Below are 72,089 nucleotides of genomic sequence, written 5' to 3'. Positions count from 1 at the left end.
GTTTGTCCACTAGAGTGGAGTGCTGCATGTGTGGAGAAACCTTTCTTACTTTCAAGAAGTTGTAACGTCTAAAGAATAAATAGAAGGATCGGGTTGCAAGGTTTTTTGACAGCTACAAGTTTTTGTAAAATGGAAAAACGAGCCATTACATCGCGAAGGTTCACGAACAAGTGGAACTTCTGCTAATATATATATATATATATATATATATATATATATATATATATATATTATTGCCTTGCGTGAAGTTCCTTCCTTAGATTCCAGTCCGCAAAGTGCTGTTGAAGTGATTGTTGCATCTAATTAGCGGTCTCTGAAACAATGGTGATAACTTTGGAACAACGAATATTTCTGGTTGAACAGGTGTTCCGTGAACAAGGTGAGTACAAACAGACAGTCAAAGATAAGTTTGCAGCTAGGTTTCCGGATACACCTGTTCCGAATCGTCACACAGTAAGGGCACTGATCGATAAATTTAGAGACATTGGAACGGTAATGGACTATGATCGAAGTGGTAGACCGTCAGTGCTCGATGAAGAAAAAATGCTACACATATCGGATGCAATGCAACGTAGCCCCCATAAACCACTTCGAAAACTTGCCCAAGAAGAAGCAATAAGTGTTGGTACGGCACAAAAGGCGGTTCGTAAGAAACTGCATCTTATCCCGTATAAGGTGAGAGCGGTGCAGCAGTTACTTCCTCCCGACAGTGTAAAACGAGTGCAGTATTGTGAATGGTTTACGCGGTTTGTTATGGACAAGTCTGACGATGTTTTGGATATATATATATATATATATATATATATTACTGATGAGGCCTGGTTCCATTTATCAGGTTACGTCAATGCCCAGAACTCACGTTTGTGGTGTACAGAAAACCCACACGTCATACATGAAGTTCCTCTGCATGACTAGAAGGTAGGGGTGTGGATTGCAATATCCAGAAGAAGAATAGTCGGCCCCATATTTTTCAGACAAACAATAGATTCAACTCGTTATTGTGAAATTATTCACCAGTTCATGGGAAAACTAACGGAAGACGAAATTCGTAATGCTTGGATACAACAAGATGGCGCTACGGCACATACAGCTCGCCAATCCATGAGATTACTGCAAGAGGTTTCTGGAGATCGAATAATTTCAAAGGGATTGTGGCCACCTCGGTCTCCTGATTTGTTTCCTCCGGATTTTTACTTCTGGGGTTATGCAAAGAATTCTGTTTATAAAGGGAACCCCACACGCTGCAAGAACTCGAAACAGCTATTCGCGATTTTGCTTATAGCATTCCACATGAACAACTTGTGAGAGTATTTGAGAACAAGAAGAAACGTGTGCAAGCATGTTTGGAGGCTCATGGGGGACATTTCCAACATTTGCTGTGAAAATATATGTTAAAATGTGTGTGTATATGCTACGCCCTGTACATAGTGCTTTTATGCCATAAAATATAATAAATTTTGAGTAAAATAATTTTCTCGTTGCTTTGAATATGTGACAATTCAGGTGTATAGAGACTTTTTAAACGCTCTGTATATGAATATGTAATATCGAAATCCGTTAGACTGTGAGTTCTGACCATTCGTGTCTCTAGGACAAAATTTTCGACAAACTTTTAAAAATAAATATAATAAATAATATTCAGGCTCGTATCTTAAAACAAAATAAGTAATGTCCAGGGTAATTAACTTAGTAAACAGGTTTATAACTCAGGATCTTATTTACATATGGAATCATAACACATGAGTTACCTCTATTGAAAATTTATTTACAAAAAATTGATAATTCTATGAAATATCTTCCATTAAAAGTGCATGAGATATACCTGTTGGGTATTCTCTTCTCTAATTCCTTAATTTTCTCTAGTTTTAGTAAACTTTATTGAGCTAAGGTTTCTCTAATTATGTGCCTGTGGCAGACAGAAGGGTTAGCCCTCACTAAAAGCGTCCTTTGTCAACCTTAACTTATAAATGGCATTGACTTACAACATCAAAAGCCCTGGCCTACGACCCTATTTCGTGTACTCCCTTCAATATGAGATGCACTGGAAGGATATCTATCTAAATACTTATTATAGGGATAGGTAGGAGAGGAGAATGAGTACGCTTTATAGTAGCGAAAGATCCTTAAATAGATCTGGCAGGTAAAGGTTAGATAAGAACCATACTCCCTGAAATAAGAGATGCGATTAAAAAAGAATCTAAAAACTCTATCAGTAGCCTCTCACTAGTCTACTTCGAGGGATTGAACCCAGGAATCTGTGTTCAGAGTAGAGATGCAAGGGCTCGGAAAAAAACCAGCTTTTTTGGAAAAAACTGTTTTTTCTGCTTTGCTTTTTTGCTTGGGAAATTTGGGGCTTTTTTCAAAATTCTGCTTTAAATTGATAAAGCAGACTTTTTTTCGCTTCTCTATAACACAAAAAGTCATTTAATTAGTGGTTGATGCCGATAATAATATAAAACCTCAAAAATAAACCATGAATTTCGAAAAGATATTTCAAACAATTTTACTTCAACATTTTTACATTATGAATTCCAAAGGATTAACCAGTGTATATAATATTTTTTTTAACCTCCTATATACAAAAGCAAGCAGAGTTGGCAAGAACCATGGTTGTTTCTGAAAATGCCAAAAACCCTCTTTTGGGGGGGGGAGTTTAAACCAGGTTTTTTTGGGGTTTAAACCAGGTTTTTTTATTTAGATATTTTGCATTATGTATTTATATTACATATTCAGAGAAATAAGTTTGTTTCGCCTTGGTGTTATTATGCAACAACGGGATTATGCTGGAAGAGGTCCCATAAGCTTAAAGAAGTCCGGTCAGTAAATTTCTTAAATTGAGAAACTCCCGCCCTAGCCACCGGGAAAATCCCGTCATTATTTTAAATGTAAAACAATTACGGGAAAATCCTGTTATTGCTTTGCATGTAAAATTTAAAGGTCAACATATCATAATCATTATGCTAAAACTGAGGTATTAAATTACAAATTTAGTATGTAGATATCATTGAAAGTCCAATCCAAGCTAATGTTGGAAGCTACGTAGGCAATCGATAAATTTTGCCAATTTCTATCAATATATTTAAGCAACCTTGGCTTCTTTATAAAACAACAGGCATGCAGAAATATATAATTTGGTTTCGTTTCGTATGTTTAGGCTTAACATCCTTACGTAATACCGAGGTTATCAAGGAGAAGACTTTCGCTTAAAGTGACCTCCGAACCGCTACTTGGTTTACACATGAAAGAAGGGCTGTAGTTCGACCGAGAATTGAACATGGGATACCTTGATTAAAAGGTGAAAAGGAAATAAGACTAATGCAGATGATTTGACATGTGGAAACGTCACCATGAAGTTCACATTTTTGTTCTTTTTATTTTTTATTTTTGGTTTAAACCAGTTATTTAAAAAAACAGCTGGTGTAAACGAGCCAACCCTAAAAATAAAAACTTATTTTTAAAAAAATATACAAATAACTAGCAAAATTGTATGTAGTATTTTTTCTTCAAAATATTCCATTCCCTCTTTCTGAAACAAAATAAAATTAAAATAAAACATAAGAAAAATACTTAGATTTATATGGTACACTTAAAGGCTGCACATCTAGAGCTTTTGGTTCTGTATATTCTTGAAATTCTACGAAGTTTTATATAACCACCATCACGGTTTACCCAATCCTCAAGTTTTCTGAATTTTTAACAAGAGGGATTCAACATATCATTACGGACCCACCCCCCTACAAAAAAAAAAAAAGGACTACGAAATATATTTAAACTAAATACAACTGCACAACAAACACGACTGAGTGGTTAGCTTTTGCGCTTCTATCGGGAAGTCCGGGATTCAACCCAGCATTCGACCATTCTGACAAAGCTTTTCTTCATTCCACCATTGAATGTAGAAATAGTGCGTGTACTGGCCGACTAGGAGTGTAGGAGTTGGCAGATTTCCTTTCTTATTGTTTTTAAATTGTTATTGTTATTAATTATCAGCAGTGACGGTTTTGCGAAGGTTAGGGGGTCGGTCTTTCGGACTGAAGCTTATTCCCCAAAGTTGCGGAATGTCTAAAACGAACGAAATATCTATTAGTTATGCCTTTACTCATAAACTTTAAGCTCCCGTCAAATAAAAATTACGAATGTTTAGAAAAACTAAACATAAGTAAGAAAAACCCCTCCCAAAATACTTTTCTAAATTCGCCACTGATTCTCAGTATAAAATGATCTTCAAGGTTGTAATCGCAAGATTATTGCTAAACATATAAACGAAACGAAATATTAGTTATGCCTGTACTCATAAACTTCAAGCATCTTCCAAATAAAATTAGGACTTTTTAGAAAATGAAACAATTAGAGAAACTCCTCCCAAAGTACTTTTCTAAATCCGCTACTGATTATTTGTATATATAAACTGGAATTCAAGGTTATATCCGGAAAATTATTGCTAAATCATTGCACAACTACAGTATAACAGAAATGTGGAAGTACGGTTAGACGGACATATTGAAAAACGTATGCTTTGACAGATATATAGAAAAACGTAAGTTTAACTTTTGTGCTAGAAGCCAGAGTACTAAGCTCTTAGAAATGAAACACGGATGACAAACTAAAATGATCTAGAGAAGAAAAAAAATGTCGATAACTTAAAAGTTAAAATAAAGTTAAATAGCCTGTAAAATTGCCCTCAAATACTACATCCTTCATGTTAGCTTTAATTCGTAAAACATGTGCTCCATCCATCTTGATGGTGAATTACAGAGCTAAAAATGGCATTTAGGTCATGGAATTCTAACTATAGAATATACTATAAGAAAGGTATTTAAATAGAAAAATCATGAAAATGAAAAAAAAAGCCAAAATTTCCAAATTTCTTGTTTTTTTTTTAAAAAAAGCCGGCTTTTTATGTGAAAAAAACCATCGATTCAAAAAGTCGGCTTTTTTGCATCTCTAGTTCAGAGTATTCATAAAAACCTAATATGTCCTGCAAGAGGAACAAATTACTTTATAACCGACCAAAGCCGTACACAGCTTCAGTTTTGAACACGTATTCAAAAATTCTAATATCAGAGAATTCTTAATCTAAATGCCATATCCACCTAAATATGGAATGTAGCATTTCAAGGATCAAATCCTGTCCCTATTCTACAGGGTCTATTTCCCTAGGAAAGATCTGTTTCTTGAATTAGTATAAGAATTATTTTCCTATATCCCTTCTTCTCACAGGACCTCATTTTAGTCCAAGAAAGAAGTCCCTTAAAAATGAAAACCCAAAGTAGTACCTAATATAGCTCATGCCTTCTGCCCTATTTAAGACTCGAAGAACCTAACGAGTCTAAGCAAGACCTCCGTAATACTCCCCCTCTCTTATTTGAAGAACTAATATTCTCTTACGGGGAGAAAAAGTTCCCACTCGGCTCACCGAGCCGAGTCCGTCCAATAGCCTACATTTTGGAGACTGTTCGAAGTCTCCCCCAAGACTGACGGTCAACTGACCCCTTCGCTGTTTATATAGGAAAGCTATCATATCATAAGCTATGTAGAGAAAACGAGTGGTGAGGAGGAGGGTGTTCTCCTACCAAAAAGAAGCTTTCTCTGAATGCTTTGAAACTGACTGTTATTCCCTGAAACAGAGTTGCTATCTAACTATTCTTTTACTAGAGGTATTTTTTGATGTAATAGCTCAAAATAGAAATAATATAAATGTACATAGTAAATACAACAATTACATTTACATACAATTATTATTAATAATAATTAATCACCCAATGCCCAGATCTGGATTTCTTAACCTAATAATAATAATAACTTAAAATATATAAATCAATACCAATATACTGATATAAAACAATATTTAAATTTAAAGCATTATTTAAACATGAAAACCAGCAAGTGACCCAAAAGTGTCACTACTACTTATGCAAGAGAGACCGTGTAGACCTTTCTGGTTGACTGATGTACCACATTTAGAGCAGTTGTGTGATTCACAGATGTCTACCCCTAGGCGAAGTACAATACGAAAACTTTCGTTTGAAAGGTGCAGTCCTAGGTTATGTGAAGCACCTGAAATTCGAGATGAGGCGAGAAGTCTGGCCTTGTCCTCTTGACTGTCTGCTTTTGTTGAACAAATAACACTTGTTGAACAAATAACACTGTATTAGTGTAAAATACCTTTTTGGGTTAAAAGTCGTCGGATTAATAGAGCCCATATTTTTTTCTTTATTTGTTAAAAGTCATCGGATTAATAGAGCCCATACACTATCAGTTTTAACTAATCAGTCCAACCGAGCCGAAACTGACCGATTGCGCCGTAACTGACTGAACCGATAGTGTGTGGAGTACCGTCAGTTAATCGAGTTCAGTCCCTCAGTTCCTTCAGTTCAGTTGCTTCAGTTTCATCAGATGTTCTGTAGAGTACATTTCTAAGTTCCTTGAAATACCTAAGTTTTGGAACATACACTTTCTCACGTTCAGTCCCCGATTTCTTGGATTCGTTCACTTTCCGCAGTTCCTTCCTAAATGCCGACCTAGGTTGTTTATTTGTTTAAATAACAGTATCGCGTATCCCCTGAGGTTCCAACTCTTTTAATTTTGTAAGTAACACATCATACGCCTCCACTCTTTTATACCTATTCTCATAATGCGTATGTTGCATGTCCCAAAGTTCAGGATGAGCACGGTAGACTTCAATAAAAGCTAACAATGCCTCACTTTTACTAGCTGCCAGTGGCGGCTAATGTTAGTGTTGCAGCGTTGCGCAACGACCAAAGTATTTCAAGAAAAAAAATATTATTATCAATAGTAGTAAAGAACAGAAAAAATACTTTCTAATACTCCCATATATACTTTAAATAACATATTTTTTTACTTCTCTAACTGTCCGTTTCATTAATCCGTTTTAAAAAGCGAAAAATAATCCGTCACAGAGTCTCTAATTTATATTGTGTTGCAGCGAGCATGCAACGACCAGATTCCTTCAGCGCGGGAATTGGAACAAATGTTAAGTCTCCTTTCCCCTATCTCAGAAGTTAAAGGGTCTGGTCGTTGCAGTGTTTCTGCAACACAGCACGGTTTCGAGTGAACGAGAAGGTTTTCGCGCTAAATAAGATTTCTAAATTTTATTTCACTAGCAGTTAACAAATGGAATTTGTTTTTATGCATTCATATTTTTATATTACGGTACTAATACTGAAGCAATTCAATATAATGACAATTAAAAAAAAAGTAATAGCAGAATTACAAAATAAAGAAGAAAATATATAGTAGAGCAGAAATCAAATGAAAGTAGATCCGCATTTACGAGTTAATTCTTAGCTTATATAGATAATGAAAATGTCTTCTACAGTAATTTGTGAACCAAATATTAATAAGTCAATATGCAGAATCCCCCCCCCCTCTCTCTGTGGATAGTATTTTAGTATATACATATTTCTTTTATAAAATAAGTATATTTTATACTCTTGATAGAAAGAACTGTATGGTGGGGAACGCTACATTGAATTTGGGACTAGTTAGCAATGCTCAGAGGCGTAGTCACGAGGGGGTCCACCGGGTCCGGACCTCCCTAAAATTTTGATACTCGACTAGCATTTGTAGACTTTCTTAACGAACTATACTTGTTTAATAGAGAAATGATTGATGTAAGCTAAATATTTTATTTTACGCCTCATCATGTACTCTTTCTTTTCTTATAGAAATAATCGTTCTATCATTTTTTTCTAAAAAATATAGGTGACAGTAATTAAGAATTACTTATCTTTTCGGGTACAGTAAAAGACAGGTTCGTTATTACGTAGACGTACTGGACCTTCCTCAAATACTTTAGACCCCTCCCAGCTAACATGTTCCTATATCTGCCGGGTTTCAAGGTTGCTTTCCAGAACGTTGATAAACATTGTTTCGCCTCATGTGGAAGTATATTGTGTTCATCGTGTATTGCGTAACAACCAAGACGTATGATTTGGAATGTAGTTCTTTTTTTCTTTTACGCACGTGTGTGTGTGTGTGTGTGCGTTGATATATGAATAGGGTTGCCAACTCTGTAAAATAAAAAGAACCGAACTTCCTCAAAATTCTCTGTGATATAGGTCTCAGCGTGAAGTATCTCTGTTCGGACCTATCCATGGAAAGGAAATGTACTATCGTGAACGAAAGTGCATTAACACATATATTCTGTATGTCCTTAGAACATTCACTAATAACCTTAATAGATACATTGTGCTATAAATGAGAAACTGAAATTGATCAATCGGCATTGATCAATTTATTGTTTTTCCCAGTAACTACCATTTCTTTAAAATTATCAGAACATATGAACAAAAGTATAATAATCTTTACGTGACAATTTTGGATTTGGAAAATGAAATTCACTCTTTAAGCATATAGTCTCTACTTCAACTATAGGAAATTGCTTTAAGAAGTCCTTTTCCACTCTTAATAAATGTATAAAATTCCTTGAAAGTAAATTTCAAATTTTCCCTGATACAGTCCCTGTCATCTCTCTAAAATTTTCTAAACAGGTGAACAAAATATATTAATCGTTGATACATGGTGAAAGGTAACAGTTTTGAGTTTACAGAATGACAGCTACTTTTCCATATCTATACTTCGAACTAGATACAAATTTGAAAAAAAAACGGTTATAAAGGGGCTGGTGAGAAGTTTGTACCCGTCACCGGCTTTAATCCAAATAACATCAATTTTTCCGGCCAGGCCAATGAAAAGCCGGCCAGTTTACAGCCCTATGTATGAATATGTGACATTCGCAATTCATATACTAGTATCTCTTTTGTATCAGCTGTTTTGGTTATTAGTTATTAGATTTAATTTTATTGTGTGTGCTTTAATTCTGTACATAACCTACAAATTCTGAATAAATTGCATATAATGACTTCTGTAAATAACTTACAAAAAATTGCCCAGCTTTTAACTGAGGAAAACTTACAATTAAGGCTTAGACAAAACAAGCAAAGTGCAATTCAGGAGAGTGTTCGAAAAAAAAAAATGGTTTAAGTTTACAGGACACCTTATGGCAGTAATGTTGTATGCAATAGGTACATTTCCACAATTTATTTGAAATTTTCCTAGATAAATTGTGAATAAAGCGTGTTCAATGTACATTTTTTTTTATATAACATTAATCTCTGCTACGAACTCTCTTCAGTCTACACTGAAGAGGAATTCGGATCACTGTCAACGACTGAGTTTGCTAGAATGAATTGTTCACAAAAATCTAGAAAAAATATTTAGTGAATCTACAAAGCTTCTGCACTTAATATTAACTGTACCTATGGCGTCAGTTAAAGAAGAATTCTTTTTCACATCAAAAAGAATTGACACTTTCAAGAAATTGAATGTCCCAAGAAAGGTTATCACCATTGGTTATGCTTTCCATCGAAAAAGACCTGACAATAAGAATACTAGAGTTCAACCAGCATGCATTAGGCAGATTTGTTCCAATCAAAGAGAGAAGAATGAACTTACTAATTAAATAAGGTGATTAATCGGATTAAATGTTCTCCATTTTTTATTTTTTAAAAACAGATTTTTATTTAATTTAACATGTCGCATAGCATTTGCATCTAAATTTATGCTGATTAGTCAATGAGTTCACTTTATATCTTCTGTCTCCGCTCGTTCGTACTGCAACACCCGAAACCACAAACCACCGGCCGCCACTGCTAGCTGCCATGATGACAGGACCTGAACTGAAACAACAGTGTGTTTCCTTCAGTTAATAGCACAGTTATCGTAGCAAAAGACGGTTCGTTTGTTCAGTCGAAAATAACTGTTCTTCAGTCCAAATAACCGCATGAAGAACTGACTGAACAAATTCCTTCAGTTCGCACAGTTTCTCCTTGAGTTCTGAAGTCACGATCAGGTTTTCCTTCAGTTAAACTGATAATGTATTAGTGATGGGCACAAAAATCGGTTTTTCGGTTTTGTCAAAAACCGGTTCGGTTTTTCACTGAAACCTGTTTCGGTTTTCTTCAAAACCGGTTATCAGTTTTCTCCAAAATTAGTTCGGTTTTTCACCGGATCCGGGGTTTTTCAAAACTGGTTCCGGTTTTTTCGAAAATTTGTTCTATTTCTGACCAGAATAGTGTTTCGTTGATCTCCAGAAACCGATTCCGTTTCCACAGAAATACTTTCGTCTTTTCCAAAAGTTTTCACCGAAACCAGTTTCGATGAAAACCGAACCGATTTTGAAGAAAACCAAAATCGGTTTCGGTGAAAAACTGAAAACGGTTCCAGTGAAAAACCGAACTTGTTTTTGAAGAAAACCGAAATGTCGGTTTTTCGGATTTCGGTTTTTCTAGAAACCGGTTTCAGGTTTTTATAAAAGTCGGTTTTGCCCATCCCTATAATGTATGGACTCCTCACAATTCAGCTCTATGTACTAGTTCAGGGACTCATTGTTTCCTGTCCCTAGTCTTCCATAGCTACCTAGATACTCCTTCCGCCACAGTTTATAATTACCGACGTAACAACATTCAAAACAAAAATGTGTGCATGTCTTAACACAATTCCACGACTTATACAATAATCTTGAATCATTAGCAGAAGCTCTAAGTTAAGTAGGGTCTAACTCTGATTTTTCTGGGATTACCTTATTAACGAATGATTAGCATACAGTTCTTTCGTAGTTCATGTTTCCTCGTCCTGTTTAAATTATGCTGCAACGACAGAAGAATGGCTGAAATTTAGAATCCTTATTCAATAGCCAAATGAATACGGACCTACCGTTTCAAGTGGGATCCAAACTACTAACTAAATTTTTAAATGAAATGGAGCCAAGAAGTACGCACATGTATTGTAGAAAATTAAATAGAGATAATTACGTACAGTATTTGTAAGTACCAGGATACATCTAGCTGATGTATTCGTGATAGTGGTTTACACGCAACGACTTTACGGAAAGTAATAAGCGAAAGATAAGCATTAACAATCGTCATGAAACATACTATAACGCAAAGCAAACACAAGAAATGCTTTCGTAGTTCCTTCCATTTGCACAAATAGAGATGAATAAGATTAATACCGTTGTACAATACTTTTATGTACATTTACCTTCAGTAATGGAAGTATATCGTGAATTTTCGTATTTATTTTTTCAAATATGAGGCACAGGTATGTAATACTGAAGTCCAGTCAACATAGACCACAAAACGTGTAAGTTTGTATTCGCACTAGATGCATTTCCCACAGGAAAGATATACCCTACATTCCTCTGTATTCCCGATGGTTTCCGTACATACACAGCTGAACCCTCCGACACGTTATGATCAGTAAGATAGACTTAAAAGATAAAATCACCCATCATCATCATAAGTATTTTGTCATTATTAGTAATGTCTGGAGGTCAGTCGTACGGACTATAATTTTGATAAGATCATCACAAACTATTGGACTCAAATATGATACCCTTCCGCTAGCTGGATTTCCATAGCATGAAATATGAGGAGATAGAAAAGAGTCATACTCAGCTATTAAGTCAAGGCATATCACATAATTGCCATTATGTTCTGACCCAAATACGTCATCTCCTCGGAATGCTAGTCCTCGGGAAGATAGCTTTTTTAAGACAAAAATTACCTTTGCAGTATACCGGGTGTGTCAAAAAAATGTATACACACTTTGAACCGTCATAAAAACCATATTTCCCGTGCTACAAGGTTCATTTCTGGAAGAAAGGAATAGTGGCAAGGAACAGTGAAGCCATATCTAGCATCTTGGTGCTAGATCTAGCATAATTCATACGCATTTAGCATCTAGCATCTTGACTTGAGCATCTTGGCCAAATCTAGCATAATTTCATTCTTCCCTCTGAAGAACAGAAACAAAACGAAAATTTGGATGGTTCAACGACCGGAATCCCTTTTACTTGTAGCGATGGTTGGAGCGATAAAACCAGTTAGTATATATATATATATAAACTATTTCCACTGTTGTATTGTTGAATTCACAGAAATGTTCAAAAATTAGCAAAACGTGACTTTGCACAAGATGTTTACGTACCCATAGTTTTACTTCTGTCAACTGAAACCTGAGTGTGTGGTAATCTGGGATGTTTGTGTCCCTTGGGGACCACTAAAATTACTAGCGGTTTTAGTAATAAACCGCTAAAAGAAATGCTTCAGTGCTGTGTCGGAAACGGCATGTTTTGTATGTATACATTACGTTTATATAATTATTGTTTGTACTAAATTTTTTTTTCTTCGTTGAAGATAACTATAAATGCAAGAGAAGTTTGCGTGTATTAATACCAGCGAGCAAGCGCTTGTTATAAGTTCATCTGACTCTCGCTGGCCACGTCTGCGACCAAAATGACGTCATGCGCCAGAGCGACAAGAATGTAGCACTGCATTGCATCCACCTTGTAGTCTTTCCACCATGACATGGAATAGCACTTACCTAAATATGGCCCTGATTCTCTCTCTCTCTCTCTCTCTCTCTATATATATATATATATATAGCGCTACGGGCAGGGATGTAATGGAGGGTATACGGCGTATACCCACCTCTAATTTTTGGAAACTATCGTATAGCCACCTAACATTTAGGAAGTACGCGGATATATGCTACATTCGATCCATGGTATAGTCACATCATTGCAACAAACAACAACTGCTTTTCATGTACTGTATTTCAAAACAAGAACCTCACTAAACAGCTGGTCGTCAGGTTATTCCTGCGAATGAGGACCCCGAGAAAACCCACGCACATGGTGTTTGTCCACCACAAAGTTCACTTGGCGGGGACTGGGATCGAACTCGGGACCCCAAGCACCAGAGGTGAACGTTCTACCACTGAGCCACCGCGGCCCTCCGAAAAAATGTGCTCTTTACATTAGTTCAAGGGTTATGAGGAAATTAAATGAATATGTTTGCGCCAACAAATCGTTGACGTCTACAGAAATAATAAAATATGTGACCTAACGTAGATTTAGTTTGAAACATTCACCATCGTTCCCAATACCATCAACTACAACAGCGAACCTCGGATTCGTACTGTTCATTTGTAGCCGCAGTTGACATCAAAGAAAGCGGCGATTGATTTCGATAAATACTCAGCAGCTAATATTACTAGTAGTTTTTCCGCAACCTACTGGGCAAGAAAAAAAATTTCTTTGGTGTTTCGTTTTCGTTGAGACAAAAAGATATTTGAAGAGAATTTGTTAATAGAAGAGGGTAGGAAAAAAAAGTCAGGAAAGACTTGTAGCATATGAGCATGTTACAGCAATCTTTGATCATTTCAGTACAACCGTCACTTCGAAAATATTTGCTTAGTAGTTTGGGTTGACCAATTAAGATTTGATTCGCAATTTCTAACATGTCCGAGAAGGTGTTAGAAAATTGGTTAAAAGGAAAAGAGACAATAGCTGTGGAAATTCCGTTGACAAAAATTTAAAAGCAAAGACCTCGAGAAATAGCGAAGAAAAATCCAAAGAACATGTTAATTTGCTAGATAGATAGATAGATAGATAGATATAGACAGATACATAGATATAGATATATATAGATAGATACAGTGTGGTACCCGTAGCCAGTGATGTAATGCTAATTTTTAATATGGGTATACGCGCCATTCCTTGTTACACACACACACACACACACACACACACACGTATATATATATATATATATATATATATATATATATATATATATATATATATATATATATATATATATATATCTTATTACAGAGGTTCAAAGTAGACACGAAAACAAGCAAAAAAATAAATAAATAAATCGAAGTCGAAAGTGGCTCCTTTCCGAGTAATGAGGGCAGGAAAGTGCAGAAAATTGAACACTAATAGCGCAAAAACTATAGTGTTAGAAGAAACAGTATGGTGAATTTCAGACGAAACCATACTTCTATTTTCGAAAAATGTCACATTCAAGATATTCGGGAAATTACTCAAGATTTAATTAATCTCAATCAATCCACAATCTATGAGAACTTAATTTGTGAAATTATGTATTTACTTTCCCCATTCTCTTGAACTTGGTATTTCCTGAAAACACAAGTGTGTTCCTTCTTAAATTCACCATACTGTTTCTTCTAACACTATCAGTCTTTGCTCAGAGTTAAATTTCTGCACTTTCCTGAGCTCATAACTTTGAAAAGATGCAGCTATCAACTTCGCTGTAATATTTGGTCTAGGAATTAATTCGTGCGGGTGGACAAGAGATGGCGCAACGAACGGAGCGTCCCACAGTTCCGTGTATCCACACATGTGTTGCAAACCCCTGTCATCGCGTATCGTTCGTAGTATAGGGCAGTGGATTAAAGCGTCAACAACACCAGTTTGTAGTTAAGTGAACATGGCGCAATTTGTGCCTGATAAAGTGTTTTTGCGGGGTGTCCTGCTGCATTACTTTAACATGCAGAAAAGTGCGACTGAAAGTCATCGTATTTTATTGGAAGTGTATGGTGACCATGCTCTAGCTGAGCGAACGTGTCAGAAGTAGTTTGCACGGTTTAGAAGTGGTGATTTCGGCTTGGCAGACCAAGAGCGAGCTGGACGGCCAAAAAAATTTCAAGACGAAGAATTGACAGCATTGCTCGAGCAGGATTCGTGTCAAACGCAGGAACAACTTGCAGCAGCATTAGGCGTTGATCAAACAACAGTCTCCAAACGCTTGAAAGCCATGGGAATGATTCAAAAGATGTCACATTGGGTTCCACATGAATTGAAAGACAGAGACGTTGAAAGACGAAAAACCATTTGCGAATTGCTGCTTCAACGACAGAGCAGAAAGGGGTTTCTGCATCGAATTATTACGGGTGATGAGAAGTGGATCCATTACGAGAACCCTAAACGAAAAAAGGCCTGGGTGAAACCAGGTGAACCAGGTCCATCACAACCAAAACGAGATATTCACTGTGCAAAGGTTATGCTGTGCATATGGTGGGATATGAAAGGTGTGGTGTACTATGAGCTGCTGCAACCGGGTGAAACTATGAATGGAGAACGTTATCGACGACAATTAATGCGTTTGAAGCAAGCTCTGGCCAGAACACGACCAGAATGGGAGAACAGACATGATAAACTTATTGTTCAACATGATAACGCTCGCCCACATGTCGCAAAACCGGTCAAAACCTATTTAGAAAATGTCGGATGGGAAGTTTTACCCCACCCGCCGTATTCACCAGACGTTGCTCCTTCGGACTACTACTTGTTCGATTGCATGAATAACGATTTGATTGGACAGCGGTTTACTTCTTCAGAAGATATCGAAACATGGGTCTCTGACTGGATCGCTTCCAAGGATGAGGACTTCTTTCGCCACGGAATCCGTACATTGCCTGACAGATGGGCGAAAGTGGTGGCTAGCGATGGACAATATTTTTCTTAAGGTATTTATGTATTTTGTGTTTGTACTACAGCTTCAATGTGTGCGTACCAACCGCACGAATTAATTCCTAGACCAAATAAAATTTTTCGCTTGTTTTCGTGTCTACTGGTGGTTTCTATCTTTGAAGCATTTTTTTTTACCAAGTCATTTTAAATAAACTTTTCTTTTGTACAAAGTAATTGAGAACCGAGTTCTCAAATGAAGGAATCAAGCATTATACTTTATGTTTTATTTTGGAACATTATGCTTTATTATGCTCGTAAAGATATCAAACTTGCATACACATAAGTAACTGTTAAGACTAGAAATAAGGTACCAACCATGAGTGAAATATTCTGTTATATATTTGCCCAACCTTTCTTTATGGTTGCCCTGCCATGAGTGAAATATTCTGTTATGTATTTTTAAGCTTTATGGTTGCCCTGCCAATCAGTGTTCCTTCATTTAATACTAATGGTAAATTGGTTTTTATAGTTATCAGATATTTATTTCTTGGAAGTTATGGAATATCCTTGCTTATAGGCAACTCAGGCCGGCTCTGCGCGTATTGGTTGCATAACAACCTAGATATGAGTACGATGTAACAAAAAAAAAAAAAAAAACCTTGATGAGAATTTGCATTTTGGAGGATAGTTACCGTGCCATTTAACCTATCAACCAGAGGCTAAGAAAAAGATTACCTTCAGTATTAGAAATTAATTTAAGACCTTGTTTGGCTCTCTACTTTAAGTAGGTCAAGCGGTAGAAGTGTTTGTACTTCTAATTCGAGGCCAATTTATGGCTGAAATAAGCCCTGGTGCCAAGTTATTATCGGGTAGTATCGGTATTCCCATCTAAACTTTAGTTAAATAATTTATTTCGATTCGAGGTTTCCCATCAGCAGCGATTCAAAATGAAAAAAAATCACAAACGACAATCTTATCGAGCGAAGTATCTCAAGTAGTAGAGTGGCTTCGCATTTGGAGGTCGTGGGTTCAATTCCCACTGTCGACCATCCCAACTAGGGTTTTGCGTAGTTCTACCAGGCAAATGTAGGAATAGTACTTACTAAACAGGCTGGCCGATACCTCCCCAAACTGTGGGTCCGCGGTGGTTCAGTGGTAGAGCGTTCGCCTCTGGTGTCAGGTCCTTGGTTCGATTCCAGCTCTCGCTAAGTGAACTTTGTTGTGGACAAACAATGTGTGCGTGGATTTTCTAGGGATTCTCCCACTTTCTTCATTCCACCACTTTCATTCATTTCTTATCATCACCGTATCCTTTAGCCTAGCCGGCAGAACCATGGGACGTAAAACTTAAACAATTCATTTTTTTTCCTTCCCAAATCATTTCCATTGTTATTCTTGTTAGATATCCAGTATAAAATGGCATCTGAGTAGTATGTGGTGATTGTTAAATAAAGAAAATAAAATAAAACAAGTACGCATCCTGGAAAAAAGGAAAAGTAGCTAAAGATAAAAGATGCTTTCCTCCTAAAACTCTTTCCTAAAAGAATAAAAGTTGTAAACTAAGAAATGGGGGCTTTTCCACTTTATAAATTCAAATTTGAATTTTTAAGTTAGTTTTTATTATTATTATTATTATTAAAACCGAGGAAACAAATAAGAAAACTCGCAAGCCAAGCTCCTCTAAGTAGATTACACTTTCCCTGACCAGACATTTTCTCAGATATTGAAAGGTGTTTAATCATTGCTTACTAAATTATTAAATCTTGAGCACACTGTCAGTCAAAAGGATTTGAAAAGGACGCTGCCTGGACTTATAAGCTGATGTACTATTCCAGCATTCACGTAATCTGCCAAACAAAAGCTTGGAAAGACCAGTCATGATGGCTGGTTATCGGTTATTTAAAAATAGAATTATTCGAATAGCTGTTTCCAGCGAAATTTAAACCTGGGGCCGTTCACACAGATGTAAATTCCAATAATAATAATAATAATAATAATAATAATAATAATAATAATAATAATAATAATAATAATAATAATAATAATAATAATAATAATAATAAATCGGTAAAGATGTGAAAAAGCCTTTGCAGATCAGCTATCCAAAGAGATATTTTTCTTCATTCACACCAGACAAATATCGGAATGGTACCTAACTTACAGGCCCCAAGTAGCCTCATTTCCTATGCCTTTAGCGAAGGACGTTATCCCTCTGATACTTTCGTCATCAAACTGGAGATTCCATATCAACCTTTACAATATGAAATAAACTTACGTCTTTCTCTGAAGTAGTAGCTAGCAAATTAACATGTTCTTTGGATTTTTCTTCGCTATTTCTCGAGGTCTTTGCTTTTAAATTTTTGTCAACGGAATTTCCACAGCTATTGTCTCTTTTCCTTTTAACCAATTTTCTAACACCTTCTCGGACATGTTAGAAATTGCGAATCAAATCTTAATTGGTCAACCCAAACTACTAAGCAAATATTTTCGAAGTGACGGTTGTACTGAAATGATCAAAGATTGCTGTAACATGCTCATATGCTACAAGTCTTTCCTGACTTTTCTTTTCTACCCTCTTCTATTAACAAATTCTCTTCAAATATCTTTTTGTCTCAACGAAAACGAAACACCAAAGAAATTTTTTTTCTTGCCCAGTAGGTTGCGGAAAAACTACTAGTAATATTAGCTGCTGAGTATTTATCGAAATCAATCGCCGCTTTCTTTGATGTCAACTGCGGCTACAAATGAACAGTACGAATCCGAGGTTCGCTGTTGTAGTTGATGTTATTGGGAACGATGGTGAATGTTTCAAACTAAATCTACGTTAGGTCACATATTTTATTATTTCTGTAGACGTCAACGATTTGTTGGCGCAAACATATTCATTTAATTTCCTCATAACCCTTGAACTAATGTAAAGAGCACATTTTTTCGGAACCCTCTTCCGCGATTAGAAAGGAACTGGCTCCATTCCGTATTACCTCACTCAAAGTGTATCCAATTGGCAACCTTTCAATTTGGATCAGAAAAGGAGTGAAAAGTGTGTCATTGCTATGTCAAAACAGAACAAGTTTAATGTCACCACATGAATATAGGCCCTACTCCTCACTCTCCTCCCTCCTCACCACTTAACTCTCTCACTGATCTTTAGAAATGAAAGAGTTTCAAAAAAAAGAAAAAAAAATGGAAACAGTTTGGCTTTATTTTATTATAATACCAGAGGTCAGCTTTCAGAAAGTGAGATAGCACATGTGGCATCTTGAGAAAAAACACTGGAGGTTCAGAGTGCTATTTTCCATTATAAAGGTATTCGCGAAAAATTCGATTCCCACACCCCGAAAACGCAAACGTTTTAAAAGAATTTAGACATCATTCGCAGGAATAACGTGAAAACCAGCTGTTTAGTGAGATTTTTGTTTTGAAATACAGTACATGAAAAGCAGTTGTTGTTTGTTGCAATGAAGTGACTATACCATGGATCGAATGTAGCATATATCCGCGTACTTCCTAAATGTTAGGTGGCTATACGATAGTTTCCAAAAATTAGAGATGGGTATACGCTGTATACCCGCGTATACCCTCCATTACATCCCTGCCCGTAGCGTAGTCGCTAACGCTCTTGTCTTTTGGCGCGAGCGGTCCCAGGTTCGATTCCCGGTAGGGGCACTTGGTGGAAAATGTGTCAAACGCTTTTTCAGGCCAGCCACCCTGAATGAGGTTTTCCTCATTCACACCATTCCTGGGTGGTATCTAACTTATAGGTCCCAGGCCGCTTCCTTCCTTCTCCCATCCTTTCTTCCTTCCCTTTCCCCAAATTGTGTGCTCGCCGAGGGAGATCATCCCTCAAAACGTGAAGGTCTAAATGGCCTTAGATGCCAAAAGCCCAGAAATCTAAATCCTAAATCCTAGATAGATGGGTACAGTGGTCGAAGTGAGACGGTATGCGGTGGTATGCCATACCGCCACTGGTTTCTCAGTGAGCAAAACAAACCGCCTGTGGTTTTTCAGTGATTAAGACATACCGTCACTGGAAAGTGGAAGTACCTTTAATAAATCTATTTTTATACGCAGAATTGACGAATAGCTTTGTACGTCAAATATTTTATTTCTTATGTAAAAATAATCTCTAAGTTGGCAATACCAACATTTTTTGTCATATTTTTACTATATTTTGCTTTCGAAATGCGATCTCTACAAAGAAGTTTACTTTTTGCTCCTGCGCAAGAACTCGTGTTCATTGCAGATGACAAAAAGAAATAACTCACGGGCTCAATCCAAACAAAATGCAACGTATTGGGGCGATTCGTTTAAACTAAAATCGGAAGGTATCGTTATGATTTCGTTGGGAGTTCCTTCATGTCTACCTGACTACAGCATTTACGAGAAAAAAATATAGGTTATGCAATCAAAAGAAAACTGTTATTTTACTAAAATGTTCGCTTATTGTGTCGTGTGTTAAGAATATTAAATTGATGGAGCATACAGGCCCGTATCCAGGGGGATCTAGGGGACCGCCCCCCTAAATTTTGGCTGCCCCCCTAAAATTTTCACGGTAGACTGGCAAATGAACTATAATATGGTTGCATCGCCCCCCCCCCCTACATTTATGGGCTGGCTAAAGACCTGGGAGCATACGGTATATACTTTCATTAAAACGTATTTTTGCGTCTTTCTAATAATTTGATAACATGCTTCATGCTTCCGGTCTGGAATATCTCAGTCGAGTTGGGACTACGGGAGTTTGCCCACGGGAAATTGTTGAAAAATTGATAATATAAAAAATGTGGTTTTAGAGCATCTTCATCTACACTTCTTTATAATACAACATAAGGTGATACTTTTTATTATTATTATTATTCACAGAAAGTTAGTGGCGAGGAAAAAGAAATATCCCAGTTTCTACTGCAGGATCCCAGACGGGGTCCAACTCAAAAGTTTCAATTCCCGGGGGGGGGGGGGTAAATAAGCACACCATGAGAAAGCTCTGTTAAATGATACAGAATTAGACATTGGACAAGTCTCGACTGTCGATAAGCATTGTAAAATGGCACGAGTCATTCCTTTGATACATTCTAGTTTGGGTTTGTTTTGTATTACTGGCAGATTGAACCATCTCCTACCACCCGTAAATGGCCTCATTGCTCCTCTTGGACACATGCTCATCACATTTTATACAGTCCCCTCCGACTGCACACCGTCCAAACTCCCCTACAGAAGTACCGCCAGGGCCTTCGGGACACTCCCAACTGCTATTGCCTACAGAACCCTTACTTATTCTTGTCCTTTACAACACGTTATCGTCCTGTATTTCTTAGCTCCTTGCACTCTGTTTGGTTATGGTCAGGGACGTAGCTAAGGGGTAGGGGGGCACGAGGGAGCACCGGCCTTCCCAAATCTTGGCTTGGCCCCCGCAAATATTTATTTAAAATTATGTTACAATTTTTTTTATCCGACAATAAATGAAAAAAAAATATCCATAGTAAACTGAAATGATTCATACTTCTAAGAAAAGGTTATTTTTAAAATCCATTTATAGGCTATTTCTTAAACGTTAAGTGAATGGTAATAAGAGTATAAGATCAGGAACTTTGGGGCCTGGGCGTCATTTTCGTTAACATTGGGGGGTTATTCTAGCCCTTAGAGTGATTCCAGCCTTATAGTCACCTTGAGGTGCTAAGGGCTAAAAATCTGTACGAATGCACTTTTTATAATCAACTAAGACAAAACTGAAAGGTCGATTTGACTCAAAGGCTACGAGGATCCCTCTTCCCCATTGCTGAGTTTTGCAACATAGTATTTTATATTTTAATTGTTTTACTAGAAGGTATTGAGTGTAGATTTACTTCCGTATATTTATTATATTTAACAACGATTCTGGCTAAACAGATGAGAAATTATGTAGACCCCCTATACAGTATGTACTGGCGCTGGCAACAGGCTGAGCGGGACTGAATGTGGAGTGCGCTGTGTTAAGTTTGTTATGTATGTGTTCTTGAAATTAAGTTAAATATGGAGAGGTTTATAAAATCTGGATATTTTATTTCACATGGAAAAACTGAGAAACACTTGACGAGTACCTGCAGCGAAACTAATGAGGTGCATGTTGTTGCTGAGGAAAACATTCATTCGGGCACTGTTGATAAGGAAGAAGCTAAGGAAGTTGCTAGCACCTCACAACAAAACATTCATGTGAATGACTTGTTTTCAGAGGTCCAAAGAAACTGGAGAGATTTTTGATCTTTAAAAAAAAAATAAAATAAAATAAACGCATCTAGAGAAGTAATAACTGCCCGTCGCGAGTGCTTAAAACGTATAGTGGCGATTGTGATCCATTCAGTTCGACAGGGAGTGGCTTTACGAGGCAAAGATGTAGATGACAACAGTTTAAATAAAGAGAATTCCTAGCAAATATTAGAGTTGTTACGACGTTTTGACCCTTTTTTAAAGAATATGCAGCGCCAGAGAATAACACTTATTTGTCCCCAGAAATTCAAAATGAAGATATCTTATGCTGCGTTGAGGAAATCATCAATGTCATTTTAAGTGAACTGAATTCCGCTGGAAAGTTCAGTGTTATAGCTGATGAAACACGAGATATTAGTGTTTCTGAACAACTTAGTGTTTGCGTGAGATATGTGAAAAATTCTAAAACGGTAGAGAACTTTTTGAAATTTGAGATAAATGCTGAATACATATCGAAAACAATTATCGAAACTTTGGCTTTTGTAGGTGTTAATAAGGACTCAAAATGCATTGGGCAAGCTTACGATGAGGCGAGCGTTATGAGAGGCCACATAAGTGGTGTGCAAAAGTTATTTCGGAAGTCTCATTCCCTCGCACTGTATATCCATTGCTATGTGCACCAGTTAAATTTAATAATATTTAATAATTGTAAAAGTGTGTTCGTATGAACAAGCAAATACCTTTTTGCTTTATTGCAGACTACCTAATTATTTCTCTGTGTAAAAGCTTATAGACGATAAAGCAAGCTCAGACAGCGTTAGGTTTGGAGCAATCCAGTATACCTGGCCTTTCAGACATTCGTTGGTCTTCACATACCGGTATTTGTTCAGTGAACGCTGTGAAAAAGAATTATGGAGCTATTAATCTCTGCATTAGAGGGTAAGGATGCTAAGAAGACTGAAGCTGATTGTTTTTAGCAAGATTGTGGGAATTATTAGTGGCCTGAATAATTTTCTACAAGAAGATATTATCCTAGCAGACGCCCAGCTACCTATTTGTTCGGTTGTTGGAGCCATAAAAGAACTTAGAACAGAAGAAAATTCATTGGGTCTCTACACTGAAGCATTCGAGTTTGACACACAAAATGGTGTAGAATGTTTTAGTCAACCAAAGAGCAGAGAAAAGCGAGATAATATATTATGAAAGGTTTTCTGGTTTCCGTTAGTATTCCGAAGAGATTCACTATCGGGTAGTATTTCACTATCCAAAAGTACATGTTTCAGAATCCTAAGGTACTCACGAAACAACTTGTATAGAGGGATATGATCTTGAAGCTTTGCTGGCGTCTACTATTAATCCAATGTTCTCGGGATTGCTGCCAGAGTGAGTGTTGCTGTGCTGAGCTTTCGTTACCATACAGCGGCAACATCTTCAGAGCTATGTGTTGAAGTTTACGGAAATACGGAAATAAATTAGAGATAAAGAGGGCCCCTTAGCAAGACAGCTCGCCCCCTTGAGTGATGCACCAACCTATATCTACGTGCACCTCCTACATGCAGTTAGAGATCTAAAGCAGCATGTCGTATGTGGTGTCGCGCCGCGGTTTTTATCCTTAGACATTTACCGGGCAGTGTGTATTAGAGAAAGAAAGAAGAGTAAAATAGAAGATAGGAAAGCGCGTGAAGATTTTTCACCTCACCATTGGCTTGGGTAGGAGGAGGAAAAACCTGGGAAACACATGGAGTCCAGGAAACCCCCTTTATCGGTCATGCACATGCTCAAGTTATTTACATGGTAAACCACACTAAGAAGGGGTGGGAAAAACCCATGTAAAATTATTATTTTACTGTCTGTATTTAATCTAACTTAAGAGTTGGGTGTGAATTAATCTAATTTGTTAATTGTCTGTAGTTTGGTGGGCAAGTTTGGTTAGTGGGTCTTTGTGTTATTTTTAAGCATGCAACTTGGTCCTTGGCCTCGCCTGGTCGTCATCGGTTTGCAGTGGTGACAGCTGCTTAACTTCTCTCCTATCCCTCGGGTTGTGTCTTTTTAGTGCCGCCCCCTCTGCATTGCTTGCTTCTAGTAGCTATCTGTGGTTTGGTTACATATACCTCCCCAGTTGTGGTTGATATGGTGTTGATGGTTAATTTGAAGATCTTTTTCGTTGCTATTGCTATTGCATCTGTAAGTAGTTTTCTGCTTGCTGGTGGTGTTGTCATAGTTAATATCGATGTAACCCATGTTAGTATTTGCTGTGTCGTCCTGTTTATGGCTTCCTCTATTGCTTCATTTGTTAAGGGGTTGTGAGGTTCTTTCTGCCTCTCTTCTGTCTTTGATTGCTGAACTCTGCTGTCTTCTTGGCTCTCATAAGGGCCTGAATATGTGTGCTGTTCTTCTGTGATAAGCCTGGGCCTGGACATCTCAGTTGAGGTTTTTGGTCTCTTAGGACATTCACTGCTTCCTGTCCTGTGACCATTTACTTTGCATGTTGTACAGAAGTTCCTATTTACTTTCTGGCTACATGCGTCTGTATGCGTACCACCACATCTGTGGCATACTCTCTTGTTAGTACATTGGAACCTTCGATGTCCATATGCGTAGCAGTTCCAACACGGGGACGGTCGGGGCTGACTCCTGGGTTGCTCCACTTTGTATGTCCTAGTTCCGGTGGGTAGGCCGTATGTAATTAGTCTACTTATTTGCTCTGCGTTGGTGGAGAATAACCTTATAAGTGGAGTTGGGCCGCTCTCTGACTGGATTCTGGTTATTGCGGTGTATTGAACTTTTTGATTGAGTAGCTCTTCTTCTAGTGTTGATAGATCTTTGTTTGTGGGGAATCCCTTTATGACACATGTGAACATACGTGGATTCTTGCTCTGATTCTTCTGACTTCTCTTCGGTGATTGGTACGATGCTCTGTCTTCATTGGCTTCTGATTGGCTATTGTTTGTGTGGTGGTTTCTAGCAGATACTGTTTTATTGTGGTCCTGGGAAGGGCCGGGTTTTTATGTCTTCACTTCTGTGGGGTTGGCTTCTACCTGAGTGGAGTTGTCTCTTTCCTGTTGGTCCTCAGAAGGGCCGGTCTTTCTAGTTGTCAGCTGTGTTGGCTTTGGTTTCACCTGTGTGCAATTGTTTTTCACCTGTATGTGAATGGTTTTCTCTTGTGCGAGATTGGACTTTTCTTTAGGTTTCGGTTCCTCCTGTGTGAGTCTTTTTGTTGTTTCTTCTGTTGGCGCATTTTCTTCCGGTGATCTCTTTTTCCTCCCTCTTCTCTGGACCACTTGGAAGTTTTCGTCTTCTTGAATCTGGATCTCACCTCTCGTCTTTGGCTTGGCCGTGGCAGCTTGGTCTTCTTGGTTATGCAGGACTCCGTCCGTAAATAGTCTCTCTGTGCTTGTGGGATGGTGGTCCTCATAAGGGCCGCCATCTTGTTGGTTTTGTATGGGGCGACGCTGGCTCGAGTGGAACACCTGGTCTTCCGCATCGTTTCTTCTCAGGTACTTGTTGAGATTCTCTTCCATCAGTGTAAGTGCTTCAGCACGTATCCTCTCTCGCTCAGCTGTGGAGAAACTTGGGCTGCTCTCGAAGAAACCTGGTCCCTCATCTTCTTCGCCGCTCTCCTCTTAAACTCTGTCCCTTCTGCTTGGCCTCTGGGATGGTTGCGGTTTGCGATTGCTCTTTGATCTTGGCATTTCTTCTCTATGTGGCTCAAAAAAGGGCCGAAAGCTCTGATTTAGGTTTGGTTCTAACAGGGTCAGAATTCTCTAAGTGAGATGTTTGTGTCTCTCTATGCTATCTAAAAGAGATAGTACTGAGTTCCTGTCAGCCGACTGTCGGCAAAGCCTGTTCAACCTATACGGCCAGTGCGAATCTTGGTCCGCGATAGGGGGTCCAGCCGACCGAAAAACAATGACTATTCCTTCTAAAAAGCCGTGTGTGTAGTATAATGTTGTCAGTAGTTTTATTTGGAAATTAACTCTTTGTAGCCTATCTTAAGAAAGACTGGCTATTTTTGTCTCTCTGTTGTAACAGCTCCTTCGGTTGGCACCGTTAGGTTTCCGGAGGGTTAACTGAAGATAATCTTCATCTTGAACTTGCAATTGAAGGTCTATGAAGGTCTTCTCTCTCTGCCACTACTGCAACTCAGCTCTCTCTTCCGTGTTTTCTGGTCGTACAGATTATATAGTGGTCTATAAGAATAGCTGTGTTCCTATTGGTTGTTTTTGTTGGCCAATGGCGTGCTCTGATTTTGCTAGTGGAAACTGCTCTCTGATTGGCTGATGGTCCTGAGAAGCTGGATCCAGATGTCAGGTAGATGATAACCTTCGTCTCTGTTGATGGATGGCTTGTATGTACAGATGAATAGAGATTCATGTATTTTTCTGTCCCAGAACTGTTTGCTTTTCTTTAATACTTCAATTTGGTCCCACATGGCCGTATGATTGTATTGTATGCAGTGTTCGGCTATTGCAGATTTTTCCGGTTGTTTAAGTCTGGTGTGTCGCTGGTGTTCTTTCATTCTGTCTTCAATGTTCCTTCCTGTTTCACCTATGTAAGTGGCGTTACATTCACAGGTGATCCTATAGATGCCTGGTGTCTTTAATCCCAATGAGTCTTTTGCACTTGGTAGTAAACTCCTGATCTTCGGTGGAGGGCAGTGTACAGTCTTGATGTTGAATTTCTTCAATAGTCTTGCTAGTTGGTTGGAGGTTTTTCCCATATATGGAATAAGTGCAATATTTTCCTTGTCTGCCGTGTTGTCCTCTTTTGTGGTGCAATCTCTGCTACTGTATTTTCTCATGGCTGTGTTGATCTGTTTCGACGAATATCCGTTGAATTTGAATACTGTTTCCAGGTGAGATAGTTCTGTGCTTATATTATCTGGATCTGCTATTTGGTATGCTCTGTGTATTAGAGTATTTAACACCCCCATCTTCTGTGCAGGATGATGAAAACTGGTCACATCGAGGTAGAGATCAGTGTGTGTGGGTTTCCTGTAGATTGAATGGCCTAGACTTCCATCTGGCTGCTTGAATACGAGTACGTCCAGGAACGGGAGTCTTCCTTCTGTTTCTGTTTCCATTGTGAACTGGATGTTGCGGTGTATAGAATTGAGATGCTACAGGAATTCGTTGAGTTTCTGTCTGCCATGGGGCCATATGACGAATGTGTCGTCTACATATCTGTAGAATACTGTAGGTTTGTATGTTGCTGTTTCTAGCGCTTTATGTTCAAAATACTCCATATAGAAGTTCGCTATTACTGGAGAGAGAGGAGAGCCCATTGCCACACCATCGCTTTGTTCAAAGAAATTGTCTTGGTAACTGAAGTAGGTAGACGTTAGAGTGTGTCTGAAGAGATGTACTATATCCTTGCTGAAGTGCGATTCCAGGAGTTTAATAGAATCTTCTAGTGGTACCCTCGTAAAGAGAGAAACCACATCAAAGCTGACGAGTATGTCATCTGCGTTTGTCTTGATGCTGTGTAGTAGTTGTACGAAATGGCTGGAGTTTCTGATATGGTGTGTACACTCTCCTGTTAGTGGCTGTAGCAGTCCTGTTAATTTCTTGGCCAGGTTCTATGTGGGGCCTCCTATGGTGTTAACTATGGGTCGTAATGGAACTTCTTTTTTGTGTATCTTCGGAAGACCATAAATCCTTGGTGGTATTGAGCCGGAAGGTTTAAGCCTCTTCTTTTCTTCTTCATTCAGACTGGAACTTTGTATTAATCTGGAGATTTTCTTTTCGATGGCCTTGGTTGGATCTCCGTCAATTTTTCTATATGCTGGATCTTCCAGTAGGCATGTTAATTTGGAGTGGTAGTCTTCCCTGTTGAGAATGACGGTCGCATTCCCCTTGTCTGCTGGTAATATTATAATGCTGTCATCTGCTCGTAGGTCCTTGAGGGCTTTCCTTTCTTCTCTGGATAGGTTGTATTTTGGCTTCTGCTGCTTGGCCCTCATAAGGACCGTAACGGCTTGTGTGCGTATGTAGTCTGCTGCTTCTTGGTCTAAGTGTTTTATTGCTTGTTCAATACCGCTTACAGTTTCCGTGATGGGAATGTGTTTAGACTCCCAGGAAGGAAGACTCCCGTTCCTGGACGTACTCGTATACAAGAAGCCAGATGGAAGTCTAGGCCATTCAATCTACAGGAAACCCACACACACTGATCTCTACCTCGATGCGACCAGTTTTCATCATCCTGCACAGAAGATGGGGGTGTTAAATACTCTAATACACAGAGCATACCAAATAGCAGATCCAGATAATATAAGCACAGAACTATCTCACCTGGAAACAGTATTCAAATTCAACGGATATTCGTCGAAACAGATCAACACAGCCATGAGAAAATACAGTAGCAGAGATTGCACCACAAAAGAGGACAACACGGCAGACAAGGAAAATATTGCACTTATTCCATATATGGGAAAAACCTCCAACCAACTAGCAAGACTATTGAAGAAATTCAACATCAAGACTGTACACTGCCCTCCACCGAAGATCAGGAGTTTACTACCAAGTGCAAAAGACTCATTGGGATTAAAGACACCAGGCATCTATAGGATCACCTGTGAATGTAACGCCACTTACATAGGTGAAACAGGAAGGAACATTGAAGACAGAATGAAAGAACACCAGCGACACACCAGACTTAAACAACCGGAAAAATCTGCAATAGCCGAACACTGCATACAATACAATCATACGGCCATGTGGGACCAAATTGAAGTATTAAAGAAAAGCAAACAGTTCTGGGACAGAAAAATACATGAATCTCTATTCATCTGTACATACAAGCCATCCATCAACAGAGACGAAGGTTATCATCTACCTGACATCTGGATCCAGCTTCTCAGTACGAAAAGAACCATCAGCCATTCAGAGAGCAGTTTCCACTAGCAAAATCAGAGCACGCCATTGGCCAACAAAAACAACCAATAGGAACACAGCGATTCTTATAGACCACTATATAATCTGTACGACCAGCAAACTTCAACACGTAGCTCTGAAGATGTTGCCGCTGTATGGTAACGAAAGCTCAGCACAGCAACACTCACTCTGGCAGCAATCCCGAGAACATTTGATTAATTGTATAGAGGTAGTTTGACAACTTACATATAATTTGAAGTACTCACCAAATACCTCTATAAAAATTGTGGAAGTACCGGAGGATTGTGAAACTTGGACATTTGGATAGGGCACGTATTACTTTCTAAGTGAAGTCTTGACCCGACTACGGTAGGTCCCATAGTTTCGGAGCTATGGACCTTTAAAGCTTTTTTTTTTTTTCCAACGTTTTCGGGTGCCTATAACTCCGAAAGGAAGCATTTGCGCACCCAGATTGGTCTATACTTTTTGTCCTATCTTGGTGTCAGGAATTACCTCCCAAACGTTGTCGATGTTGTTTTGAAACACACTATATATATCCTTTTCCTATCAGCACCATACTTTAGCTGAAAAATACCACAGTCATCTATCATCTCCTACAGCTCTTCATTCTCAACCACCATGACCTCTAGCCTGTGATCCAGTAAAATACATCTACGACATGCCCCTAATCTAACTTTGTTCTAGCAAGCATGTGTACTACCAATGGTTTGTTCAAGGGAATCCCCGGAACATGAAAGTGGAAGGAACATGAGTTCCCCCTCAAAAGAGAAGAAGTAGTAATGCGCGAAGCCTTGGAGCGAAGTATAACAAGCAGGCAAGTGAAGAAAATCTTCACCGATACCTCCACATGACGTCACGAACAGGTAACCAATCAGAACGCTAATCGCAAACTGGGTCTACCTGTTATTTTATATACCTTGGTTCAACCGCGTGTTCTGGTTCTATTCTGGGGTTGTTTACCTTGAATTTATTGTTTACAGGGAAGTTTGTGTGTGCAAATATTTGTAGACCCGTTTTACCTTGTTTTGCTACGGAGTGCTGGTGAGTGTATAAGCAATTGGTTTTCTTGGTATATTTTAACATTAACTTAAAAAAAAAAAAACTTAAATAAAGTGGTGCAGGTTTACAATAGACCGTCATATAAATTGGTAATTCCACGGTTAAAAAGATCGTGCAGGTCAAGTTCAGGCACACAAGTCCAAATAATTCTTAAAAAATTATATTTCTTTCACTAACCCTTTTACTGTCTTCCAGGAAGGTTTGCGGTGGACAACATAGCAATACCCCACTTTACATAGATGAAGTTCAACGAGGCTGTCGCAAATAATTGTTGAAATATTACAATTTTTGGCATTTATTCCGAAGTTGGGCGTCCGATACTTTTCGAGCAAAATCTTCATAAAAGCTATTAAAATTCATAGTTTTTCAATTTGCATATACATCAGAGGTGAACAGAGGTGCCCTTGGACGTCCGAACAAAGTTTACTATTTAATTCACAGTATTAACGTGCGAGCGTTAGCGAGTGAAGGCAGGTTAGAGCCTCGCAAGGCACGTTGTTTTCAGTTTTCATTAAACTAATTAATGTAGGTTTTTTTTTTTTTTTTTTAATACTTACCTTAGTACTTCGGTTCGTACTGAAAACAATAACTTTCTCCAGGTTTTTCGGTGTAACCTTCTTTCCACACTTCCCACAATTTGTTCTTAGGTTCATTAATTCATGCTCTTCACATACTTTTAGAACATTTTGCGGGGTATGTTTAGTACAAGGGGTGCAGAAGCACGTAAAAAACACAAAATTTACAGGAGAAATGAGTGATGCAAGTACTTAGACGTAACATAACGTAACCAAATCTAACCTAACCTAACATAAACTAACGTAAGCTAACCTGAACTAACGTAATATTAGTAGAAATAAGCGAAATTCTATCATTTTTTGGAAAATTATGCGGGACTCCTACACTAATATAACATAAACTAAACTAACCTAACGTAACCTAAACTAGCCTAACCTAACTTAAACTAACCAACCCTACCCTAAACTAACCGAATATGAACAGAAATGACCAAAATTGTAACATTTTTTAGAGAAAAGAGCTGGACCCCTTCTGCTAAACATAGGCCCATTTTGCTCGTTATGAGCGTATTGCCCCACGAAATTAATAGTCAGTTCACATCCTGTGCATCGTTTCGATATATTTGCCGGTATGTTGATAATATAAATGATCGTTAATTTCCCACAATGCAACTATTCTGAAACCTTGCGCCAAGTAGTTCCCTCCGCTCGCCGAATAGTCCCATGTTTGTAACCGTTTATACATAACAAAGATATTTTTCGAGATCCTTATATATTATCTAGCACACAAACGATCAACTTATCCATATCTTCCCTGTAAATTTTAAAAATTTTTCTGGAAACGGACGCCTAGCTTGGAACTCAACCCAAATTTTTTCACGATTTGAGTATACATTTAGTATCTTTTTAGTATCTTGACCGACGGTTCCGGAGCCGGTAATGTGACTTACAGTGAGCTGTTGTAAACGACCTCGTTTTTGCAGATACTCACCATTGCTCATGCGCCTGCTCCCTATGGACGGAACTCCTCGCCATCGCTCAGGCTTGTTTGCTGCGGTCCTGCCCTGGCTCGATTAGATGACATTCGTGCTTCAGTCCACCTAGCACCCTTTGGACGTACCCCCGTGCTGCGTGCGGGCACAAGTTTCACTCTGTCTGACTCGGGTAGATAGCATTTGGGCTTTTCAGTGGCCACCTAGTAAAGGCTGGTTTGTTGGTTGCACTGTAGTTTTTATACCCGACATCCCGCCGCCGTGTTTATAAGCACATTGTAATAGAGTTGTAATTTTTCAACAATTATTTCTGATGCCACCCTTGAATTTTATCTACGTTAAATTTGGTAACGTCATGTCACCCAGTGAAACTTTTGAAGAACAGTGCCAGAACTTAAAGTGCATGGTATTAGATATCATTTTCCGCTAATGAAATGTTTCGTTACTACGTGATATCATCGCAAATGCTATAGGAACTCGTGTCACTGTAGAAACTCGTCTGTTTGCTTACGCGCAGAGAGATAAGAGCAGCTGTGTCAGCGGTTTTTTTTTTTTTCAAAGGATAACGCACTTTGTAGAAGGTCTGAAATATTAATATTGTTAATAGTGTTTTTTTTTTTTTTTTTTTTCCTCTCCTGAAAAAGTAAGAAATTAGACATATGAAATATATCTTAAAGACGATATGAGACATGGATATACAGCGTAACGTGGGATCCACATGAGCTCCTGCTCTGGATTTTCATTTTAGATTCAAAATCATCTGTTTTCGAGAACTTTCCTCTCTTCCCATTTTCTTTGTGCCCTTACTCATAACGGAGGTGGCCTATGATCCTGGAATTTTGATACATACTCACAACGGAGTTGGCCCATAGCTCTTAATTTTGATACATACTCATAACGGAGGTGGCCTATGATCCTGGAATTTTGATACATACTCATAACGGAGTTGGCCTGTGGCCCTGGAATTTTGATACGCTCTGTAATAAGTTCCGAACGATTTTATCAATTAAAACACAGTCTTGAATACTTCATATAGAACTACGTTTTTTTTTTTTTTTTTTTTTTTCATCAAGGTAAACTTAACTTAATTAGACCGACTCATTTGAAAGTTATTAGATAGTTGCTGTAGTATCAAAATGTTGTAGGGTGTATAATTGTTTATTAAGCTTGTGTACCGTATTTGTCATTAGTATTAGTTTAATATAATTGTATATTTTCGATGTGTGTGTGTGTACGCACACAGTCGTGTGTGAGTGATAGAAAGGAGTGTATAGCTCTGATGAAATTTCTGCTTTTGAAGAAAAATAAACCACCACAGTTAGAAAAATAACCACAGATCTTGTATCCTAAAATGAATATTCCTTCTTATTTGATTTTGGGTGTCTCTGGAACTTTAGTAAGTAACTTTCCTCCTTCTGGTTTTCGTCCCCTTATAAATTCATCGTCGAAGAGAGCTGTCTTGAAACATTAGATCTTCCAAAAACATTTTTTTTTTCTCTTTTGATCAAAAGGTCCAATATATTTCAACAAAAACTTTCTTGTACGCCTTATATCTGGAGAACTATATATATAGTATAGCCAAACCCAAACTATCACTTAACTCAGTATGATGTGCTTATTCCGTAGAAAATAGGAAAACTGGACTTAGGGGCCCTTCAAAATTTTTGAGGCCCCTGATCCAAAAATGAATCAAAAGATCCATTATACTGGGTGGCTCAAAAGTAGGTATACAGTATCGTACTGATCAACTCATTACATTTTATATCATTTTTAATTGTTATCCGTCAGGTAGACTTAGTTTCTTTATTATTTGTTCTTAATGTGTTTTTACTTACATCTTAAGCTCGGAAGAACCGAAGCAAATAAACCCATAAACTAGAATATTATACTTGATCAATGCAGGCGTGTATACCTACTTTTGAGCCACCCTGTATTTCATTCAAAATTTTTTTTGTACGCCTTATATCTGGAAAACTACATATAGTATAGCTAAACTCAAACTATCACTTAACTCAGTATGATGTGCTTATTCCGTAGAAAATACGGAAGCTCGATGTAGAGGCCGTTCAAAAGTTTTGTAGCCCCTTGCTTGTAGATCTTCACACATCTTCACTTGACACGTTCGCTGCTGACATGAATCATAAACGCCTCCCTAGATCTGAATTTTTTATTTTTATTTAGTTATTTTTACATTGTTTTTAGAAGGATGTGTTAATTTTTTTAAGCCAATATATGTATGTGTGACGTCATAATGAAAGAACGGTAATGGGTATCTTTATTAATTCTTGTTATTTCAGTGTACAACCTGGGTGATTACGAACTGTTAGCATATGTAATTTGCGATTTGACATTTTTTGTTACTTGTACATATGGTGCAACTATTCAATGAAAAAATAATAATAATAAAATAACTGTTCACAATATATAATATTCACTTATGGTAACCATTGAAACACGGCTGTTCTGCAGTATGATCCAGGCTGTTCTGCTTCTTCTTTTTCCCTCACGGTGCGTCCTTTTGTTTCAGCATATTAGAGCGTGAAACTCTTCAGATTTCTTTCTGTTTTGAAGAAGTAATGCTGGGATTCCATGAATCTCTTGTTTCGATGCTAGAAGTTTGCGTACAGTACTGAGCCGGAAATCATGCAGGATCGTTTTACTGTTCAAAGTATATTTGTTGTAGAGGAAACAAGAATTCAGTAATACCAACTGTAGGTAGTGAAAAAAACATTTTTTTTTCTATTATATGATTATCTTGCGTTCGCAGCGATAATAGGCCATCAATTGATCTTTCCTGTCGACTCCTATCCTGTAACACTTACAGTAAACAATTGGTAGGGGCTTGTCTGTTGATGAAAGAGACAGATTCGTTTGGAAATTCTGAAGAAACGTTGGGAACTTCAGATTTGTTGCGTAGTTTGCAATCATTATATCTCCGTCCGAATACTTGATTAAGTTTTAAATGTGTTTTCGAGACAGCTGCTGGTTTATTTAGCCTGTTTGACGGAAGTGTATAGTTTATTCCTTCAGTAGGAGTTCAGTTCAGCAAATTCTGTGAATTTCCCATGCCGATTCTACAACAGCATCCCTTTCTCCCTGCATCCTCTTTAAACTGCATTTGCAGGGTTGTAATGTCTCAACACCCACTGTATGTCTGTCTCACATTCGTTCTCCCAATACTATGGCTAATGTGAAGCAGATGTCAGGCAATGTAAGAACAAGGAAGCTAATCTTGGGAATAGGCATTTCTTTTAAAAAGGAAAATAATGCAAATGTGTATTTTTTCATTAATTTATGATGTGAATAACTTGTGAAGAACAGATTTCTCTGCTTCTAGGGCCATCACATTTTGCTACAATCGACATATATATATATATATATATATATATATATATATAAAAGAGAACGTACAAATCCTTTGTTCCCTCATCACGCTAATACGGCTGAACCAATTTCTTTCATTTTTGGGGGGTTATTAGGATTTGGACCCTAGATGGTTTTTATCATATCACTTTAATTTTTAATTACCAGTGTCTTGAGATAATTGACCATTCAAGTGTCCATAACGTACAAATCCTTTGTTAGATCATCATAGGTAAAAATAAACGTATTTATATGCAACCCGCATGACCGTGTCACTCGGCGGGTTAACATAAATGACAGGCGCTATAATGTTAACATTTACTGCAATCACTTGAAAGCGAAAAAGTAAAAATTATCTAAGTAACAACGTTTATTGCGTTCCGGGGTGACCGCAGCGAAGCGGGGTGAACGCTGCTAGTATATATATATATATATATATATAAAAGAAAACTGGAGCAATCCAAATGAAATCGACCAATGATGGTTGCTGACAAAGTTTAGTTTCTTTATTAATTTTTTACTTAAGTTTGTACCACATCCAGGGAGTTGAAAGCGGGTATTCATTTAGTTTATAGCTGCGCAGGTTTTGTCGTAGCGGCCTTTTTGTATAGGCGTCTGAGCGTATTTTGAACCTTTTAGAGGATTTCTTTAACCGCTGTAACTTTTTAGGTTTTAAAGATAACGAGTTCAAACCTAAACCATGTGAAAGTTAATGGAATGGACAACATTCTGTGTTCTGTGCACATTGAGACGTACTTCAGAACGTCGAAAGAAAAAGCTCTGAACATTGCGGTGGGAAACCTAGAAATGACCATTTTGGAATGTACATTTTGAAACAAAATAAATGAGACTTACCTTCAATTTCTTTTTTTTTTTTTTTGTCTACATAGAGACTAGATAATAAACAACGTCCCAAATAAATTTCAGATCAGAGAACCATATACTTAATTTTTTGGGAATTTTTAAACATTGCAAATTTTTGAAAATCGTGTATTTTCACCATCAAATATCTCAGGAAGGACACAAGTGAAAAATCTCAAATTTGCACAAAATAGACGATAGTTGTTCAGTAAAAAGTCGGTAAAATTGCATCACTGAGACTTGAGTGGTTTCTGAGTTATAAGTTTATTCTTCACTGGCACTTAATATCATGAAGCGCCATGAGGAGTGGATATAAACTTTGTAGCAAAAGTCAAAATAACACGACAGTAATGTTTAATGGGTAAAGTATGCATAATTTATGAATCATATCTTGTACAAAAAACAAAACGCCTCCGTTATTTCTTTTCTGCCTATAGCGCTGCTGTTAAGACATCAGTTGACTAATTTGTGTACAGAGTTCTGCACTAATATTGAAAGTACGACCTGTAAGAGTTGTGAACTCTGTGGGTAAGAGTTTTCGGAGAATCTTAGCGATTGGCACCCACACTTTGTCATTCGTTGATAGTATAAAAAAGGTTCTTGGGCCATAGTGATGGAAAAAGTTAATAAAAAGATCGTTATCTTCCTGACTGATGTCTTTAATTTTCCCAATCCACCATTTCTCGTCGTAAAAACAGGCTACGGTGTCATTAGGTGCAAGTGACAACGTGCTATGTTCTTCATAACATCTGATTTGTGTTTGCGTCAGAGGTATATAAATCTGTTATATAATTTGGCAATGATAATTCTTTTACAAGTAGCAAATCTCGAATTTCTTGCTGTTTGACAGGACTTCTTTTAATGAAACATAGATGAATTGTATGTCTGAGATACTATCAACACTAAATCTGTACATCTGTTGAGCTGTTAAAATCGCGAATTTCACATCATTGCAACAACTTATAACTCAGAAACTACTCAAGTCTTAGTGATGCAGCTGTACTCACTTGTTACTGCCCAACCATCGTCTATTTTGTGCAAATTGGAGGTTTTTCACTTGTGTCTCTGAGATATTTGATGGTGAAAGTACACGATTTTCGAAGATTCGCAAGGTTTAAAAATTTCCAGAAAATCAAGTGTATAGTTCTCAGCTCTGAATCTTGTTTGGGACGTTGTTTACTATCTAGTCTCTATGTAGACAAGAAATTGAAGATGAGTCTCATTTATTTCCTTTCAAAATGAACATTCCAAAATGGCTATTTCTAGGTTTCCAACCGCAATGTTCAGAGTTGTTTTCTTTCGACGTTATGAAGTGCGTCTCAATATGCACAGAACACAGAATGTTGTTCATTCCATAGACTTTCACATGGTTTTGGTTTTGGTTTAATCTTTAAAACCTAAAAAGTTACAGTGTTTAAGGGAATCCGGGAAAAGTGCAAAATACGCACACGCACCTATACAAAATGGCCGCTACAAACAAACCTGCGCGGCTAAAAAATAAATGAATACCCGTTTTGAACTCCTGAATGTGGTATAATTTTAGGTAACTCCTGAATGTGGTATAAGTTCCCAGTACAAGACAGCTCTTTCAAAAAGTACATAGATTTTTACACCGTATTTGTGTCTCTATCCCTTTATATACTGCCTAAGAAAGAGGCTACCACGCCACAAAACCATAGTATCATCCAATGATAATTCCTTTCTTGGATAGTGTACAGAGCTCATCTTACTATTGTAGTAATCTGTAATCCGTAATCTAATTTTATATAAACGATCGCATTTGGATTCTGGCAAAAGTAAAGCGTGCGGAACATCAACATAAAGTTTTATCTCTTTATGTACTGAGGGAAGCAACATAAAAACAAATGGTCTGTTTTCCAACAATATTAAATTCTGGGCATGGATATTGTTCTTGTATGAAGTACAGGACCTGAAATTATCTTTAGTTCTTCAGTTGTCAATTTCTGTTCACTTTGTAATACGAGAATGTTCTTTGTGCCTTCCACTTAGAAATGTTCTTTCAGAGTACACGTTAGTGACGGCTATAACTTCCTGGGGGAAATCATCCCTTACTAACAATTCTAAAGTAATCGTACAGATCGTTTGTCCCACGGACAAACACTAGAAGCTGATTTATTTTATTGAATGGGAAAGATTAAAGAAACCTGAGATTATCGTATGAAACAAGCTGGAATCCATCACTTTCACTGTCTCTTTCAGACGATGATTTTTCTGGACAAAGAAAATATGTTTTGATTTTCAGAAAGATGATTTTCATCAGTTGAACTGCACGATTATTCTGACTCATTCAGTGTCAACGTATCAACGTCAATATGCTGTTGATTCCGCTTTCTCTTCGGTGGTTCTCACATTGTATGTGATTTAAGGTATTGCTACAACACCTTGTGGACTGTATTATTAACGCTGATTCTAAGATTTGGCCTTGTTATTTTTATACTATGAATTTATTACAGATATAAATTATTCACACTACAATGACTACATGCATTATTGCCTTGTTGTAAACAAGTCTTTATACAACATACATTGCTATGATACAAATAATTATGTTTTTGGTACTTACAATAACTGCTGCATTTATACATATAGAAATCAATGAACTACTTGCATTAATGTACTGATTAAACTGGTAATTAATTGTCTTTGATGCGTATGAACTGCTTTGATTGCAATTATGGGAAATTCTGCTTGCTGCGTGGTTCCACACTGCACTGTATCCAACTAGCAAGATAGAAATATGCCAATTAAATGAATACACACAAATAAAAACAACTCAACATACTCCCCCCCGTTGATTGGTGCAATCAAAATTTTTCACAAGGAAGAGGAATCACTTTACTGATGGAACGTTTATATGTTCCTGATGATGTGCGCACGTTTACAACACGTACAATTCCGTCACGTCCTGGAAACACTTGTTCAATTATTCCCAATTTCCAATGAAGAGGTGGTTGATTATCTTCTTTAAGTAGGATCACCATGCCTGGAACAATGTTGCACTGTTTGGAAAACCACTTTTTTCTTTGCTGCAACGACGTGAGATAGTCTGCTTGCCAGCGTTTCCATAATTGATGAAGCATTTGTTGAATTCTCTGCCACCGTGATAAACTGCCTTCTTTCACTTCTGTCAAATTTGGCTCTGGAAAACTAGTCAAGGGTGCTCCTATGAGGAAATGTCCTGGTGATAAATATGATAAGTCTTGAGGATCATTTGACAATGTAGTGATTGGTCTTGAGTTTAAGCATGCCTCGATTTGAATTACTAGAGTATTGAATTCTTCATATGTGAGTAATGCATTACCAGCTATGCGTTTAAAATGGTATTTGAAGGACTTTACTGCAGCTTCCCACAGTCCGCCAAAATGTGGAGACATTGGAGGAATAAAAGACCATGTGAATTCTTCCGTCGTTGCGTGTGTAGCAATTTTCTCCTTAAAATCTTCAGACTGGAACAATGCTTGTAACTCTTGTAATTCGTTTTTGGCTCCAACGAAGGTGGTACCATTATCACTGTGAATGGTCAAACATTTTCCTCGACGACCTGTGAAACGTCGAAGAGCGGCTATAAATGCTTGTGTTGTACACCCATTTACTATTTCTAGATGTATTGCCTTTGTGTTAAAGCAAACGAATACTGCTACGTATGCCTTAACTGTGGTTCGGCTTCTAACTAGTCCAGCCTTTATGTGGAAAGGCCCACAGTAATCTACACCGACATTTAAGAACGGACGTGATGTTTGAAGTCTATTTTTAGGCAATTGACCCATGAGTTGAGATGTTGCCTTGCAATTCAGCTTGAAGCAAATTAAGCATTCATGTATTGTTCGTTTGATTATTTGCCTTGACCTAATAATCCAATAACGTTGTCTCAATGACGCATTCAACAATTGAAAGTTTGCATGAAGCAGTCTCTTGTGTTCATGTATTATGATCAATTTAGTCAAGTGATGATCCTGCGGTAAAATAATGGGATGTTTTGTATCATATGTTAAGTCGCTTTCTTCTAAACGTCCACCAACTCTTAGTATACCCTGGTGGTCTAAGAACGGATGTAAGTTGCGAATTTTGCTTTGTTTTGGTAATTCTTGATTTGACTTGAGGCACTTGATTTCTCTATCAAGACACTACTGCTGTACAAGTTTGATGCAAGTAATAAGTGCCTTTCTTGTTTCTTCGACTGATAATTCACCGATAACCTTCTTCTGTGGAATCTTAATATTGTTAATGAAACGAAGACAATATGCGAATACTCTGATTACTTTCTCCAACTTCGAAAATTTTGAGATGACTTGTGTTGTACCATTATCAGTCGTTACTAATAGAATAGTTTTCCTTTGTTCGATCATTGCATTTTCTTCCATGACTACAGCTTCTGACGGCCATACGTCTTCTGGTTCTTGCAACCATGGAGAGCCATGCCACCACAATTGAGCTTGTGTCAGTTGATGCACTGTTGTACCTCGAGATATCATATCGGCTGGATTTTCTGAAGAGGCAATGTGCTTCCAATTATTAATGTTAGTGTATTCTTGGATCTTTGCTACTCTATTAGCCACAAATTGTTTCCAGCGGGTGGACGGTGATGCTAGCCATGCGAGCACTATCGTTGCCAAGAATGGAGATGAAGCTGCTCCATAGGTGACCATTTTTAATTTGTATTCCTTTACTGGCTGATCTGTTGATTCTCTCCATAGAATATGTTGATACCTTTGATCTTCAGGATGTACTTCAATGCACCTGTACATTTTTTCAATATCTGCTGAAAATGCAATTTGATGAGTTCTGAACCGTAGAATGATTGATTGCAAATTCTGTTGAATAGTCGGTCCAACTAATAGCATATTGTTTAACGAAACTCCATTTGTTGTTTTTGCAGAAAAGTCAAATACTACGCGGAGTTTGGTTGTTGTACTTGACTCCTTCATGACTCAGGGTTTGAAAAAACCCGGGTATTTTTGAAAAAACCCAACCCACCTGGGCCCATGTGGGTTTTTTCGGGTTTAATTGGTTTTTTTCGAAATATTTCAATCTCTTTGGGGTAAAAATGTTAAAATATGATTTACATTTCATGAGTGTCATTGTCACAACTTGCAACAACTTTCTATTCACTGCTGTTTTGAAAACAATGCCGCCATTTTGAAATTTTATATTGGATCGCCGAAAAAATCTATACAGCAAATTTAGAATGTCTTGTGCTCCTACCCTCAAAATATCAACTTAAAAAGTCCGAAAATTGCACCTTGTAGCATGGATACCCGCTATTTTGAAAAATGGCCGCCATTTTGAAATTTTATGCCGCCAAAATATATACAGCTAATTTAGTCTCTCGTGCTTCTACTTTGAAAATTTCAACTTGAAAGACCTAAAATTGCGCTTTGTAGCGTGGATATCAGCAGCGGCGCAAATTTGTCTTCAACATTGGGGGGACGAGTAAGACGGTATATATATATATATATATATATATATATATGCGATGTACAAAATATTTATGAAGGCGAAAAACAATGCTGAGGAGGATTACCCATGTCGGTCCCGGTGTCCTCCATAGGGGACATAAAATATGGCGACATTATTATAATTGCTTTATAACTTTAAAATCCGACCGGCAACATTGAAAACAGTTTACAAGGGATGAGCCAAATATGATCATTCCCTGTAAACAGTTTTCAATGTAGCCAGTCTGAATTTAAAGTTGTAAAGCAATAATAATATCATCATATTTTATGTCCCCTGTGTGGGACAACATGTGTAGGGGAGCAGAGTTGTCTTCAACATTGGGAGGCGGTCAGACTTGAGGCTTATTCTGGGAGGTATCAATTTCATCTCACTTTCCTTTGTGGCAGTTGGACACAAATCATCACATTTCTTCCTAAAAGACACATTTCCAATCGGATTATTGAGGGGGACAGTTGCAAGAATGTAGGGGATATGTCCCCATCATCCCCCCGGGATTTTCGCCAGTGGATATCAGCTATTTGGTTTTAAAAAAGCGCACCATTTTGTAATTTTACGTTGGTATGCTGCCAAAATCTAAACAGAAAATTTAGAGTGTCTCTGGTTTGTATCCTGAAAATTTAAAAAACCGAAAGTCGAACACTGTGTGGTAAAGGCAGACAAACTAACAAATGTAGATCGAGTTATCCTAGGAGCCTCAGTGACGTTCGCCAAATACGAGTACCAAATAGCTATATTAATTTAAAACAAAGACATAATTCATCAAAATGTCTTAAATATTTCTCAACGTAAAATAAATGGTCTTATAGTTGAAGTTCACTTTCGATGCTTTGTGCATACAATTACGGGAATTACCCGAGCACTTGTTGCAAGACCGTTCTTTTCCGAAAATTAATTTAAAACAATTAACAAAGATAGGCCTATAATTCATATTTTATAAAGTAAATGTTTCAAAATTTCTAAAATGAAATATCCTCCAGCGTAAAATAAATAGATTTATTGTTGAAGTATTTACTTTCGATGCTTTATGGGTTCAATTGCGGGAATTTCCCGTACACTTCTTTCACGACGGGTTTTCCCTGAAAATGCAGCTTGCTTTACTATACATCGAAACTTCCATTAATACTGAAGTTTGAATGCAGCACTTGAAATAGTAAGCGTTACGTAGTCTTGGGAGCTCCGAGCATTAAGCTTCTTAAATTTGACAAGAATTTTTACGTCACTGCTAGTGTTGATTCTACAGAATGCTTATTTGAAGGGTAGCAACAAATAACTGAACTTAACTGTTGTTGGAAAATCAAATTTTACTGAATACTTTTGTTACCATCAGAGGTTAGAAATAATACTAATAGTTTTACTAATGTATTTACATATTTACTGTTAGTATCGGCACCTATGACCTTAAACCTGTCAACGTATGAGGGATAACGTCCCTCGGCGGCGCCGTGTCAGGTAACACACTATTCACGGAAAGTATTTTCTAAAATATACAATCGCTTACTTTACTTCAAATAGGCTATAAGCATAATCCGCACATTAATTTGTTCTACAATAATCTCAAGCTAAGGCGAGGTTTTTTATTTATTTATTTATTTATTCATTCATTCAGTGCATTTAGAGCTTTATAAAGGTCTTATGTTGAATATTGTTGTCTATCTTAACATCTTAACATGAAAGCACATAATTCGCCCAAAGAAAGTTTAAAATCTGATAAAAATAACTTTCAATGTTATCACCTTAGTTGTACCAATAATACACTAACAAAAAAGTCAAAAACCCAGGTGGGTTTTAAGATGGGTTTTTTCAGGTGGGTCCAACCCGAAAAAACCCGGTGGGTTTTTTCGGGCTGGGCCCACTTGGGCAAACCCTGTCATGACTGCATGATGTGGAATGTAGTATGACCCTTGTGTAGTTTGATTTTCATTGACTTGCTCCATGTGTCCTAATTGTTCATATTCTTGCATGAAAGAGATGTATTCATTTCTCCATTCAGGTTGTTTTGTGAATCTTCTTTCAAGATGTTAAAGTCTTGTTGTCGCTGTTTGCAAAGAGTTACCTAGCTGTACTTCTTCTGTGCGAAATGGAAGGCGAACGATGAATTTGCCACTTGGATCTCTTGAAGTGTTTTGAACAAAATGCTCTTCACATGCTGCTTCTTCCTTTGAGAGAGGACACGTGACTTCTTCTAGCTTCCAAAATTGATGCAACTGCTCATCTAAACTATCAGAGGTGCGTGAGAAACATGTGATAAGACTGGATGACTCAAATGATGAATGATGTATTGGTTCTGACAAGATCCATCCTAATTCTGTATTCTGCAGCGTGGGGAGGCTGTGATGAAGGACAACTCGTTCTGGACGCAGAAGATTTAAAAATAATTCTGCACCAATTAGCAGATCTATTTTATTTGGGATGTTGAATGTTGGATCAGCAAGTCTTATAGTATTAGGTATGTTCCACTCTTGAATTGAAAATTGTGATGAAGGTAGATCACCTGTAATGCGTGGCAATACTGCACATGTCATTTTTACCTTATATTGACTTACTCTGGATTCAACATCTAAAGAGGTAATATGCGTTATTTCAGACCCCGTGCCATTTATTCCTTGTAGTGGGATATGTACCTTCTCTTTACGTAATTTACACATTTGTACCATATTTTCCGAGATGAAGTTTGACTGTGACCCACCGTCTAGTAACGCTCTACATGTATGCACTCGACCAATACTGTCCCTAACGTTCACTAACGCTGTAGCTAATAACACTTGAGTTTTATATTTAACCCTTGCACTGTGATATGAACCTTGACTTTCAATTTGATCCGAACTGGCATTAACACCTGAATTTGAATTGGTGGTCTTTGATGTCTCGTCACCTACTTGTTCTTTATCACTGGTGGTATTACTTAGAGAACCTTGATTGACCTTAATGTCTGTATGTAAGAGAGTGTTATGTTTCTTTCCACATTTTTTACATGTACTAGCCCGACATTCACGTGAACTGTGAGAGGGATGTAGACAATTGAAACACAGGTTATTTTTCTTAAGACAGTTCTGTTTTTCTGTCAACGTAGCCTTTATGAATGACGGACACTGAAATATTTTATGCATTTGCTTACAGAAGACGCATTGTGTGATGTTTGTCGATAAATAAAATTGTGCCTTTTTGGGTCGACTGTTACCCTTTGATTTTATTTCATCTTGGTGTGACTCATTACCTTTGGATTTCATATTTTCTAGCGCCTGACATTTATGTTCTAGAAAAGAAAGTAACTCTGCTAATGGCTGGAAAGATTGATTATTTTGTTTTAATTCCCATTCTCTACGTGTTTGAAAATCCAATCTTTCTACTAGCAATTGACTCAATAATGCCTCTTCTAGTGGTACTTGTAAGTTAAATGCTTTCAGTGCATGAAAATTGCTGGAAAATGTGTTTATGAACTGACGTAACTCCCTTGCATTTTCCTTGTGTATTGCCTGAATGTGTAAGATTTCCCTTATGTGAGTTCCTGCAATCATACGTTTATTTTCATATCTTTCCTGTAATAACTTCCATGCTACGTCATAGTTCTCTTGCGAAACTGGAAGATTTCTTATTAATTCAAATGCTTGTGCCTTAAGTGCCAAAGTAGTGAAGTTTTTGAACAGGTTGCAATTTAGAATTATTATGAACTAACAATTTAAAGTTTTCTGAAAATGCTAACCAACCCTCGTATTTTCCGTCAAAGGTAGGTAATGAAATAGTTAGCAGTTTTAGATTATCTGTGCTATTTCCCTCCGAATGATTCTGACCAGCGTGTGTACTATTTTCTTTGAATGTCCCTTTATTTGATCGTTCATTGACTAATTGTTGCATATTTGCCTTTAAACTATAATACCTAGCTTCAATTTCTTCGCGTTCAGTTTCTTGAATACTACCTTCATCTTCTAACTCGAGTGTAGTCTGAATGTCGTCAAACCTTGTCCACAATTCTGTTAAATGTTCAAGCCTCGTTGTAATTTCACCTATATTTTGTTTCGTTAAATGTACTAACGAACTTTTCCATACGTGTAAGCTGTCCTTTGATGTTACCTTTCTGTTCGATAAGTTTCTGAATTTCCCTTTTTTCCATTGTGTAAGACAATTAATTTTATTGATTATACAAAATATGTGCGTTTGGAAACACTGTAACAGAAGTAAAACGGTGACGAAGTACTCACTTCCCTCTTGTTACTGTCACAAATCACTACCTGTTTTTATTATTATCACTGGAACTTGTTCTTTTGTTATGCTAAATTAAATTTATATTAGTTTATTGTTGTCATTCTCACACTATTCACATTTGTCACTGAATCTGAGCTGTAACTGTCACTGTTTCGTTCACTTTGTTTTTAATGCATGCTTTATTGTTGCTTTTATATAAATGCCAAATCTGGAAACGGAGGACCAAAATTTTATGTATGTGATTTAAGGTATTGCTACAACACCTTGTGGACTGTATTATTAACGCTGATTCTAAGATTTGGCCTTGTTATTTTTATACTATGAATTTATTACAGATATAAATTATTCACACTACAATGACTACATGCATTATTGCCTTGTTGTAAACAAGTCTTTATACAACATACATTGCTATGATACAAATAATTATGTTTTTGGTACTTACAATAACTGCTGCATTTATACATATAGAAATCAATGAACTACTTGCATTAATGTACTGATTAAACTGGTAATTAATTGTCTTTGATGCGTATGAACTGCTTTGATTGCAATTATGGGAAATTCTGCTTGCTGCGTGGTTCCACACTGCACATTTTTAACACTGCACTGTATCCAACTAGCAAGATAGAAATATGCCAATTAAATGAATACACACAAATAAAAAAAAAAACTCAACACACATTATTTAAGCCCTACGAAGAAATATTTGCAAAGACAAACACCATTATTACTTCAAGTTTCATAACTTCTGTTGGCACTTCAGAAACACGCATAATCTTTCGACAGAATAAAACAATAGCTTTGTAATTATCAAGAACACGAAGCTAACAACAACGCCATGTAGTACCACTCCTCAGCAATCAAAGTGTAACGTTCAAGAGTGCTATTGCACCCCTGCAGTTGTTGACAGGGAAATGATTGTCATGAAGAAAAAAGCACCGATCTACGTGTTCACCAGCGAACGTGTTAGAACACTTGTTCTGGGTGCATTTATTTTGTAGATAGGACTCTCTATACTCGCTGTTGTCATGGAAAAACATATTTGTTCAAATATTTGTAAGTAGTTTTCTAATATCGTATTATTGACAATTCTGTAAAGCTCTTCTCTTTAGAAGCTAATAAATTCAAAATTAAAGATGTGACAATTGTTCTTATTTCTCGGAAGTACACAGAATGTCGTTTTAAATCAATCTGTTTTGAACCTCACTTGAATCATGTCCTCCATTGGTGATAAACTAGCTGGACCTGGCTTTCTACATAGCGCATAATTCACATATGAGCATGAATCTCCTTGTCATTCTTCACAACATCTTTATATGTCCCTTTACAGACACAAGTAAAGGACATCTGGATAAAAATCAGAAAGGGGTATCATAAAGGTAAAATTTTTTTCGATTATTTTTTCAATATTTCGCACAGTTTGCAAGATTTGAGCCTACTTCCTGTTGGAGTTCCTAAGTCATGTATAATCAGTGTTTTCTTTTTTCTTACATGCAGTATGTAATAAGCAAATACATTACACACACACAATTAATTATAATGGCATATGGTGTTCGTTAAGCAAAATACCCCAGACAATAAAGATTTATCTTAGACTGGAGAAATAGTTATCCTTCAATTTTCATTATCATTTTGCCATGAAACAAACGCCGGAAAGATATACTAATCCTGTATACAAATGTGTGGTATAGGAATGTATATGATGCTTTTCTTTTTAAGATTTCAATACGTCCAGTGTACTCCTAAAAAATCAGAAAAATAAACACTGCTGAACAAGACTACACTTATTTAATATGAAAAACACATTTACACGTGACGTTTCGATCTTCTAGCCAAGATCCTCATCAGACGTACACTCCGTACATTTAATATAAAATGTGTTTTTATATTAAATAAGTGTAGTCTTGTTCAGCAGTGTGTTTATTTTTCTGATTTGATTTGCAAGACTTATGACTATGATTGTGTGTCAGTCCTAAAAAATTGTATAAAGAAATAAGCCCGTTTTCTAAATATTCAATTAGAACTGAACAATCTACACAGAATTTGCAATCGATCAGTGAAACCGGCATCTTTGTCGAGTTTGTAGTTTCCGATATATCATTGTCAAAAGAATTCGCCACAAACATATAAACTTTTCTTGACCACAAACAAATAAACCTAGCATTTTAATAGATAGATAGTGCGAAACGGATGCAAAATGCACGCTATGTTCCTACCGGCGACCCGCCGCTTTTTAAACTTATCACAAAAAACACGATGTTCTTCCGACTTGTCATGATATACACTGAGAAAGGAATATACACCGCTGTTCGACTGCACGTTTCTCACACAAAGCTATGATGCTCCCAAATCGGGGAGTGCCTTGCCGCAACAGAACGGCAAACTCTCCGATTTAAAAGGGGCAGAGCTTCAGTTGGGGAGCGTGTATAGTAGTGTACCTGCCCGGCATGGTCAGGAGATTTTTTTTTATTTTTTTTTTTTTTTTTTTTTTTTTTTTTTTTTTTTTATGGAGAGCAAGAAAATTGGCCGCTCGCCAGTGCCAACGCAGCTTCCTTATTGTATTCGCTTTGTGATTTGTATTAACAATGGGAGCTAACACATACGTAATGTTTAGTTCAAAATACTTCGATTTAAAGTAGCATTCTGTTTACTGTTCAGAAATAAAACAATTGCTATATATACATTGGTTTTGAATTTATTAGGTTGCCAAATTGGAGAGTTCTTTCTGCCGCAACCTCTAGTTCTTTATGCTCTGTAATTGGCATTAAGAAAATGCAATTTTCAAGAACAGGTGTCATTAAATGAAGATCCATGTCTTATAGATTATTTTATATATATATATATATAAGACGGCGGGAAGAGTCGAAAAATCCTGTGGTTTAATGACAAAAGTTTTATCTTGTGACAGGAAAACACACAGTACATTTTAGTTTAATTCAGTCGTTCTCAACCTAATACCTATCACGACCCGATTTTTTATCACATCCTCTTGCCAACGACCCTCTTTTCTAGTTTGTAATAAGCTTGTGTGGGATTTTTAATACACTTATTGCGGAGATCTCACGATATCCATCTATTTCTATAATAGTAGAATCCATTTCTTGTGTATAGTGGATACAGTAACTTCCTTAAAAGCGAATAGATTAAAACCAAATTGAGTCAGTTCATTCTTATTGCAAATATCGAATTCGATCCGTTATACAGTTTCAAAATGGAGGCCGTTTGAAAATTTTAAAACTTCATAACTCCCTTAATTTTGGGTCATGTGATAAAAAAAAATTAAAGTGATTTCTAATTTTGGTTAAAAAAAACTTGGATAGCTGTTTAAAAAGTTATTGAGTATTTTAATTTTCGAAAGACCGCCACTTTGAGTTACCTTACATTGTTGTGAATTTAGTACATCGTTGTGCATATGTTCAGTATCACCAAAAAGTGACAAAAGCAACTACTTTGCATTTAAAATTTATGAAAAAAATAAAAAATCCACACCAAAAATCTATCTTCATTGTGGCCAACTGGCTGGAAAAAAGATTATTCGCTCCCATACATGCGTGTACAATTGTGTAAAGAACAAAGGATTCTAAACGAAAGCCATCCCTTTTATTGCGGCAGAATAATCTGTCCATTGTTGATTTATCAACAAACGCAACACAGTTATTGTGGAATAGTGTTTTCAATTTTAATTGTATTTCAATATGCAGGTTTTGTTGCATTTGTATTTTAGTGGTATTTCAATATGTATTTCTCATTAGTTTCATATCGTATCTCTTTCATTTAAATTGATTTTTAAACAGGGTTTGAATAAACCCGGGTTTTTTGAAAAAGCCCAACCCACCTGGGCCCATATGGGTTTTTTCGGGTTTATTTTTTTTAAAATATTTCAATGTCTGGGGTAAAAGTGTTAAAATGTGATTTATATTTCAAAATTATTATTGTCACAACTTGCAACAATTCTCTATTCGCTGCTGTTTTGAAAAAATGGCAGCCATTTAAAAATTTTGTTTGATCGCCTCCAAAATATATGTAGCTAATTTAGAGTATCTCGTGCTTCTACTCTGAAAATTTCAACGTAAAAGACCGAAAATTGCGCTTTGTGGCGTGGATGCTCACTATTTTGAAAGAAAAAATGCCGCCATTTTGAAATTTTACGTTGGTATGGTGCCAAAATCTGTACAGGAAAATTAGTGTGTCTCGTGCTTGTACCCTGAAAATTTGAACTTCTCGAAAAGTGGTGCTCTGTTGTATGTGTGGTACAGGCAGACGAACGAACAAATGTAGATCGAATCATTCCAGGAGCCTCAGTGAGGTTCGCCAAATATGAACACCAAATATATTAATTTACAACAAAGATACAATTCAAGTTTTATAAAATAAATGTTTCGAAATGTCTTATACGACATAAATATTTTCCAGCGTAAAATGAATGGTTTTATTGTTGAAGTTCACTTCCGATACTTTGTGTGTTCAATTATGGGAATTCCCTAAGCACTTGTTGCAAGTACTGGCGTCGTTAGCTTTTTAAAGAGGGAGCGGATGAATCAAAATCCTCTTTCCGACAAAAGTTATATATACAAAGTTGTCTTAGTTTCTTTAAGTGTATTTGCTAAAATCTGGGGTGACGCGTTCCCCCGACCCCCCACGCTTACGACGCCCCTTTTGCAAGACGGTTCTTTCCGGAAAATTAAATGTTTTATTAAGTAAATGTTTCAAAATGTGTTAAATGAAATTAAATATCTTCCAGCGTAAAATAAATAGTTTAATTGTTGAAGTATTCACTTCCAATGATTTGTGCGTTTAATTGCGGGAATTTTCCGAGCTCTTCTTTCGTGATTTTTTTTTCCCCTTCGAAAATGCAGTTTTCTTTACTGTACATTGAAACTTCCACTAGTACAGAAGTTTAAATTCAGCACTGGGAATAGTAAGCGTTACGTAGTTTTCGGAACTCTGAGCGTTAAGCTTCTTAAATTTGACCAGAATTTTTACGCTATTGCTGGTGTTGATTCTACAGAATGCTTATTTGAAAACTAGCAACAAATAACTGAACTAAACTGTTTTTGTTGGAAAACCAAATTTTACTGAAGAATACTTGTGTTACCATCAAAGGTAATCAAAAATAATGCTGATAGTTTTACGAATGCAGTACATATTTACTGGTAGTACCTGCACCTAAGGCCTTAAACCCATCAAACGTATGAGAGATAACGTCTCTCGGCATCGTCGAGTCGGCGAGCACATTATTCACGGAAAGTATTTTCTAAAATATAAAATTGCACATTTTACTTAAAATAGGCTATAAGCATCATCCATTCATTAATTTGTTTTATAATTATCTCAGGCTAAGGCAAGGTTTTTTTTTTTTTTTTTTTTCATTCTATGTATTCAGAAGTTCATAAAGGTGTTATGTTGAATGTTGTTGTATCCCTTAACGTGAAAGCATCTAACTCACCCAAGAAAAGTCCAAAATCTGATAAAATCACTTTCAATGTGATACCTTAGTTGTACTAATAATATACTAACAAAAAGCTCAAAAACCCAGGTAGGCTTTAAGGTGGGTTTTTTCAGGTGGGTCCAACCCGAAAAAACCGGTGGTTTTTTTTGGGCTGGGCCCACTTGGGCAAACCCTGTTTTTAAACAACTCTGCACCTGTTGAAAATGTTTAGTAGACCTATCTTTTATTGTTCTTAACAGTATGTATAAAAAATAAAAATATGCTTATCAGAACAAAATTCAAAATAATACTTAAAAATATTTTCCTGTATTAGATTCTGGTTGATTCCTTCCGCGTATCTTCGCGACCCCCTGGTTGAGAAACCGTAATCTAATTAAATGTACAGAATAAAACATTTCTCTTCAATTTGTTCCAGAGCTAAAACATAGTTTAAACAATGGAAAAGCAGAAAAACACGAGTTCAATCGCCGGTTAGCAAGATTGTGCTTACACTTTTGTGGGACCAAGACAGAAGAAGTAAATTTGATTTTTGGTGAATGCATAAATGATTCAAATTCCATATTAAACTCAAGATCATATCTCTTGAAGCTTCAGTAAAAATCAAAGTTGAATTAAACAAGAAAAAAATATGTAAATAAAATGTCTTTGTTTATTATGTAAGGCATGAATAGGGTAATAGTAAATAAATTTCATACCGACATTTATAGGAAACTCAATGTGAGCAATTTCTGTATAAGTGAATAAGTAGGCATATGCATTAGAGTAGAAATGTATGGATAACTTTTTTTTTTTTTTTTTCGAAGAGTATACAAAATTGTATCACAACGCGAAAATATTAGCAAACAAATAAAATTAATATATAAACTTGGTGTTTCGAATGGTTACTCCAAACGCATATTAAACAATGGAATAAAAAGCTCCAAATTAAAGAAAAAAAAGAAAAATTAATCACATCACGTAGATAACCAACTGCCTAATAATTGGATTTCGCTGCCATATGCCCTAAGCCTTCCAGTAATTACAAAAGGTTGCATATAAGTACAAATTTCATATAGCTCTTAAATCTAATAAATAAATAAATAAATAATAATAATAAAACGAATTCAAAAGTTATTTTGTAAGTAGAAAAATGTGTTCAGGAATTTATGAAACCATCTGTGATTGTCAGTGATTATTAGGGAATGGAACTTTATTTAAAGTTCTTTTCTGCAGTGAGGTAGAGGCCCTTTCTTTTGCCAAAATGTTGATCATATTCTTTTATGACACCACAGCAAATTTTATTTTACATAAAAATACATATTTTCTAGTTTTCCGTATGTAAATACATATTTTAAGAATTTTCGTTTTAAAAACATAAAATCGCTCATCGAGGCCTGCTGCATCGAAATCGAAAAAAAAAAAAAATGCTTATTTTCCCCACATATCTTTCATATCTGGTGTGTCAGGTTTGTTTTGTCTTTGAGCATGTTGACTGGCAGCCTTCTGGCGCCTTTTGGGTTCTGTTGTGGGAAATTCTACCCAGCCACAAGCCAGCTACAACAATGCAGAACTTCAAATCCAAGATGTCTCTTTTCGTTTATTGTGTTCTGAGTGGTGCTTCAGTGCAATGTGTGAGTTTCCTTACTATAAAATGCCTAAAATAAAGGCAAACGTTTCATCTCGTTTGCAGAAATTCTATGACGAATATAAGGATGTATTTTCTACTGATGCCAAAGTGTTATTTTGCTAACCGTTTGGTAAATCTGTCGCGGCTGATAAACGTTCACAAGTTACGTAGCATTTGGGGAGCAAGAAACATATCGCTGCTGCTTCATGTTTGAGCAAGAGACAGGCACTTAGCGGTCAACCAATCGAGTCTAATTCCGGTGAACCGTCAAAATTTTCGCTTTATCAATGGACTTGTGCAGAGCTTTCGTATCTGCAGACATTCCACTGTTTAAATTAAAGAACCCTGAATTACGAAAGCTTCTCGTGAAATATACGAACTTCGAATCGCCTGACGAACCAACATTGCGAAAAGCTTATCTGCACAGGTGTTACGAGCAAATTTTACAACATATTCGCTCGGAATGTGCGTATCAAAATATTTGGATATGTATGGACTAAACTACAGACTCCAGTGGTAAAAAAAAAGTGGGAAACGTGGTTGTAGGAGTGCTAGGTAATGATGATGAAACTGTGTTGAAAAATTATTTGCTAGGAAAGAGCTATCTGCTGCTACATATGTAACGATTGCAAGGCTTTTCAACGAAGCAATACAACTATTGTGGCTAGAAAGCATAAAATTTGATAACGTTCCTCTTGTTATAGATACTGCAGCTTACATGAAAACAGCTGCAGTGATCCTTGCAGTTAGCTACCCCAAAAAGGTGCATGTTACCTGTGTGGTTTATGCGTTGCATAGAATATGTGAAAAATAAGAGTTTTTTATCCTAAGGTCTATAAACTAGTTTCAAATGGAAAGTTTTTATTAAGTCACCTAAAAGAATGGACATTTTTAATCAAAAATGTCCTGGGATTCCTCTTCCCCCCGCTCATGTAGTTACGCGATTGGGCACTTGGTTGAATGCCGTTGAGTATTACGCCCAAAACTTTGAACAATTCGTATCTGTCGTAAATGATCTCGACAAAGACGAAGCATCATCCATAGAAATTCTACAAGAACTGGTAAAAGATCCCTTCGTAAAACTCGAATTAGCATTCATTTCAACAAACCTGTTCTTTTTTCTCGTTCTATAGAAAAGCTTGAATCGTCATCAAACACACTATGAGCTTCAGTGGGTGAAATCCGATAGTAGAAACGAAACTGAAAGAACTTCCTGGACAAGTGCTAATGTCTAAATTTACGGACATTTTTGAAAAATACCAAGGTTTTCAAACATTGTGTAAAATTAATTACACGTGTGTTAGAACGCGAAGTGGAGAAAATGTGACCAATTTTAGTGTTAGTGAAATTTCGCGTTTCAAATATGCGAGAATTGTTTTTTGTGACATGGAGCGATCTTTCTCGCAATATGTTATCTTTTTACAGATAATCGTCACAAATTTACAATGGAGAACTTGGAGAAAACTATGGTGGTCCACTGCAACGCGTCCAAAGAATAGCTTACTAAAAGTTAAGCATTTTAAAACTTACTTTTAAGATGTCTACGATACACATAATATTTAAGTTTCTGTTACGAAATACTTTTATTTTTGTTACATATTTTTGTGGTTTTATCGCATATTTTCAAAATTTATGGCACATAAATAAATAATTATTTCTGAGCTTTTTAGCACATAAAGTTCCGTTCCCTAGTGGTTATAGATATGAATGACAAAAGGCGATGTCAACATCAGAATAAAGAAACATATTAGGGATTCTAAGTTTGAGGAATCAGCTGTTTACGTGGTCATGGAAATAAACATTATATACAAAAAAGATCCTCATTCCTTGAAAATTTTCTATGGATCTTATTGCAACAGAGCGAAAGAATCAAAATTAAACTTGGATAAAGATAATATAATTACATGGGCGCATGGGGGGATATTCAAAATTAACAAAAAATTGGCTACTTGCCTTGCTTCTATAGGTTCAGCAAAATAAAAATAAAAAAATAAAAACGGGAAATTAAAGAATAGTTCTTTATTCATAAACACAAACCTACATTGAACCTTGATACTGACAATATTGATCGAACTTGGGTACCTACCTTTGATGCATACTTTGGATCTGGCAATAGTGGCCTAATATAGACACCGCGTTCTTTTCGATTCAGTTCATTCTTTTTTCACTTTGCTCTGGTCATCTCAGGATCTTTTTTGTACGTTACTTTTATATAGTGGTATGTATTCCTGGTTTTACTCCTTTTATCTCCTTTCCTTTTTTTTTTTTTTTTTATCTTAAATTATAACCAATTTGCAAATAAAACTAATCTGAGAGTTTTATTTAATTTATACTCTGTTCAACAAGTCTTATCCACAAGTCTTATTGATTGGTCTAACAAGCTTTACTCATCAAGTAATTTTGGTAGCTAGCAGCTTTGAAACTAACAGATATTAAAATAGAAGCACATTGTCCATATTGTTGATGTTGGTGGATTACTAGTATTTTTTCGGTGTTCTAACTCTAATTTATATTTTACTTAACAGTAGTTTATTGTAAAGAAAATATGTACTTACTTGCATTTTTTTTAAAGTATCAAATCTGAGAAGTAAAAACATGGATTTTTTCCGGAAAAATTTCTGTCCCCTCAAGATGCTCATACAGCAAGAAAGGTTGCGAAATATATTAGAAAAAGGAAAATTTATGCAATAAAAAAGGTAAAAAAATGTTTTATTTTATTATGTGATTTCAGGATGTGTCACACACTAAGCATTGTGTTGCATTTCAGAAAGTTATAAAAAATACTAAGATGACTGGATTTCATAGTGACTTTGCTGTGGTATTAGATTCACAAAGTTATTCTGAAATCTTGTCTGTTGAAATTGCCAGCGAAGTAAGACTAATGCAAGAAGAGAGAAAGATAGTTCAAAACTAAATTCAAGTATTTTTATGATATGGTCCAGACCACTTACCTCTTTTGTCAGTGATGTTAAGGATTGTTTGAATAAACATTGTATGCAAGTAGTAGTGAAGTATTTCAAGCTCTTTGTTATACAGTGTAATTGATTCTTATACATCATTTGCTTCTTAGTTTAAGCTCAACTATTAAATTTCTGTATCACTTGATCAGTTCAAAACAACCTTTATGACCGGGCGCAAAATTTCAGTCAGACGTGCTCGCCAATCCAAAAATGATGGTCGCCTGTATCTCTCACGTACAAATGATTAGACGCCCCCCCCCCCCCTTCGGCCTTTGGTTTGACAAAGAAAGAATTACATCAGGACCTAACATTTCAAAATCAGACAATTAGATTCAAAATATTCAGTTTTTAATTGGACGATTCATGTACTTATTGACTGATTGATTCGCTGAAAAGCGAAAGCAGTTAGGTAATCAGTGATAACGATATCTCATGCAAATATATATATATATATATATATATATATATATATATATATATATATATATATATATAGTTATTTTGTTATTTATTACTAACATCGTGGCGTGATTCGTTAATCTATTCTGGGAACTGGGCTGTCCTCCCAGCTGTTCTAGCTTCAAACAGCGGGAGAATGGATCTCTTGCATTGACACCCCAGGAGGCAAACCATTTTGATTGAGGGTGATAAAGGAGGGGCAAATTACGTTGTGAAGACTTCTTGTTTTCCGCTCACTCAATGACAATTATTTTCGTGCACAACAGAAACTGCGCAGCCTTGTGAGCTTAGGTAGAAACCATTCTTACTGAACGTTGGTCGCCAGGTCTAAATTTCTAGTCACCAGTGGCGACCTGACGACCGGAAATTTTGCGCCCTGCTTTTTAAATATTTAAATATTTTAATTTAGTACAAACCAACCTTGTATTGAATTACTATTTAATATTTTATCGTTGTATTTGTGCTCTGCGTTTCTTTCCATTTAAGGCCGAAAGAGTGATGCATAAACATTGTCAGTCGGTTCCCAGCCCAGTTTGAAATGGTACAGCTGAAAGTAAACAGCGTTAACATAGCTGTTTTCCTTAATAATGCTGTGAAATAATATCTCTCCGAGAAACTGGAATACATAAATAGATAACTTAAACTAGAAACTACAAATTATTGAGCAAAGCAACGTTTATTTAATAAATGTATGACAGTTTCGCCAACTAACTGAACCTACTGGGTTCATCCAACACTGTAAAAGCAAGAGAGAGTTCAAATTAAATATAACAGGATCCTGGAAATGGATCTTTACGCTAATTGGCTGATCAAAACGGATTCAACCAATCCTAACAAAAGTTGACAAAAGTGAAACTAAACACCATAAATCTTTCCCTCCCTGGTCCAGCAGGAAAATAAGCTACAATTGAAGTTTTTCCAATAACATGCCCCCACTGTTCATCAATTTTAATTCGGGGGGCGCGGTGCCTCAGTGGTAGAGCGTTCACCTCCGGTGCTTGGAGTCCCTGGTTCGATCCCAGCTCGCGCCGTGTGGACTGTGGTGGACAAACGCCGTGCTCGTGGGTTTTCTCGTGGTTCTCCCGTTTCCTCCCACTTTCTTCATTCCACCATTTCACTCATCTCTCATCATCACAGTCTCCTTTAGCCTAACCAGCATAATCGTGGGACGTAAAACTTAAAGATTTCATTTATTTTTTTTCGAATTTAAGCCCTGCATTTCGATTCATAACACAGCTTTGTTCTTTTTCAATAAATCTGGCCTCTTTCCATTTTCTTATTAACGTCCTTTGTTCCAGTCCTAACACTTCAACGTCACACCAGTTAATATCATGTATCGTGTTCCCCTTGGGCTTAAAAATGGCATTTCTTTCTCTTTCCAATCTTACATCATCTTTGTGTTGTTTTACTCTTTTTTAAAGTTTTTTTTTTCGTTTCACCAATATAACAACTTTTACATTCACTACACTTTATTTTGTAAACCACTCCTCTTCTTTCCATCAGCTCCTTTCGGCTTTCCTCCTCTTCTTTCTTCTTTTTTCCTCGTGCGTAACACGTCCAATAGTTTCTTATGCCCTGTCCTGTACGTTGATTTTTTAATAATAATAACAGTAATGTCATTTAATTTCTGTATAATTAAAATTGAATGAAAGTAAATAAATAAATAAATAAATAATAATAATAATAATAAATCTTATCACTGTTAGCCGCTAGAGCTGCCCAGTTATTAACGAGAAATGATGGATGTAACGCATAGGAGTGCGACTCGAAGTCCCTGATCGAACTACACTATGTGATATACAATACGTTCAAGTGTTGTTGCTGCTCTTTCTATGGTAATGCAATTGCAATGTGCATATTAATTTCGAATGTAATTTCAGTGTAGATATTATACAATGTGTGGATCAAATGCCAATAGAATGGAAAAAAATTCAAAAAGTTAAGATTTATTATCAATTTTTGGTTAGAAAAGACATGTATTCCAGATTTAATATTTTTGTTGATTCTAACTAAGTAGCTCACTCGGCGTTTAGCGGAAAAAGTGTGTAGTATATGTAAGCGATACTTGTATGAAGGTAAATTGTGTATTCAATTGTTCCAGAGTTTTAGAATGTTCCTTACGAAATCCATGTTCTAAAATGTAGTTTTAAGTTGTTATCCTGCGAATTTATTTTCGTTTAAAATTTAACTTTGTAAAAATAGAAATGCTATAAAATATACCAATATTTTTTTTAAAAAAAATTGTAATTGTGATTCTTGAACATACCATGTTAATCCTAGTTTTTGGATCTCGTAAAAGCCTTGTTTATGGAGAATAAAAACAGGAGAAATAAAAAGAAATGGATTGACCGGAATAGAGCATTGCGAAGAACACTTCTTCATGACTACTAGCCACACAACAATTGATGCTGCAGCACACTGTGGAATGATGGGCTCAATTTGTGCATTCCTTCATTGACGTAGGGAAGGTTGTCATGCTCATGTTGATGTTTTTGTTTTGGTGCCGATGATGCATCTACTTTTTGATTAATGTTTCCCATTCCTTGCTTGACCAATCCTTATCTGTATTAAGGTTTTTTTTTTTTTTTAAGAAAATAAAGAAATTTTAGAAAACAAGTCTTCCATTCTTGGCTCAAATATAATTTTTGAATCAACATTTGTGTTGTGTTTCTTTAAAATGTCTCGGAAGGCTTGAAACCGGGTATTCAGCTTTAGCATCTCTGAAACATATACAACATTGGCATCAAAACAAAAACATCAACATGAACTGGTGCATGGGGTCCTTGGTTCGATCCCAGTTCTCGTCTGAACTTTGTGGTGGACAAACACCGTGTGCGTGGGTTTTCTAGGTGTTCTTCCGTTTCCTCCCACTTTCTTCATTCTACCATTTCATTCATTTCTCATCACGGTCTCCTTTAGCCTAGCCGGCATAAGCGTGGAACGTAAAACTTAATTTCATTTCACTTTATCAAGATGAGCTGGCAATCTTCCCTACAAGAACAAAAGAATGCATAAATTGAACGCGATATTCCACAACGTGTGTGCTGCACCACCATTTAATGTGTGACTGGAAGAGAAGAGAAGGGGTTCTTCTCACTGCTCTACCTCGATGAATCCATTCCTTTTTATTTTTTTTACTCCTGTTTTTATCCTCTGTGAACAAGGCTCTAGAAGAGATCGGAAAGTCAGGAAGTACAATATATGTTCAAGAATCACAATTACAAGTAAGTAATATGATTGTGTAAAATTCTTCAGCGTGTTAACATATTGTTAAGGTTGGTTTAAAGGGATAAGTTTTGCCGATAGATGGCACTACAGTCTTCGTATCTCTCCCATGTATTTTTTACCTTTCAGGAAAATTCACTATTTCTCTTACAAATTTCAACCTACATACTTCAAATTTTTAGAAAAGGAACTTCATAATCTATCGAAGGCAATAATCCGTGCCGATTTTTTATTTAGAATTTTCTTCATTGTTGAAATGGCTTGATTGTTGAAAAATATATCCAAACTTTTACCAATGGAACTGTTTCAACAATGAAAAAAATTCTTAATAAAAAATCGACACGGATTGTTCCCTTTAATAGGTTATGAAGTTCCTTCTCTAAAAAAATGAAGTCTCTAGGTTGAAATTTGTAAGAGAAATTGTAAATTTTCGTGAATGTTAAAAAATACATGGGAGAAATAGGAAGACTGTAGTGACATCTATCGGCAAAACTTGTCCCTTTACACTAACCTTAAAAGGAACTTGTTAAAAAAAAAAAAAAGTTGACGCAAACATCCCTATTCTTTTGGCATATATCTCGAATAAAGTATAGATTTATGATAAAACGAATGGAATTAAGGAGATATATGGAAGTTTTATGTGTAAATATATATGTATTAACGGGTCAGACAAACATAATGGCAATCACCATTTCCAATGGAATTGAGTTATTAAAGCGAATGGGTTCAAATCTGACCACAGAACAGTATGTAGTTATATCAATTCCGGTAATGTACAAGAGGTGATCAGAGCCAACAGATATTATATACATTAGGTTATTTTTCGTCATACCTTCCATATCGGTTGAGACACTTCTCGCATCGTGGGATGAGTTTGAAGACTCCCTCCTGGTAAAACTCCTGTCCTTGCGTGTTCAACCATGTTGTCACAAAGTGTTTCACCTAAAGCGAAGCGATGGCCACCTAGGTGCTCCTTCAAAGTGCAGGAACAGGTGAAAGTCGCTTGGAGCGAGGTCCGGACTATAGGGAGGATAGTCAGTGATGCCCCAGCGAAACTGCTTCAACAGCGTGGATATCTTCTGGGCTGTATGCAGGTGCGCACGTGAAGGAAGACTCCGTTGGTGAGAAGTCCTGGCCGTAATCCTCTACCAGTTGCCAGTGAATTTCAGTCACGATTACATATTTCGTCCATAGAAATAGAAATCGAACTTCTTCGTGAGACCAGTTTTCCAAGGTCACTATATGTGTTTACCTACAGCTAGCCGTTGGTGGCGGGTAACTGAAACTCTGCACAGTTGCCAACTCCATATAATAAAATTATCGCACACTCCTCATTTCTCTATAACAGATGAAACTAAAAGTATTGGCTTTGTAACTTAAGTTTCTGATCCTCCCTCGTACTTGCAGAAACTTGTTTTGCGTGTGTGTCATGCATTGAATTGCATGAGAATATTGAAACTTCTTTTCCAGTTTACTTGAAAGTAAAAAATATGTGTGACATACCATTGTTTCCCCGGCCCGCTTATATATCTGAAAATGGTGTGTATTTTACTTTTCACTCTCCATTATTGATGAGCATGTACCTGTAATAAATAAATCGACCAGTAGTTTGTGCGTACCTTGTATATTTGTTATATATATATAATGTGACATAAATTTGCCGTCAGTACAACTAGTTAACGAGACGATTAGTTGATATTTATTTACATGTTCCACTAACAAATTATAGTAATTTTGCACTATCAGTAACCATCCATTAGTAATAAGTTGTAATTGTGAAACATTTGTACAAAATGTAAAAGCATTTGTATAATAATCAATTACAGAGCTAAACAATGGGCTGAAATATGAGGAAACATTGACTTTTATAAGGTATACATGAAGTCGGAGTGCGTCCCTTAAGTCTCACCTTTCAGAGAATTTGGGAACTTAGGGGAGTGGACTTAGATATCAATTGGGAATATTATAAGATGGTAATAATGGCCATGCAAGAAAGTAATTTGTGTAGATTCTGAAGAAAGAGAGAGAAAAAAAAAACTCAAATCTTCTAATATTAAAAAGCAATAAAATATAGTGTGTCATTCAAATGAAATATCAGGTGTCTGCTGTTCACATATTTATTTATTTATTGTTTTAACTTTGTCTGCTGGTACAAACGAAATATGAGTTTTATGTTATTGATTCTTTAAAACTTGGAAATGTTTAAAGCACTATTGTTATTTTCATGTTGTTTTTAGCTCTTTCAGTGATTAGAATTTTTCAGGATATATTTGTGAATAAGCTTATCAGGTTGTCCACCTACATTAGTTTCTTATCTATCTATGAAATCAAACGCGTATAACTATGTGCTATTACTTCTCCGTAAGTTAGCCACTGTTAGTGGTCTAGTGGAAACCAATATACACAGATTTCACTGTACTAGAAGGAAAAAGTAATTGTAATTCAAGGCAGAGTGTAATTTTGTTGTAGCTTTTAGACATAAGACTGAATATTTGTGGCTGCAATTAAAACAGAAATAATAGCCAGTGTTACAGAAAATGAGCCTTGTAAAATATGAGTGTGTGTGTTCCTTGGTTTTAATATTTGTTTCTTTTTCAATGCAAAGGTAGTTCAATTTTCGAGCGGAATTTAGATTTTACTAATTTATTCTATTCTGAGCTGTGCAGCGATCGCACACTTGCAAAAGATGTAACATGAACAGCATCACCACTATAATCAGGAATTTCATACAGGTTTCACTGTCTTTAGCATTCAACCAATTGTTTCTTATGCATTTCAATATGTGGACAGAATAAAATAGTAAAAACAAAGGTCTTGTACTGCCACATGAATGAAGATGTGCAATACCCATATTTCGTTTGCTGGAAAAATATGATATAGCTTTCCCATTAATAGCATTATTGTCAGTAATTACACACACTACTTTAAACCTTGTTGCCTCCAACCCTACAATTACTTTACGAATAACATGATACAGATCATCAGGTTCGATTTTATGGACAGGTAAAATATGTACAACATCCTTGTATTTAGAGAACACACTTTGTATCATAAATGTTTGTGCACTACGTGCAACGTTACTTCCATTAAATGATGGACCGATTACATTTCCTCCCTTGTAGTCTATTAAAGGCTTACTGTGAATTTCGTCCACCATAAAAAGTGTAACATGCTTGTCACTTTCTTGTAACATTGGAAATTTCTTTTCAACATATTTTAGAAAGAAATCATCTAGCTTCTCGTTGCCGAAATTTGCACCTCACTCGTGCAAAGTTTTCGTATAGTCAATTCAGACGGTAGGATTAAAGTCCCCGAGTTTCTAATGAAACGAAAAGCACATGGTGACATGAAGCAACGAAAACTAAGACAATCACTATTCAATAGAAAGGTAGTTCAAATTTAGAGCGGAATTTGCTTTTCGCAGAGAACTTGTTTGATATTAATCATGGGTTTAACTCTCCATATTGATCTAGCGCGTGTGCCTTTAGTTTACAAAGTCTTGGTTTCGATTCTCGCTTCGAGTGACCTCGCACTACTAAACTGAAAGTCTTGTTGTATATAATAGTCTCGCATCTAATCAAGCCAAATTAATCAATTAAATTTTAGATTTGTATGTTAGCGCAATTTTGTGGATTTAATAATAAAGTTATTTAGCTTAATGCGTTGTTTAGGCATGGCATCATTGAAATTTCCAGAATTACAATTGTCAGTTCTTGGATTCCGACCTTCTGATTCAAACTGGAAATTAGAGGACGAAAGAATTCCTTTTTGGGGTATTTTTTAGACTTTCAATCAAGCAGTTACTGCATCGTCACTATTTATCCTAGGATCATGGTTCATACCTCATTCTCTTCAGAATGGAACCGGCTTTCAAATGGTACCACTTGCATGCTCATACTATATACCAGGAGAGGGAAAATGTCAAAGGGAAAATTTCGGAGGGGAAAAAAAATCACACTTTGGGCCCCTCTGGAACGGCCCTGTGTGAACGTAGAGATCTGAAAAAAATCTGATAAATACTACTAGGTAGGCTGAATGTTTATGCACAATTTCAATCTTCTAGGTACAAAAGTAAGCCCGCCAAAAAATATATATACCGACAATGTACCATATTCTCGTATACAGAGGGATACTTTGTAAAAATTCCCTGAGACATCCCTAATTACCCTAGGGTCATGTTTCGCCCATCATTCTTTATAGAATAAAACTGCCTTTCAGACGGTATGACTCACTTGTCTCCATCATGTATCTAAGGCGAGAAAATCCAGAAGAAAGGGATTTTTTTGGTCTAAATATCCCTTTTTTCAACTTTTAGCCCCTCTGGACCCCCCCCCCCCCTGTTTTAACTCAGAAATCTGAAAGAAAAAAATCTGGTGAATACTACTCGGTGGACTGAATGTTTGTGCAAAATTTCAATCTTCTACGTGCAAAAATAAGCCCGCCAAAAAATAATGAACATAGGCTTAATAAATGAAAATATATATTTTAGAATTATGACGTCATCACCTCCTATGTCTGGACGCAGGAAGGTGTGAAACCATACGTAACGTGTTCTACAATGCTTCTGGACTTAAAAAACCGGACGAAAAAGCTCAAATAGGAGAGTTATAACGCAATGTACCATGAAACACCCGTATGGTACAAATTGTACCATAGGCTGCCCAAACGGTTAACAAGATGATTTGTTACGGCACTACGATATGGTGAAAGAACACTGTCACAGCCACAAGTGGTGGTGATAGCGTTTAAGGCACAGCCGTTAAAAGTACACATATGTCCTCATCCTCCCTTTTTCACTTATTTCATGATATTGTAAAATCAATGAATAATGAAATTTCTTCGTATTTTTTCCTGTACTAAGTACGAAGTGCTACTCTAGATATTTGTAATTAATGAGCTGTTATGTATTTCAAAGAGTAATCTATTTTCTTCTGCTAGAAGGAACAGATTTTAAGTTTATTATTATTATTATTATTATTACCTATTCATTGAAAATCCTTAAAAAGCGTGTAACTTCTGTCAAACTTACAAAAAAAGTTACAAACTTGAAAGAAATTTATCACTCCACAACTTAAAAACACTGTTAAATTTTATATTTTCCGTTTACCATTGATTAAAATAAGTACATTTTATTGCAACAGAAAGTATTTTCATATCAGTGAGTTAACTACTTACTTGTTTAATCAGCGAGTTTTGTATATACTTGGGTAGCTGTTATTTATTGAAGTGTACCTAAAAATAATAATTTGTGTCTGTAAGTTAGCTAGTCTGGAATATCGAACCTGTAATTTTGTTCCATAAATATCTGTATGTTAATTTTATTTTAAGTTTACAAATTTCTTTGTAGTATGGACAAAAGGTATATACTTCTGAGTAGTCTCAATGAATCTAAAATGTGCATCTGTTGCTATGAGAAGATGATCTATTTTCTTTACACATATGCATATACACACACAAAGATATATATATATATATATATATATATATAAATGGAGGTCAGCTATGTTTGTGACTTAACTCTTGAACCACTCGACCGATCTCGATCAAATTTTCAACATAGATGAAGTTCGGGCCTGGGATGTTTCTTGTCATTTTAGTTTGATCTTACAACGTAGGAGAGATACGTAAAAATGATCGAAAATGGCCGATATTAGTGTCGAATCCATAGTTTTCGGGGTCACTAAGATGAACAGTGACACTTCCGATACCGTTCAAATCCAAATTCAGACCACAATAATAATTAACTTTTATTTATATAGATTACTTACTATTTTCTGATTTTTCATTGTATTTTCTTTGTTTCTATCGATTTGAGAGTGCTTCAGCAATGGTGAAAAGTAACTGATTAACGGAACATACTACTAATTTTTCTTATTTTAATCCGGCGAAGTGGGTAATTGAGTAGTATATGTATATAAAAATGAAAGTCACAATGTTTGTGACTTAATAACTCTTGAACTACGCAACCGATCTCTATCAAATTTGGTACATAGATGAGGTTCCCGCCTGGAATGGATTTTATCATTTCACTTTGACGGTGCAAGCAACGGGAGGGGAAGATATTTAAAAAATGATCGAAAATGACCGATATTAGTGTCGACCGTAGTTTTTCGGGGTCGCTGAGATGAACATTGACACTTCCGATGCGGTTTAAATCCAAATTCAGCTCCGCAACTTGGGGAGGGAGAAATACACAAAAATGATCGAAAATGACCGATATTAGTGTCGAATTCATACTTTTCGGGGTTGCTGAGACAAACAGTGCACTTCCAATGCAGTTTAAATCCAAATTCAGCCCTTTATGATCAAAATGAAACGCACACTCTCCATGCGAAGAACGGATATTTTGCTGTTATACATAGATACATACATACATATATATATATATATATATATATATATATATATATATATATATATATATATACAGTGGTGGATCTAGGGTATGATCAAGGGAGGAGCTAAACAGTTTCCAGGTTTATCCAGTGTAAAGCAGGATTGAAGCCCATTTTATCCAGTGTATACCTGAGGTTCAAGTGGAGGGGGGTTATAGCCTCATTTTTTTTTTTTTTTTTTTTTTAATTTGCATCGTAATTTATAAAATTTTGTATACCGTTTTCGGCAATAATGGAAATGGAAATTGTTTATTTACTTTTCTGCGTGGACATGAAATAATAAAAGTAAACAATTTTTGGACGTAATAAAGACGTGTGATAATGAAAAGCAAAATTAGAGAAAAGGAATGACATTTTTTTAAAAATGTAATTTTACTAATTCCGTAAAATGATATCTGTTTTGTATTTAGCTTTAAAAGAGTTCAATGTCTTCTTCTTCGATGTTGTTTCTCTCTACTTAGTCTGATATGAAAAGAAAACTAACTGTAAGATTTATCTAAAGATATAATTCGACGCATGTTTGTATATTTTATAGAAATAAATTGTTCACTCACTCTTTATTGACTGCGTCTAAAGTATATTAAACTGTTTCAGCAATCATTGTCGCCTTCCTCGGTAGCTTGTTGTAACTCACATGAAAGCTTTACTACTTCAGAATGCCATCGTAGAGTTTATAACCCAGTTAAAAAAATGATGAGTTAATACACTTGTCGTGAATCTTTCTTATTCGAACAACATATTTTTTGAATTATTTTTTCTTGCTATTACAAAAGTTACACAACCTTATGGGGAATCTTATGAACTATTTTTTTTGTTTCGTTATAGGTGCTGAATAATTGAGTAGCCGTGGGCTATACGTTGCAACAGCGTATATTCATTGTGATAGAGTACATCCGTGCCAGCAGTTGTCCTCTGATCTAGAGAGCCTACACAGAGAATACGGAACAGATTATGTAAATAAATTCACCATCAAGCGGCTGTACGACAAGTTCCAGGAGACAGGTAGTGTAGTGGACGCACCAAGAAGCGGTCTACCAAGGTTGTTAACAGAAGAACAGTTGAACAGTATGCAAGCTGCGTATGTTGTAAGTCCAGAATAATCGGGTTAGAATACCACGTTATCAAATAAGAAGTTGGATCGCACATGGTTTCAATAAAACAGTGCCAGAGTTCACACAGTTGCGGATACAATGCATTACTTGGAAGTATGTTTTCCAGGGCAGCTGAGCTGAAAGGGGGGTTATGGTCACCACGATCTCCAGATTTATCATCTGCAGACTACTTCTTGTGAGGTTATCTTAAGAACTCCTCCTACGTTGTCCTTAAGTATTTCAGAATTGAAAGAAATTCCCTGCTGTGTTGGTAACATCTCACACATAACCTTGAAAAGGGTTTCAATAGCATGGTTCGTCGTTGTCCACTTGTGTGAAGAATAAAATGGCAGTCACTTTCAACACTTAATGTAGAAAATTTATATAAATGTTTTCCCATGAGGTTGTGTAACATGATAGAGATTACAACACTGTTTTTGTATATTTAATGAACTCTTCAGTGGAATAAAATGGATTCGAAATTAACCAATTATACAAGTTTTTATGTTTGTTTAACGGCAACTACGTTGTTAGCCTATTAAACACACTTAATTGCTTCATACTTTGGAGAATCTACTAAAGGTTATATCAATTTTTGTACACCATCTAGTATTTACGTATGTGTCCCCATCTGAGTGTCATAGTTGTATGGTTTTGCTTGGAATAAAGTAGCACTTGAAAAATACAGGGTGAGGCAAAAAGGTGTTAACATTAAATGAGTGTTTACTCACGTGGAATTACAAGACAAGGATTTGGTTACAAGGTTTCAATTTTGCACCCAGCCCGTTCGCACTGACGGAGTCTGGCCATTGTTGTTGACTGTATGACCCTCTGGGCCACCTGAGTAGGGATAGCTGCGATGACCTGAGTGATGCGGTGCTTCAGGTCGTCCAGGTTGCTAGTTTGCTGTCATACACACGATCCTTGACCTTGCCCACAACGAAAAATCACATGGCGTCAGGTCGGGGGAACGTGCTGGCCATGGGAAAGGACTACTTACACCAATTCAACGTTTACCGAACGTGTCGTTCAGGTAATCCAGAACTATCTGACTGTAATGGGCAGAAGCACCGTCTTGTTGAAAGTATCCTTGCTGGAGAATGGCAAGTGGGATGTTCTCCTTCATGAACGTGCCGAGCATTCTCTCCCCTCCAAACGTTCACCTTGGGGGAATCTCACATATACTCGCGAACTTCCTGCTTGTGCCCGGTCACCCAGATGACAGTTATGTACGTTTACATGACCGCTGAGCTGGAATGTTGCTTCGTCAGAAAATATGAGTAGAATGTCCGGTTTCATGCGCACCATTTCCAAGATAATTTGGGCACCATTCACACATGCTTGCTTGTCCGCATTTGTGAGGTGCTGCACAATCTGCATGTGGTATGGCTTCATTCCTAAATCACGGTGTAAAATTCTAGCCACTGACCTTTGAGATACGTTAGTCTCTAGAGAAAGTTTGCGCGAGGACTTTGTTGGACTGACTACCATTGCTCCCTGGACGAGAATGATAATCTCTTCAAGTCGGACAGATCTCTTTTCTACCACTATTTCCCTTGCAATCGTCTTGAATGGACCCCATCCTCAAACTTCTCGTAGATCTTTCCAATTATCAGACGCGAAGGTGCATCCCGTCTGGTCCAGGCTATTTTTTTTTATTTTTTTTTTATTTTTTTTATTTTTTTTTTAAAGCCTCCACTTTCCCCTGCCTTTGCCATTTCATATGGTCTCATTAAATGGCAGACGCTACTGCCTCTTACTCGTAATTCTCTCTCTACTACCTTTTTTTTTTCCCGTATGATTTCTCTCCTCTTTTTATGATTGGCCTCAGTTAGGGTGAGGCGAGGCTTACCTTTTATTGGCATGATACCTAAAACAAAATTTAAATCATGCCCTATTCTTTATTTTTTCTTTATTTTTTCTTGTTTTATTTCCTTTTTTAAAATTGAAAAGATACACAAAGACACATACACACACACACACACACATACTACATACATATACATGAGCAGGAAACACCTTGCATAAAATGTTAAGGTAAGCTGAAAAGAGAAAAGAAATAATTAGTAAACAATTTAAACAAGTATTACCAGGATCTTTTTTTTTCTTTAAATAGTTATCTCCCCTGTATGAATTTATTTCTTGGTGTTATTCATACCTGTCTTTCCCACTAAAAAGAAAATTCTTTGAAAGGAAATCGGACTTCCAGATTTCCAATTTTTCGTTAGTTGTTAGTTCTGGAAATCAACATCAGAACTGTTTTGGTCTGTCTGAATTTCTCTCACCAGCTTTGTAAAGTCTTCTTATTTTCTTTCTTCTTCTAAAACACTTGTTATATTTTAAAATCCTGCCACCACTAGCAAAACACTAAACAAGGCACTATACACTAACACAAATAAGGAACGTGAAGGTTTAAGTTCTGGAATTGTCATCAGAACTTAGTTTTTTTTCTGTTTGATTAGTTTACTTTCTTCTAATTCTTTATTTCTTTATATTTACAATATAGGGTGTGGGTCTTGTTAATTTCTTCTTCTTTCATCGTTTCTTTCCTTCCACAAGTTTCTTGATACATGTCTTGCAACAAATTGTAATTTTCCTAATTTCATTTTATCGTTTATTAAAGTTTGTATATTATCCGTTTTTAATTGGTCTCTTATTTCTCTTATTTTGTTATTTGTTATGTAATTATTGCAATTCCAGAAGACATGTTCTGGTGTTTGTACTTCATTACACGTACATTTATCGTCATTAATTATATTAAGTCTTCTCAGATGAGATTTATACGGTCCATGTCCCGAGATGTATTCTATTAATTCACTGCTTATTGTTCCCATTTCTTCTCTTATTTTTAAGTTTGGGATAATGGTTCTTGTTCTTTGTCCCTTTATCGAATCCCTCCATTCATCTTCCCACTTCCGTTTAATCAGTTTGTTAATATCGTCTTCGGTGCTTGGCAATTCTCCCGTAATTTCCAATATCTTCGTTCTCTCATTATTCTTTAGCCACGTCTTAATACATCTTCTTAATATCTGAAGGTGTATGGGTTCTTCATTGGCCAAAAGTTGTATTGTTTCTGCAGAGATAGTTTTTATGATGCCATGGGTTCTAATTAGCATTAATCGCTGCACTCTTATTAATTTTTGCCTTGAGTTTTTGTTTAGAAACAGTCTATGACCCCAGATTCCGGCACAATATTGTGCAATAGCCATTAGAATAGCTTTGTTATACAATTTAAAAATTTTTCTGTCAATTTTAAAATCTTTCATAGCCACTGTTAAGAGTTTGTTGGCTATTTTTTTTCATCTTCTCTGTTGTTTCAGTTATATGTTTTTCGTAGTTTAGTCGTTTGTCTAGCCATACACCTAAATATTTGAATTCATTCACAATTCCTATTTTAGTGTTCCTAATTTTGATTATGGGTTCTCTCTGTAGAGTTTGGCCAAATACTGTAATTTTCGTTTTATTAACCGATAGAGTTAATTTATCTATTATGTAAAAGAGAACGCACAAATCCTTTGTTAGCTCATCACGCTAATACGGCTGAACCAATTTCTTTCATTTTTGGGGGGTTATTAGGATTTGGACCCTAGATGGTTTTTATCATATCACTTTAATTTTTAATTACCAGTGTCTTGAGATAATTGACCATTCAAGTGTCCATAACGTACAAATCCTTTGTTAGTTCATCATAGGTATAAAAATAAACGTATTTATATGCAACCCGCATGACCGTGTCACTCGGCGGGTTAACATAAATGACAGGCGCTATAATGTTAACATTTACTGCAATTTGAAAGCGAAAAAGTAAAAATTATCTAAGTAACAAAGTTTATTGCGTTCCGGGGTGACCGCAGCGAAGCGGGGTGAACGCTGCTAGTTTTCTATACACCATCTTTCTAGATTTTCTAATATTATATTTCCTTTTTGCTCTATTTGTCTTCTTGAGGATGCTGTCATCACAATTGCTAAATCGTCCGCATATCCAACTACACCTAATGTTTCTTTTAGATTGTTTAGTTTTCTTAAACATGGTTGGAAAGTAATGTCCCACATTGTAGGTCCGCATATTGAACCCTGTGGGCATCCTTTGGTGCTTATTGTTGTTATATCTTTTCCTGGAGATTTTAATGTAATCGTTCTGTCAGTACAGTAATCCAGCATGATGTTGTAAAGAGCTTTACTAATTTTTAGTTTTTTGTAGAGATGCAAGGGCTCGGAAAAAAACCGGCTTTTTTGGAAAAAAACTCGGTTTTTTCTGCTTTGCTTTTTTGCTTGGGAAATTTTGGGCTTTTTTCAAAATTCTGCTTTAAATCGATAAAGCAGACTTTGTTTCGCTTCTCTATAACACAGAAAGTCATGTAATTAGTAGTTGATGCCGATAATAATATAAAACCTCGAAAGTAAACCATGAATTTCGAAAAGATATTTTAAACAATTTTACTTCAACATTTTTACATTATGAATTCCAAAGGATTAACCAATGTATATAATAAACACATTTTAACCTCCTATATACAAAAGTAAGCAGAGTTGGCAAGAACCATGGTTGTTTCTGAAAATGCCAAAAACCCGTTTTGGGGGGGCAGTTTAAACCAGGCTTTTTTGGGGTTTAAACCAGGTTTTTTGATTTAGATATTTTGCTTTATGTATTTGTATTACATATTCACAGAAATAAGTTTGTTTCGCCTTGGTGTTATTATTCAACAACGGGGTTATGCTGGAAGAGGTCCCATAAGCTTAAAGAAGTCCGGTCAGTAAATTTCTTAAATTGAGAAACTCCCGCCCTAGCCATCGGGAAAATCCCGTCATTCTTTTAAATGTAAAACAATAACGGGAAAATCCTGTAAAATTTAATTTGCATGTAAAATTTAAAGGTCAACGTATTATAATCAGTACGCTAAAACTGAGTGACTCACAATCATAGTCAACGTCTTGCGAATAAAATCAGAAAAATAAACACACTGCTGAACAAGACTGCACTTATTTAATATAAAAACACATTTACACGTGACGTTTCGATCTTCTATCCAAGATCCTCATCAGACATGAGTGTACGTCTGATGAGGATCTTGGATAGAAGATCGAAACGTCACGTGTAAATGTGTTTTTATATTAAATAAGTGCAGTCTTGTTCAGCAGTGTGTTTATTTTTCTAAAACTGAGGTATTAAATTACAAATTTAGTATGTAGGTATCATTGAAAGTCCAATCCAAGCTAATGTTGGAAGCTAAGTAGGCAATCCATAAATTTTACCAATTTTAATCAATATATTTAAGCAACCTTCGCTTCTTTATAAAACAACAGGCATGCAGAAATATATAATTTGGTTTCGTTTTGTATGTTTAGGCTTAACATCCTTACGTAATACCGAGGTTATCAAGGAGAAGACTTTCGCTTAAAGTGACATTCGAAAGAGTACTTGGTTTATACATGAAAGAAGGGTTGTGGTTCGACCGAGAATTGAACATGGGACACCTTGATTAAAAGGTGAAAAGGAAATAAGACTAATGCAGATGGTTTGACATGTGAAACGTCACTATGAAGTTCACACGATTCGCATTTTTGTTCTTTTAATTTTTTTTTAGTTTAAACCAGTTATTAAAAAAAAAAAAAAAAAAAACAGCTGGTGTAAACGAGCCAACCCTAAGAGTAAAAACTTCTTTCAAAAAATACACAAATAACTAGCAAAATTGTATGTAGTATTTTTACTTCAAAATATTCCATACCCTCTTTTTGAAACAAAATAAAATTAAAATAAAACATAAGAGAAATACTTAGATTTGTATGATACAATTAAAGGCTGCACATGGTTCTGTATATTCTTGAAATTCTACAGTCAAATTTTTTATAACCACCATCAAGGGCGCCCATCAGGGGGGTTAAGGGGGCGCTTGCCCCCCCTAGAGGAAAATGTACTTCAGAATATTGAAAATCCAATAGGATTTTTACATTAGTTACAGCAAAATTTGAAACTATTTTTGAAACGTCGCTTATACTTCCCCTCCTTGGAAACCACAACATGGGCGCCCTTGACCACCATCACGGTTTAC

General features: G+C 36.4%; 1 long non-coding RNA gene across 1 annotated transcript; it reads left to right on the top strand.

Moving 5' to 3' along the window:
• The first annotated feature begins 29,268 nt into the window (after positions 1–29,268).
• Positions 29,269–66,525, top strand: LOC145671374 (uncharacterized). Its single transcript, XR_014128516.1, has 2 exons — positions 29,269–29,424; positions 65,774–66,525. It is a non-coding gene; the product is annotated as an uncharacterized LOC145671374 (long non-coding RNA).
• Positions 66,526–72,089: the final 5,564 nt, after the last annotated feature.

This window comes from Thermobia domestica, chromosome 15 (genome assembly GCF_964235325.1).
Source record: "Thermobia domestica chromosome 15, izTheDome1.hap1.1, whole genome shotgun sequence".
Taxonomy (NCBI): domain Eukaryota; kingdom Metazoa; phylum Arthropoda; class Insecta; order Zygentoma; family Lepismatidae; genus Thermobia; species Thermobia domestica.
This window is presented reverse-complemented; position numbering and strand designations above follow the sequence as displayed.